Here is a 72,089-nt window from a genome sequence, read left to right as displayed (position 1 = left end):
TGCTTCTTTTGAAAGGAATACCAGGTCCTTCCAGAGACATCAAGAGAAACCAGACAAGGTGCATTCACTCACCTTGGGGAAAGTGAGTAGAGAAATTCATAATATTAAATCTGAAATCTCTACCTTCAATTCCCAAATTGCTGAAATAAAGAAAGGAAAGCAAGTTGTAGAGGAAAATTCTCATTCATGGGACACAACAAAATATGCCAAAAATTTTAACCCAAATCTTGAAATTGTTGAAGGAAAGAAAGACCATGTCTTTGGATTTCAAGAAATGAGAATTCTAACTATCTCCTACCAGCAACATCATGTAAAAGTGAACGTCTGCATAAGGGAGAAATTTTTGAACTCACAGCACTCCTTGACTGAGGAGCTGATGTGGACATTTTAAATAAGAAAGTGATACCAGCAAAATATTGGGTTTCAACAAAAAGAAATGTTGTAGGATTGAGGAATAAAACGCTCAAGTATGAAGTCCCTAAGGCTTCTATTTATTTTGAAAATCACTACATCAATTTGAAATTTGCAGTAGCAGACATCCTAGTTGACTGTATTCTAGGAAAGATATTCCTAGTAGCTGTTGAGCCACATGGGTCAACAAGATTAAAAGAAAACAAAGTTGGTTATTTTACTTCTGTTCCTACTTCAAAATGAATAACAAAAAGGATTGAGTTGTCCTATATCTCAAATCCTGGAGTCTCTACAATGGTCCAAACTGTCCAAAATTTGGACAAAGAAGAAGCCAAATTGACATATCTGAAAGATCTGAAATCTACACTTAAGGTAGAAGAACAGCTGAATAATCCTCAGGTTAGAAGAAAAATTTAGGAATTGAAAAAACAAATTGAGGATGAATGCTGCTCAGAAGAACCAAATTCATTTTGGCACTGAAAGCAACATATTATTGTGCTCCCATAGAAAGAAGGATATATAGGTAAGCCTTGTAAAAGTAGAGCGATTCCTATGAGTAAAGAATATAGAGATCTTTGTGAAAAAGAGATTAAATAGCTCTTAGACAGAAAGCTCATCAGAGAATATGACAGTCCTTGGAACTGTGATGGATTCTATGTCAACAAAAGGGCAGAAAAACTCAGAGGTATCCCAAGGCTGGTAATAAATTTCAAACCTCTAAATTTTGTTCTTGCAAATGAAACCTATCCGATCCCTCACAAAGGAGATCTAATTGCAAGGATAGCAGGAGCTAAGATATTTTCAAAGTTTGACTTGAAGGCAGGATTTTGGCAAGTAGCCATTTCAAAGAAAGATAAGCTCAAGACTGCCTTCAGCATCCTAGCAGGCCACTATGAGTGGAATGTCATGCCTTTTGGTTTCACAAATGCTCCATCTAAATTCCAGAAGTTAATGGATAAAATATTTAAGCCATACTTTGACTGGCTTATAATTTGCATTGATGATGTTCTAATCTTTTCTAAGAACATCTATGACCATTTCAAGCATGTTAACACATTTAAGCAGCTAGTAAAGCATAATGGTCTACTCTTAAGTAAGAAAAAGATAGAATTTTGCCAGACTACTATCAAATTTCTTGGCCATACTATTTTCAATGGCCAAATTTCTCTAAAAAAACATGTGCTTGAATTTGTTGACAAATTTCTATATGTTATGACAAACAAAAACCAGCTGCAAAGGTTTTTGGGTTGTGTGAATTGTGTCAGTAAGTTTTATCAAGATTGTGCCACTGACAGGAGTATATTAAATAAAAGGCTTAAAAAGAATCCACCTAGTGGACAGAAGAACACACTAGAGCTATTTAGAAAATCAAAGACAAGGTAAAATCTCTTCCTATTCTATATGTCTTCGATGACAATGCATTCAAGATTGTTAAAACATATGCCAGTAATATAGGATGGCGAGGAATCCTAAAGCAAAGAAAAGGTGACACTGAACAAGTGGTCCAGTATGCATCCGACACTTGGAATCCCGCTGAGTAGAATTACTCTGGACACAATTGAAAAAGAAGTCAAAGCTGCGTGGAACTAAATCAGCAAATTTGATGTCTATTTAATAAACAGATAGATTTTTCTCCGAACTGATGCTTTAGCCCAACAGAAGGTATTAACTAAGGACATAAAGAAACCAGGCGAAGCAAAATTTGCCAGGTTGCAAGCACTCTTTTCTAACTTTCACTTTCAAGTTGAACATATATAGGGCACAAAAAACTGTCTCCCAGATTTTCTTAGCAGAGAGTTTATCCAGCCTCAAGAACAGATCATGGTCATAGTTACTGAATGGGACCAAGAGTAGAAACAAGAAGTCCTGTGCACTATACCAGACAACTAGGACTGGGAAGAATACAGAGAAAATTGGAAGCCTACATGGCAGCTGAGAAATACAAAAGTACTAGATGCTAATTTGCAAGAACATACTGACATTCATCATCTTGTACCAGAAAGAAGAGTCTATCCTAAAGGGAGTAAATGGATACGTGATATGATTTACACAGAGGCAAAAAGGGATGCCTTATATGCAGAAGATGCTCTGCAAAGAGACTTTCACGATATTTCAGGTATATGGTGTCATGGAGGAATCTGGAATGGAATTTATGAAAAATATTTCTACATTTATCAAACCAGGGATCTGGCGTGGCCCATGCCTACTCAAACCTCCATATTGTGGCCAGGAGGAGATCCTAAGCTTATCTTTACAGATACAGTATATGAATTTGCAGCATACAAACAGCTATGGTGGGATTTCCTTAATGTAGATGATAGAGAAGAAACCCATTATACTAAATTAAAATTTAGTACAATGAGTATAATGCAAAGAAATCAACAGTGCGACGGGTTACATAAATGGTGGGCCGACTACGGTGTTAACAGAATAGTAATGGACCCACCCTATCATGAAGGATACTGCAGATTCCACTGTGATATTTGTTTTGAACATAACATCCCAAACTGTTTTCACATCCCATACAAAATTGTCAAAGAGATGACAGGAGGTGAATGGTCACCCTTTCATGATGACAATAAGACCCTAAGAGAATATATGACCCGCCATTATGAATGGTTGGTTTTAAGTAAAGTCAAGCTTCAAATCATTTTAGGGTTCAACCTATGATTGTTCGGAGGATTTTCACCAAAGCATGGGATGAATTATTGTACAAAAAATACAGATTCCCTGACATTACTGTATTCTGACGATTCTCATGGGCTTTACAGAAAAAAGTATCCATTATTGTAATAATGTTGTCAAGGAAAAAGGACTTGATTGTGGCCAGCTTTTCTAATGGGCTTTGCTGGACAAAAGAATCCAATTTGTAAATAATGCAGACAACATATTTTTCCGTAGTATTTACTTTTCCGGACGAAGAATCTTTGTGCAGATGTCACCTCAGTGTTACCCAAAAGCAATGATTTCTTCCTTTTGTATGATGCCTTACAGTAATGTTTGTCCCCTCTCATTTGTTATAAATTGAGAGTAAGGTTCATTACTAAGGCATTCACATTTGGAGAGTCTTAGAGTCTTAGACTCTTAGAGATCAGAGAAGCCTACATATTAGTGTGCTTGGCACTGGTAAGAACCTAAAGTGGCCAGATCTATTAGTAGTCTGAAGTTAGTCAAGCCTGTAGAATCAGTCGAGTCTGTATATTCTGAGGCAGAGCCTATCTGTTACCAGGAAGCCTTCGGTAATGCTTATTCCTCTGTGAAAAGAAAAAGTCCAATAAATGAAACAATAGTCTATCTCTGAAAGGAATACTCTCTGTGATCTGAAATCTATAACCTATATCCATTTCTGAGAAATAATATGAGAAGGCATTTTCCGCATTTGAATACCTGTGCACTTTTATAAATTGTCTATTGTGTAGTAGTTGTCTCATAATATTCACCCGAAGTTCATTAGGGGTACACCAAAGGTTCGAAGGGATGTTAGACCGTTGAAAGGCGAGGAAGCTGTGTGTAAGGTCGTAGAGCATGAAAGATCCGAGTAGGTTCGCACTAAGTTCACCAGAGGTCGATTAGTGAAGACAAACGAAGAGACACAACAAGGCCAAGACAGCAGAGAGTGACAGCAGCATAGCGCGCAGAGTGTGCGGCACTGTAGCAACACTATAACAAGCTTTATCAGGAGCCCAATTTTCAATAGGGGCTCCTGGTAAAGCTTGCTACAGTGCTGCTATAGTGCCGCACACTCCATGCACTATGCTTCTGTCACTCTCTACTATCTTAGCCTTATTGTGTCTCTTCATTTATCTTCACTAATCGACATCTGGTGAACTTAGTGTGAACCTACTCGGATCTTTCATGCTCTGCGACCTTACACACGACTTCCTCGCCTTTCAACGGTCTGGCGTCCCTTCGAACCTTTGGAAAACCCCTAATAAACTTCGGGTGAAGATTATGAGACAACTACTACATAGCAGACGATTTATAAAAGCACACGAGTATTCAAATGCAGAAAATGCCTTCTCATAGTATTTCTCAGAAATGGATATAGATTACAAATTTCAGATCATAGAGAGTATTCCTTGCAGAGATAGACTATTGTTGCATTTATCCGACTTTTTCTTTTCATAGAGGAATAAGCATTACCGAAGGCTTCCTGGAAACAGATAGGCTCTGCCTTAGAGTATACAGACTCGACTAATTCTACAGGCTTGACTGACTTCAAACTACTAATAGATCTGGCCACTTTAGGTTCTTACCATTGCCGAGCACACTAATACACAGGCTTCTCAGATCTCTAAGACTCTAAGACTCTATGATTCTTCGAATGTGAATGCCTTAGTAATGAACCTTACTCTCAATTTATAACAAATGAGAGGGGACAAACATTACTGTAGGGCATCATACAAAAGGACGAAATCATTGCTTTTGGGTAAGACCAAGGTGACATCCACACAAAGATTCTTGGTCCGGAAAAGTAAATCCTATGGAAAAATATGTTGCCTGCATTATTTACAAAGTGGATGCTTTTGTCCAGTAAAGCCCACGAGAAAAGTTGGCCACAATCAAGTCCTTGTGACTGGACAACATTATTACAATAATGGATACTTTTGTCGGTAAAGCCCATGAGAACCGTCAGAATACAGTAATGTCAGGGAATCTGTATTTTTTGCACAATAATTCGTCCCATCCTTTGGTGAAAATCCTCTGAACAATCATAAGTTTCCCTAAAATGATTTGATTCTTGACTTTAGTTAAAACCAACCATTCATAATGGTGGGTCATATATTCTCTTAAGGTCTTATTGTCATCATGAAACGGTGACCATTCACCTGCTCTCATCTCTTTGACAGTTTTGTATGGGATGTGAAAACAGTCTGGGATGTTATGTTCAAAACAAATATCATAGTGGAATCTGCATTATCCTTCATGATAGAGTGGGTTCATTTCTGTTCTATTAACACCGTACTTGGCTCACCATTTCTGTAACCAGTCACACTGTTGATTTATTTGCATTATACACGTTGTACTAAATTTTAATTTAGTATAATGTGTTTCTTCTTTATCATCTACATTAAGGAAATTCCACCATAGCTATTTGTATGCTGCAAAGTCATATACTGTATTCGGAAAGAGAAGCTTAGGATCTCTTCCTACCCATGATGCATAGGTCTGAGTAGGCATGGGCCACGCCAAATTTCTGGTTCGATAAATGTAGAAATATTTTTCATAAATTCCATTGTGGATTCCTCCATGACACCATATACCTGAAATATCATGAATGTTTCTTTGAAGAGCATCTTCTGCATATAAGGCATCCCTTTTTGCCTTTGAGTAAATCATATCGTGTATCCATTTACTCCCTTTAGGATACACTCTTGTTTCTGGTACAAGATGATGAATGTCAGTATGTGCTTGCAGATTAGCATCTAGTACTTTTGTATTTCTCAGTTGCCATGTAGGCTTCCGATTTTCTCTATATTCTTCCCAGTCCTGGTTGTCTGGTATAGTACGCAGGACTTTTTGTTTCTTCTCTTGGTCCCATTCTATAACTATGACCATGATATGTTCTTGAAGCTGGATAAACTCTCTGCTAATAAAATCTGGGAGACAATCTTTTGTGCCCTTTATATGTTCAACTTGAAAATCAAAGTTAGCAAAGAGTGCTTGACACGTGGAAAATTTTGCCTCACCTAGTTTATTGATGTCCTTAGTGAATACCTTCTATAGGGCTGAAGCATCGGTTCAGAGCAAAAACTGTCTGTTTATTAAATAAACATCAAATTTGCTAATGCAGTTCCATGCAACTTTGACTTCTTTCTCAATTGTGGAGTAATTCTGCTCAGCGGGATTCCAGGTGCCAGATGCATACTGGACCACTTGTTCAATGTCACCTTTTCTCTGCTTTAGGATTCCTCCCCATCCTATATTACTGGCATCTGTTTCAACAATCTTGAATGCATTGTCATCAGAGACATATAGAATAGGAAGAGATTTTACCTTGTCTTTGATGTTCTGAACAGCTCTAGTGTGTTCTTCTATCCATTGAGGTGGATTCCTTTTAAGCCTTTTATTTAATATACTCCTATCAGTGGCGCAAACTTGATAAAATTTACTGACATAATTCAAATAGCCCAAAAACCTTTGCAGTTGGTTTTTGTGTGTAATAACATCTGGAAATTTTTCAGCAAATTCAAACGCATGTTTTTTATAGAGAAATTTGGCCATTGAAAATAGTATGGCCGAGAAATTTGATAGTAGTCTCAAAAACTTCTATCTTTTTCTTACTTAAGAGTAGACCATTATGCTTTACTAGCTGCTTAAATGTATGAACATGCTTGAAATGGTCCTGGATGTTCTTAGAAAAGATTAGAACATCATCAATGTAAACTATAAGCCAGTCAAAGTATGGCTTAAATATTTTATCCATTACCTTCTGGAATTTAGATGGAGCATTTTTTAAACCAAAAGGCATGACATTCCACTCATAGTGGCCTACTGGGATGTTGAAGGCAGTCTTGAACTTATCTTTCTCTGAAATGGCTACTTGCCAAAATCCTACCTTCAAGTCAAACTTTGAAAATATCTTAGCTCCTGCTATCCTTGCAATCAGATCTCCTTTGTGAGGGATCGGATAGGTGTCATTTGCAAGAACAAAATTTAGAGGTTTGAAATTTATTACCAGCCTTGGGATACCTCTGATTTGTTCTGCTCTTTTGTTGACATAGAATCCATAACAGTTCCAGGGACTGTCAGATTCTCTGATGAGCTTTCTGTCTAAGAGCTGTTTAATCTCTTTTTCGTAGAGATCTCTATATTCTTTACTCATAGGAATAGCTCTACTTTTATAGGGCTTACCTGTATATCTTTCTTTGTATGGGAGCTCAATAGTGTGCTACTTTCTGTGCCAAAATTCATTTGGTTCTTCTGAGCAGCATTCGTCCTCAATTTGTTTTTTCAATTCATCAATTTTTCTTCTAACCTGAGGATTCTTCAGCTGTCCTTCTACCTTAAATGTAGATTTCAGATCTTTCAGATCTATCAATTTGGTTTCTGCTTTGTCCAAATTTTGGACAGTTTGGACCATTGTAGAGACTATAGGATTTGAGATATAGGGCAACTCAATCCTTTCTATTATTCATTTTGAAGTAGGAACAGAAATAAAATAACCAGCTTTGTTTTCTTTTAATCTTGTTGACCAATGTGGCTCAACAGCTACCAGGGATATATTTCCTAGAATACAGTCAACTGGGATGTCTGCTACTGCAAATTTCAAATTGATGTAGTGATGTTCAAATTAGATAGAAGCCTTAGGGACTTCATACTTGAGCATTTTATTCCCCAATCCTACAACATTTCCTTTTGCAGGAACCAAATATTTCGCTGGTATCACTTTCTTATTTAAAATGTTCACATCGGCTCCTTAGTCAAGGAGTGCTATGAGTTCAAACATTTCTCCCTTTATGCAAATGTTCACTTTTACATGATGTTGCTAGTAGGAGATAGCTAGAATTCTCATTTCTTGAAATCCAAAGACATGGTATTTCTTTCCTTCAACAATTTCAATATTTCAGTTAAAATTTTTGGCATATTCTGCTATGTCCCATGAATGAGAATTTTCCTCTACAGCTTGCTTTCCTTTCTTTATTTCAGCAATTTGGGAATTTAAGGTAGAGATTTCAGATTTAATATTATGAATTTCTCTACTCACTTTTCCCAAGGTGAGTGAATGCACCTTGGGTAGTTTCTCTTGATGTCTCTGGAAGGACCTAGTATTCCTTTTAGATCTGTTAGTTTGGCTTCTTCTTTGTCCAAATTTTGGACAGTTTGGACCATTGTAGAGACTCTAGGATTTGAGATATAGGGCAACTCAATCCTTTTTGTTATTCCTTTTGAAGTAGGAATAGAAATAAAATAACCAACTTTGCTTTCTTTTAATCTTGTTGACCCATGTGGCTCAATAGCTGCTAGGAATATATTTCCTAGAATACAGTCAACTGGGATGTTTGCTACTTCATATTTCAAATTGATGCAGTGATGTTCAAAATAGATAGAAGCCTTAGGAACTTCATACTTGAGCATTTTATTCCCCAATCCTACAACATTTCTTTTTGCAGAAACCCAATATTTTGCTAGTATCACTTTCTTATTTAAAATGTTCACATTAGCTCCTCAGTCAAGGAGTGTTGTGAGTTCAAACATTTCTCCCTTTATGCAGACATTCACTTTTACATGATGTTGCTGGTAGGAGATAGCTAGAATTCTCATTTCTTGAAATTTGAAGACATGGTCTTTCTTTCCTTCAACAATTTAAGGATTCCGGTTAAGATTTGTGGCATATTCTGCTGTGTCCCATGAATGAGAATTTTCCTCTACAACTTGCTTTCCTTTCTTTATTTCAACAATTCGGGAATTCAAGGTAGAGATTTCAAATTTAATATTATGAATTTCTCTACTCACTTTCCCCAAGGTGAGTGAACACACCTTGTTTGGTTTCTCTTGATGTCTCTAGAAGGACCTGGTATTCCTTTCAAAAGAAGCATCGACAAATAATGGATTTTTACCTGAATTTCTGGAAGAACTGGATTTGAGCTGGCCAATGAATGCCTCTGTTAGTCGACTCTTCATTTCTCCATCTTCCATTGCTCGAATCTGAGAAAGAATTTTTATCTCATCTTCTTCTGTGGCCGCCATTAAGATTTTCTCCTTCTGTGGTCTGAAGGACATTTCTTTAGAACTGGGATCGCTATATGATTCTGAATCAGAATCATAATGCATCTGACAAGCACATTCTTTTGGTTCAGGACAAGAACAGGATGTCGTTTCAGAATCTGAACAAGCTTGCATGTGTGCTTGTAATTCTTCTTGAGATGAAGAACTAAAGGAATCAAAAGATGTTTCCTCCAGTTGTTGTTGCCAGATTTGGTTTTTAATTACCACATTTGGGCAGTGTTCTGTCCTATGAGTGTGGGAACCACACTTCATGCATTGTATCTGTCCCTCTTGCTTGATATTTTTACCTCTATGAAAAGAGGCTTGGGACTTCTTCCCTCTGTTTTTCTTAGATTCTTCTCCTACTGGACATCTTGAGGATGTATGTCCAGTTTTGCCACACAACCAACAAGTGAGATTGTTCCATTTCTCTTGTTTGGATGTATGTAAATGAATGTTAGAGGGCCTATAATAATGTGTCCTGGGGACATACCTGTAGTAGCCCTTCCTGGCTTTAAAGGAGTGACTTTCAGGCCGCTGAGAATACTTTCTTTGATCTTTGTACCCTTTTACTTTTTGTTTATACTCATTTTTAGCCCGTTTCTTTGCTTTTCTTCTTTTGACCAAAGGGTCATCAACTGTAAGTCCATATTTACTGCAAATGGACTTCTTGTCTGGGAGCTTTGAAAGTTTTTCCAAAGATTTGTTTACTTTGGAACTTGTGCATAAGCTCACTAATGTTTTTCTAATGTGAGAATAAATCTCACCCCATGTATATGATTCAAATGGAAACTGGAAAACTTCTTGCAACCTGATATAATCAACAAATTTGGATGGAAGAGCAGGAAGATATACCTGTTTCCATAACAGATTCTTTGAATCTTTCACTTCATAGATTCTTTGCATCCAATCCCTGTGAAAGTCTTCATATTGTGACATCTTGTGACATTTGAGATTCATGAGGATGGCTTCATGCTTATCTGCAATCTATGTTTCACTACCACACCAATGTTCTAATATCATAGAGGTTAAAGCTCCAATCATGTTTCTTATAGTTGAGCCATCTAAATTGTGAATCACATCTCCTACTTCATCTTTAAGCACTTCTGCTTCCATTTTTATCAACAATTTTGGAGACGATTCAGTCTCCCACCACTTGAGCAGTGTTCCTGTAAAACACTGAATAATAGTCTTGCGTGCTTCTATCTAACCTTTTCCTATAAGACACATGCGTTTATATTCTGTGAACATCATATAAATTAATTGTCTAATCTGACCAACACTCATATTATCAATATTCTACTCTCTATGTGATTTAGGGGAAAATGTATGAGCTTCAGGAAGGTTGCCTTTACCTTCAAGATCAGGTGCAGGATATTTATTGAACCTACTTTCAATAGGTTCATATATGGGAAAGATCTGAGACTTAGATTCTTTCTTATCATCTTCTTCTTCCTTAAATAAGGAAGCAATGGTGAAGTTTTTTGTAGCCTCTGGCTTTTCTTCTCAGGATGTAGCTACTTCTTTGGGGAATAGTGCCAGGAACCTGTTGATTGGTTTAACAGCATCCTGAATCTTTATATTTATTTTGTAGAGAAAAGAGGTTGGAACTGGTTTATCTATTTTTGACAGACTTATCTTTTCAACCCTTTGAGTTAAACCAAATATCAGATTTTTAGTAGTATCTATGTGATCTACTATTTTTTCTTCCACTTCCTCTATTTTTTTTAAAGATTCTTCGGCATAAGATCTAACAACAGACGAAGTATACTATACATCATTGAGGTTTTTGTTAACCTCATTTAGTGAGACTTGAACAATATCAAACTTTTCCTTTATTTCTACATTTTTTGTTGTATTTATTTCCAGACCCTTTATTGTTGTATTGGTCCAGTTGATTTGTTCACTAGCTTTTCTAATCCTTCCATCTATGCCTAGAGCATTATCATCCTTTTGAACCAAAGATATTGCCTTTGCTGCATTTTGAGTTTCTTCAATGATAATTCCTCTCTATGGAGGAAAAGTAGATGACGTCTCTATTCTACTACCATCTAGGGTTGTCCAAGCATGTTTGGTGGATGAGGAAGAAGATGATCCTGTCAACACAACTTCAGGAGAAACATTTTTCTTCCATTCATAAAAGGATATCCAAGAATTTGTAATTTCCATATAATGCTTCCAATCTTCAGCTAATCTCTTCTTCTCCTCAATAGTATGACTTAGACCAAACTTCTCAGCTTTTGGATTGGTAAATAAGTCCAAGTTTAACATGGCTTTCATCCATTTAGAACTTATTTCTGATTTCAAACAACCATTCATCAGAGTAAAAAACTTGTGCATTTCCATGACTGCAGGCTTTTTACAGTCATTTGGAACAGGACCAAATCTACATGAAGAAATCTGGCCTTTTGCTTGCTCAAGATAGCCTAATCCATATTTGGGCTTGGCTGGCCTCATTACACTGAAAATTTCTGTCAATCTGGGATCTTCTCCTTCTAAAGTGATAATCTCATGCCATTAGAACGTGGTCAGACTCTAGCTCATGAGGAAAAGGGATGTCTGAACATTTTGGGTTGGGGCATGGATTGAATGATGTAGAAGGAGGAGCTTCACTAGTTCTTGGATGGTGATTCTCGTGAATAACAGATTCAGCAAGGGTACATAAATTTACAATAGCTTTGTATTCAGGACATGTAACTTCTAGAGAATTGAAATTGACTAGCTAGGAAAATTCAAACAAAGAAATATGTTTACAAGAAATTGAGCTAGAACAAGCGGTATCAACAGTGGGTGGATCTCTATAAAATTTAGAACTTTTGCAGGCTCTTTCAATTCCTCTGTAATCAATAGTAGATCTTTTAGGGAAAGACAAAATAGTAGAGGACTGGTTCTCTTGGATATCAGTAGAGGTTATTCTTTTAAGTGCTGGAGGCTTGGGATTAGAAACTACCGAATGTTCAGGGAATGTAAGATCTTCCCATCGAATTGTTTGATGTTCTATTTTCTGATTCTTTGAATCTGAAAAAAACACTTGCTTTTGAATCCCTACTGGTTGTATGGTGTATTACTGGGTGTATGGCGTATGGATGGCCATAAGGTATTTATGTGTTGGAAACATACTCTAGATTTTATGGCTATGTTATGTCTTTTCTGGTGCATATCAAACCCTGAAGTTTGGATTTGCAATTGCAGGATCTGATTTATTGTTTCGTCAAAGCATACACTGAAAAATTAGGATAACAATCAAAGTATATTGGGCCATGCGACAGAGGGGCAACTATACCTCCTATTAAGGAATCGGTATACTTATTATGAATAGGATCTCGAACTGTGGCTGGCACAAAAGTATTTAACCCTTGATGAGTCCAAGGGTTGATCCCTATCCTTACACATCCCAAGTGCAAATATTTTTTTTTAACCTTTTAGCTTTGGCCTGTTGTGGGGAAAAATGCCTATGCAGGACGATCCTATCCACCTAAGGTGTGACAGTGCCTTAGCAACAAACAGAGACATCTATTCTAGTATTCTTCCTTTATGAATTAAGAATGAAGAGAGATGGATGGACTAACCGGTGTCTTCCGTTTGTCCCTCGATCCGGTTTCTCTTCTCTTTGGGAGTTCCCAGCTACTTGTCTTCTCGCTCGCCCAGCTTCAACAGGTCTCTGCAAGATCACAAGAGAAGAACACTACACAAAGACATAGATTCATAATCATAACTAGTTCAGGATTAGAAGTAAATGAAACATACTAATGCAATAATACATCAAAGATACATCAGTATATAGGAGAAACCAAGATAGCTTTATTGATGAATAACAAGGTTCAGGAAGAGATACAACCCATAGGGCTCCAATCCAGCATCTCCTTCCTAGCAAATAGAATTCCTATCTTCACCTCCCTTCAAAGCATTAAGCACCCAATGATTCCAATCTCAAACCAACAGCAATTCTTTGCAATAACAAAATTCCAGCCTCTAGATCTCATGGAGGAGAGATCCATATATAGATGTTTGGAGAGAGGATGAGTCAGCTTGAGATCTGACTAGTGTCCTCTCCCTCTGTCAGTTCTTGATTCCACTTGGAGGTTCTTGCTTCCACTTGGAGATTTGGAACCTCTTACTGATCATAGTCGAATTCCCTGAGGCAAGTGTCATTGAGGAAGATTTTGGAAGCTTCCTGGGTTTTGACACCTTGTGGAATGAACTTGCCACATGTCAACTCTCGCTCAGCGCACCCTGGTAGTGCTTCTACCTGCGTTGCAGTGCAGGTAGCCAGTGTTGGCTTTGACATTCAGCGCAGACAGCTAGTGGAGCCACTGAATTGATCCTGAATTGACTTGTTTTTGAGCAGTTTCTGGTGGAGAACTTCTGTGAATTGCTGTGGTTTGTTAGCCTTGTTCCTCTAGGGGTAGGGACAACATGTTTAGGGACTTTGGATCCCTTAGATTATGGACATTTCATGCTCAATGTTGTAAGGCACAAAAATGTCTATAACAGTTGCCCCCTAAAGTATGAGGCCATTTATCGGGTGAAATGCTTTATCCAGGAGGGTCCAAAGTTCATCCAATGTTGGGAGGAGACCTGTAATAAGATACAATACAATACATTATTTTTCATACTGCTTTCATGATCTAGCTGAGGCGGGCATTCCCATGCTCAGCTTTATAAATTCATTTTTCTGTACATAGAACAGACAATCGTCTGATGGTAGACTGATAATTTTGATGAAATTATCATCGTTAGGGTAGGATGATTATCTGCTGCAATGATGCACATGTCAATGTCTTTATCTTTCCTGAATATATATATATCGCAGCCCGGATGGATGAAACTAGATCCGGGGTCTTCAAACTCTTTCGATCTTCACTCTAAGTACAAGTCGATCCATGTGAGAATTGTTCTGTAGTCGAACATGGAAAGACATCGCTTGATTACAGGTCAATGAGGTAAACCCTTAACAAGCGCGAGAGGAATCACCGATAATGATAATGACCCTCAAGGTACTGCAGTACAATTCATGTGGTGTGAATAAAGGACTTGGCGTCGAACACCACGCAAAATCTTCTGGTCGAAGGTCATTGATGTATACCTGTTGCCGGAAGTGAGAAACTTGCCATTGAGGCATGCAAGCTTCAAAGTACTGAAGGGGTTGTTCCTAGATCAACTTCTTGGATAATGAGCTGATGTCGACAAGAAGCGATCCGTCAAAGGAGGGCCTTAATGAATCCCACATCAATGACACGGAACGGAGCTAATGATTTTGATGGAGGTGAAAACGATCTGTGACATATGATTCAAGGTGGCGGTCATGAAAGGATGAAGGATAATGTATGGCAGTGGATGGGACACGGTTGACTTTTCTGAACGACTTCTCTTGAACATATGGCGACACTGATGCGACGGATCGGTAGCATTACCCCAAATATGGATGGTATGGCGAGAACATGGTGATGTGACCGGTGAATGAAACAACCCAACCCGATTGTGGTACGGAGGAAAAGTGTCATGTTGAAGAGCGACTTGCTACCATCAAAGTTTTCTTGAGTTTCTCCTAATTTTTCCCTAGTCATTGCTGACTAGTACCTCTTTATTTTTGTCAAGCTTGAGGAGGATAACATATGCTTGTTCTATAACCTACCCTTCGGGCAAGCCCATCGCTATGTTTTAACAAGCCTAGCGATAATGAAACTCGTTCTCGTCTAAAGACAAGTTTGTCGCTATTTAGTGATTTTAACGAGTCTAACGACAAAGATAACTCGGTCCTTTTCATTTTTAGAGAGTCTGAAAAGGTACATAAAGTTAACTCCAAAATTCCATTTTCGTCATCTAATCCCTTAGGTCCGAAAAAGTATAAAACAATACAGAAGGGATGAGTTTTCGATAGTTTTAATGAGCCGAACAAAACAAGCGCTCGATCTTTTTGTGCAATAATCCCTCAGGTCCAAAAAGATTAAAATCTAGAGGAGGGATAGCACTTCCTGTCCCTTTAACGAGCTGGAAGGCCAAGGACTCGGCAGTCTTTTCATATTTTACGAGTCAGTTGAAAAGAGCTTAAAGAAGACTCGTCTTTTGAGGAACGAGTGATAAACAGGGTTAGCAGCTGATTCCAGGTACAGGTTGGAATATTCCAATCACGGTAGTGTCACAAGGATGGCTAGGAGAAATCACTCTTCGCAGCTGTTCCTCAAAATGGGTAAACAATCATATGGAGGTGAACGATCGGCCAAATGAAAAGTGGAGGTGGCGGTGCAAACACGACCAAGGATTTAATGGCTCATAAGGTTACATTCACAGTGGTTATTTACCGGGTAGTGGTTCATTTTTTATTTTAAAATGAGCTTAAACGCTGGTGGAAACACTTGCTCATTGCTTATGTTTATTTTTTAACGAGCATGAAGTCCGCGTTAAAACTGCTCGGATCTTGCGTTTATTTTTTAACGAGCATGAACTGTGTGCTAAAACTGCTCGATTAACCCAGTCATATGATAAGAGTGTCTCATTGAGATTCTATTTTTTATGGAGCTTCATCTCACAAAGCTTTGCCCCGGATCCTTTCGTTATGCAAGTTCGGAAACGACTAATCCTACGAGTTTAAAGGGTTAGACCTACAGGTTTAAAGGGAGGACCTAAAAATTTAAAAAATAAATAGCCGCCCCTTGCTTGCACTCCAAAAGGTTTGCATGCCCCGAGGCATAAAGTACGATTTCAAGGTTAGCTCTACTTCATTTCCGTCAAAACATTTGTTTCACCGAGAGAGGCCTACCTCTTTCAGGTTACCCAAAGATTGTCTCGTTAATCTTTCAAACAAAACACTTCCTCGGCAATGTGGACCGAAATAGACAAAGGTGAGCGACGTAGCCCACCAACTCACATAACTTTGACAAAAGAATCTTATTCTAGAATAACCCCTCTTCCTAGACGGACGGGGTATAGACTAGTCATATTCTCCCGTGGAAACCTACTCTATACACAAAGTTTCCCTGCCGAAGCAGACCAGGACGCATGCCCCATGGGTTCCAGTCATATCCTCCCAGATTACTCGTGCTCATCAGGAGGACGGACCGTGGGTTGATACACTTCTTGCGTGAATAGACAATTTAGGTATGGTACATGACTATTTGCGATGCGTGATCCGGGAAATGAAAGCTGGTCCACAAGCTTGACCACTCTTCCTTCATGCGGAAAACACATTACTCTAAAGAGTGAGGAGACGATGGCTCCCATGCAATATATATAGTCTCGTCCAAGGAGTAGGTTATAATCCAAGGGTCCTTGAACGACCATCACGTTCATTTGAACGGTCTTCCCTTTCAATGTGATAGGCACATTGGGGAGGATCCCTAAAGGTCGATTGGTTCCTTTATCAAAGCCTGATAGATTTCTCATTTCAGGAAAAAGCGTTGGCGAACCAAGTGCTTTCCAAGCAATAGAGGAAAGGATACTCACAGATGCCCCTTCATCAATGATAGTGCCAGCCATTACCATTCTATATATTTGAACGATAATTCTGAATGGTATACTGGCTGGAAACCGGGGTCTGCCTAGTTGGTTCCAGTCGAACGAGACAACTAGGTTGCTTGGTGGTGGGACCAAATAGACGGCCGGATATCGCTCTGACGAACTTCCTTCCTGCGATAAAGGAATGGTGGCATTGCCCCCTTGTTCATCGGAGTCAGTGTTGATGAAGAGAATTTGGACGGTGTTGTCTTTATTCTCCTCTGTGATGGTATCATTCGAAGATAGAGCCTCTGAAGGCAAAACCGGGTCGACTACCGCCTCAACCATTTGACTTTTGTCAAGTATGGATTCAGACGGTTCATCTCCAATGATAGGTGCTTCGGCTGACCACCTGAGCAGGCCAGCCGGGTTCTCAACTAGTGAAGGACTTGGCAGGAGTTTTTGATATCCAGGAGGAAGTTGCACTCGTAAAATCGGGCGATCTTCCAAAACTCTTTTCGCCTCATCTAAGAAGGGACAACGGTGGATGGCATGGTCGCCTTCACACAGTTTGCAGGGAAATCTAGCTTTCCCTCTCTGTCCTGTGGCTTCACTTCCACTAGTTGACGGTGTGCTATCAACATGGCTATCAGAGGTTGACGCCACCGAGTTATGGAAACGGGGAGACCAGTCCCTTAGTATCTGAGGGATGCAGGGACAATCTCTGTGGAAGTGGTCTCCCTTGCATATGACACATGGCGATTTAGGCCTGGTCAGTGCTGTGTGTGGATTTTTGTCAGACGACACTTGTTTGCCCCCAGTCGCTTTTGGCTCCTTCTTCTTCTTCTCTTTCTTCTTCTTTTCCTTCTTCTCCTTAGGAACTCGGTTTTTTGTTTTACCAGTTCCGTCAAGCGAAGAGGAAGGAGGAGAGGAAGAATTATATGAAGTAGAAGGCTGGTGGGTAACTCTGGTCTGGTCTAACTGCTGACTCGACTGTTTAGGAATCGTGGTGTTCTGAACGACATTGGTAGAAAAGAACCAGACCGGCAGGTCAATTATCAGTCCTGGAAGTGACAATGTGGCCATGTGGGGCGCACCAACATCTCCCCAAGAGGAGAAGGGACTAGGATTTCCACCAAGGGGAATTCCTTGGTTGGTGGGCTCCATCTTTTCAATCTAAAGATCAACGCGGGAATAAAGGGTGATTGTTCCGTTTAAAATAAATTTTTAACGACGCTTAGACACAACTTGCTTTTTCAATTTTAAAGAGTCGAGAAAAAGCTAAAGATGACTCTAGCCTCCTTCGATGTTTTAGCGAGCCCGAAGTGACAAATGGTCGGATGGACTTTTTCTGTTATAGAGTCTGAAAAAGGCCAAAAGAAACTGCTCTAGAGTTCTAGGCAGAGGGTGTGCCAAACTTTTCGCAAAACCACAGAATACCTTTTAAGGTACGGGCGGTCGATCTTCCTGAATGCTGTGTTCAGTGCATTGCGATCAGTAAGGCGGCCGACACGGCTTCCTATGGATAAAGGTTATATTCCTATAGGGGTCTCCCAATATATACACGACGGTACGTGGGAGCACAATCCGTACTGGCGCTATCGTCCCTCAGGAGGAATCACCCACCTTCAACGAGATCGACAGTCACCAGGCTTTACAACGCCAGAACACGTCTCTAGCCTAGACCTCTATGTTGTGTGTTATGTTGAAAAGCGTTGTTAAGTTCATTCAGTTTATTTTAAGTTGATATTTTTAGAAGTTTGCCTTTCTGGATCACCACGAGATGTATGATACAATTCGTAAATGTAGTCTAAAGATGATAAGCAAGCTTTATATCTTTTCAACTTTCAAAATCCTAGCTACTAAGGGAAAAGAAAGACACCATCTTTTCTCAAAGAGCAATCAACACACTCTAATGCACTTTTCCTAAATCAAGCATGCAAACTATCAAAATGCAAATGCACAATGCAGGTGTTTGTTTTCCGCTTTCTTAGTATTGATGCCTACAGAGAAAGCTTTTTGTACAACTTTGAATTTGCTTTTAAATGAAAAATACAAACAAGTTTACTTTTTCGAAATCAGAAAGGGTAGAAGAGAATACAACACTTTACAACTTTCGAAATGGACACTTAAAAGAGACAAACTCAAACCAATAAGCAAAAGCAAATGTATAATCAACTGTAAACAGCTAATGAACTCTCTCCTAAGATCACAATCAACAGATCTGAATCAAGGGCTACAGGATGATTATTTCACTCATGCAAAGGAAAACTGTAAATGATGCCACAAACACATAAAAACACTCACAGTCTTTTTGTACAAAAGGAGGCAGAATTTAAGCAGAGAAAAGGAGTTATCAGACTGGTACCTATGCTGGTTACAGGCTGCAAAAATCAGAGATCAAAACAGGGCAAAACAGAGCAGAGAACCCCAGCTGCACAAGGCCAAACTGGATCAGCGCAACCTCAACACAGGGGTTTTGACATTCAGCGCAGGTAGCCTTCACGGGACCTGCGTTGAAATGCAGAACCTCTTCACAGGGGTCACGCTGAAGGAGAAACAAGAGTTTCTCACTGGGTTCTGGGTCACAGTTTGCTGGTTAATCAACGGTTTCAGGCCAAATAAAAGCAACAAGCAAGGTACAATCAAAGGGATGCTTTGAGGGAGTACTGAGATCTATCACAAAGGATCATCAAATCATTTGTGAGTCCATTGTTCAGATCATAGACAAATCCAGTGATTGGATCAAAGCAGCAACTGTCTACTTTGCATCTGAGAAGAGCAGATGTAGTTCGATTGTTGTTGTTGAGTCTATGAAGCAAACAATGATAGAGACACAAATAAAATGACTAAACAGATCTCCCCAGCGGAGTCGCCAATTTGTTGTGGGGCAAAAAGCCTATGCAGGACGATCCTATCCACCTAAGGTGTGACAGTGCCTTAGCAACAAACAGAGACAGCTATTCTAGTATTCTTCCTTTATGAATTAAGAATGAAGAGATATGGATGGACTAACCGGTGTCTTCCGTTTGTCCCTCGATCCGGTATCTCTTATCTTTGGGAGTTCCCAGCTACTTGTCTTCTCGCTCGCCCAGCTTCAACAGGTCTCTGCAAGATCACAAGAGAAGAACACTACACAAAGACATAGATTCATAATCATAACTAGTTCAGGATTAGAAGTAAACTAAACATACTAATGCAATCATACATCAAAGATACATCAGTATATAGGAGAAACCAAGATAGCTTTATTGATGAATAACAAGGTTCAGGAAGAGATACAACCCAGAGGGCTTCAATCCAGCATCTCCTTCCCAGCAAATAGAATTCCTATCTTCACCTCCCTTCAAAGCATTAAGCACCCAATGATTCCAATCTCAAACCAACAGTAATTCTTTGCAATAACAAAATTCCAGCCTCTAGATCTCATGGAGGAGAGATCCATATATAGATGTTTGGAGAGAGGATGAGTCAGCTTGAGATTTGACTAGTGTCCTCTCCCTCTGTCAGTTCTTGATTCCACTTGGAGGTTCTTGCTTCCACTTGGAGATTTGGAACCTCTTACTCATCATAGTCGAATTCCCTGAGGCAAGTGTCATTGAGGAAGATTTTGGAAGCTTCCTAGGTTTTGACACCTTGTGGAATGAACTTGCCACATGTCAACTCTCGCTCAGCGCACCCTGGTAGTGCTTCTACCTGCGTTGCAGTGCAGGTAGCCAGTGTTGGCTTTGACATTCAGTGCAGACAGCTAGTGGAGCCACTGAATTGATCCTGAATTGACTTGTTTTTTAGCAGTTTCTGGTGGAGAACTTCTGTGAATTGCTGTGGTTTGTTAGCCTTGTTCCTCTAGGGGTAGGGACAACATGTTTAGGGACATTGGATCCCTTAGATTATGGACATTTCATGCTCAATGCTGTAATGCACAAAAATGTCTATAACACGGCCTGTAATGTTTTTGGATCCAGAAGAGGAATAGATTGAATATTGTCAGAATTCTCCTGAATCTGACTAATAAACTCCTTTATACTAATTATAGTGGTGGCTTTTAAATGGAATATGGACAAATCATCATAAACTTCTGATGCAGAGATACTAGGTAATTTCCATCGAGAAGACAGTTGTGGCTCTTCATATTCAAGTTCTGCTTGATTTAAGACTCGACTAGTACTTGATTCAAACATATCCCTAAGGGGATTCTCTGTAGCGGATGACTCTCTATCTTCTAATTCATGGAAGGATACAGACTACCTAAATGGATCCATTAATATGAGTGATGATTTAGAATACCAACCTCTTGAACTAGACGTTACTAGCTCTGATAACAATTTTCAGTAGGGGCTCCTAGTAAAGCTTGCTACAATGCTGCTACAGTGTCACGTGCTCTACGTGCTATGCTGTTGTCGCTCTCTGCTGTCTTGTGGAAGTTTGCATCAAATCTATTCAGGAGTCCTGACTATGCATTAATGTGCATCCCAATAGAGTCTTAATTATCCATTAATGTGCATCCCAGGAGAGTCTTAATTATCCATTAATGTGCATCGTAGGAGGCATTTTACCTCAAAATATTTAGCAGCTTGATCACGTGTGTTTTTCGTGTCTAGGATGCACTCTAACCATCTTGCCACCACCTTCGAGTCAGTTAAGGAGGTTCTTCGGGATGAATCCTCCCCTTTAGATGTGGACAATTGTTCCTGTATCTACACTGGGATCTATTCTCGAAATCTAGCTGCAAAAGGAGCCACCCTTTCCTATAGGCCCGAACTACCACTAGCTACATAAGAAGTGAATATGGAGGTGACTAATTCATATTGTAGTACTTGGTGGGACGCCAACAACATCATTTATGAGCTTGGAAAAATGATGATGGATATATATTTATATATTTTAGTGAGAAAGAATTGATTACAATGGCTACGACAATTAATTATGGTAATGGCTAGAAAGCAGTCACCATAGAAATAGGTGTGAGTGTTTTGACATGAAATCATAGGTGTGAGTGGTTAGACATGAAATCACAGTGGGGTGTTAGATCATGTATGGTAAAGAGTATGATGCATGTCATATTGATGTAATCATTACAATAGTTAAGAATATGATAGGATTAGGAGGTGATAGCAAAAAAGTAGTGGTAAATTACATCTTGCAGTAGTTTTACGCTGACAAGCTATAAAGGTCACAAAGATTCTATATAGATATGTTCAATTAGGTTTGTGTACATTATTTCTGACATATGTCAAAGTGTTATTGATGGATCTACTCATTATATGGAACTATAGTAATGGATCCTATTAGAATTGGCCCAAGTGGAATTATGGGAATTATATGGAGTTATAGTAATGGATACCATCAGAATTGGTTTAAGTGGAATTATTACAGGCAAACTGTCATTATTCTACCATATTCTATTAATAGAATTTTAATAGATTAATAATTTATTGATTAGAAAGAAATTTAGCTTGCATGTCAAAATGTTGAGAGCAGCCTAGTGAGTCTTTACTACAAAATATTGTCATAACCTGAGAAGGGGATTCCTATTAGATCAAGGCTATAAAATCATAAAAATAAGAGACAAATCACTCTTCCTTTAAATTAGTCTTAGAATTAAAAAATAAACAAATAATTTCCACTAGTGTAAGTTGCTTAAGGAGCAATTGAGGAAAAATATTTTTCTTTCCTACCAATATCTTAAGAAAACAAGTCTACAGTGCATCCTCATTGAGTTTTTGTGTATTTTTAACCATGTACAAAAATTACCTACAAATAAATTTTTTAAAAATATACAAGGGAGAGAACATAAAATATATGCATACAAAGATATTTTTCATTGGAACAAAAAACCAAGAAAACCAGATTGAATCTTCATTATGTTACAATAGATTATATACATGTCGAAGAATTCATAAACCCCAATCCATTAACCCTATATTATAACATAAAAGTAGTTCCCTTGACCAAATTTACAAAATACCATGGGAAAAACCATCAGACATAAAACCATGCACAAAAACCATGTGCAAAACCATGGGCAGGTCCAACCATTATCCTTGGGTTTTCCCTCCATCCTTGGGTCTTCCCAACCATTATAGGGTCCACATAAAAAAAAATAGAAAATTGTGGGGGCATTTCCCTAGACCCGATAGACTACGCCTCCTGCAAACCTCCCAGCCCAAACCCCCCAGCCACCAGAACCATGTGAAAAACCATGGATGGGTCCACCCACAAACCCCTTAGCCCTTGGAACCATGTGCAAAACCATGGGTGGGTCCACCCACAAACCCCAAAACCCCTAGAACCATGTGAAAAACCATGTGTGGGTCCACACACAAACCCCCTAACCCCCAGAACCATGTGCAAAACCATGGGTGGGTCCACCCACTATCCTTGGGTTTTTCCTCCATCCTTGGGTCTGCCCAACCATTGGTGGGTCCACATAAAAAAAGGAAAAACTACCAGGGAATTGCCCTAGACCTAATGCAGGAAAACCCTAGGGTTTTCCCGCCATCCTTGGGTCTACCCAACCATTATTGGGTCCACATAAAAAAAGGAAAAATATCCTTTGGTTTTCCGAAACATTATTGGGTCCACATAAAAAAGGAAAATTTAGGAGGGCATTGCCCTAGAACCCCGTGCAGGTGGACCCTAGCCCAAATCCCCTAGTCCCCAAAACCATGTGAAAATCCATGGGTGGATCCACCCACTATCCTTGGGTTTTCCCTCCATCCTTGGGTCTTCCCAACCATTATTGGGTCCACATAAAAAAAGGAAAAATTATTGGGGCATTTCCCTAGACCCCGTGCAGGAAGACTGCAACCTCTTGCAACCCCCTAGCCCCCAGAACCATGTGAAAAATCATGGGTGCATCCGCCCACTATCCTTAGGTTTTCCCTCCATCCTTAGATATTCCCAACCATTATTGGGTCCACATAAAAAAAGGAGAAATTACTGGGGCATTGCCCTAGACCCCAGGCAGACTACGACCTCTTGTAACCCCCTAGCCCAAACCCCCTAACCCCCAGTTATGCTCAATGTAATGCAACAATTTGTGGAGCTAGTCATGGAAAGAATATAACACATGCCCAACATGTTGGACATAGAGGAGAATATGCCCTCTTTCTTCCATTGGTTGTGGTATCAAGGAAGGAAAGTTGTGGCATTAATTGATATAGAATATAAACTTAGAAAAACAAGACCTATCATTGTAAGATCCATGATCAGGGAAACATTTAGGGGTGAAATTTAGCCAATTGGTCATTTTGCGGCATTTTTAACTCATTAAATGGGTAATATTCACCAAACATTTACCGATTTTAATAGTAAACTACATCTTTTTTTTATTAAATATTAGCCCACATTCTATATCTATGACGTTTCAAGCTAGAACAATCGCCTATAATACTATACATAAGCATAGTATTTTAATCATTAAAAAATATCATATCCATGATCCTATACATAGAATAAAGTTTCTTGATATAGGCACACAATATTCTCTTCTTTTATTGCAACTAGAAGAAATTTAAAAATTAGATGGTTGAAATGTGTCAATTTTTGTAATGCATGTTGTTTAATGTGAATATATACAAAATATATAAACACAATTACCATTATATATATATATATATATATATATATATATATATATATATATATCAATGAGTGCTACATCTATCACCATTATATATATATATATATATACAGTGCTACATCTATCACCATTATATATATATATATATATATATATATATATATATATATATATATATATGGGGTTAACAAAACCATGGATATCAGTGAGTGCTACATCCACTCAAGGGATTATTGGTTGCCAAGTCAACCAGAGACCGTAACCCTGAGGGTGTCAAGAGAATTGAATTTGTGACCTCTCAGAATTGAATCTATCACCTCTCAATAACAAAGGTTATTTAACAACAATAACTTACCAATTAAACTAATCATTGCAACTAAAAAAAAATAATCTTTGCTTCTTTCTTTTGACCATGGTGAATTGTAGATGTGTCTAGATTCATCTTAACTATGGATCTACCATGCCTGGTTTCTTTAAATGAAAACCTCTTTTAAGTGAAAAGAGATTTGATCTCTCTTTGTTGGAGTTAGGATAGATATAAGTTGGTTTACTTATTCATTATAATTAATTATTAATATTAATATTAGTATTAATATTATGTTTTTTTATTTTATTTTATTTTGAATCAGTCTAAATGTTGAGCATTATAACATCTCTACGATATAGGGATTAAATGTTTACATTCTAAGGATTTTACTCCATATTTGTTACAACCTCCACCCAGTAAAAAGTGGTCAGGAATGGGAGGAAATGTTATTTAAGATTTAATATTATTACATTTTACCTAGGATTTCCTGTCACCCCAACCCTAAATATTACATTTTACTTTTAAACTTAAAATATAAAGAAAAATACAATAAAAAATGGATTAGTTGGGGGAAAATATTGGTTAAAATGTAATATTATAGTATTATACTTTACCCAATATTTGTCACAACCTAGTAAAAAGTGGATGGTGGTAGGGAGAAATATTAGATAAAATGTAATAATTACATTTTAACTTGTATTTCCGTTATCTACTCCCCTCACCCCAACTCACCTTCATATTTAAGTTTATTCATTTGAACTTGTCACTCTAGATCGTTGAGAGATCTATTTCAATAGCACATTATTTCACATAAAATAAGAGAATATATTACATAAATTAAGAGAATATATTAAATATATTATATTAAAGTGATTACAAAGAAGCCATTAGAATGAATAAGTAGTCCTTAACCCTACTCTTATTAAAAACTCCTTCGTTAATAACTGAATAGCCTCTGGAGTAAGTCAGGTCATTTCTAGCACACAACAAGAATCTACAACCTTGGTCCTCTTTTCGCTTGCCATGGTGATCTAGGTGGATGTTGGTGGCCACCCACCTATCCCATTTGGACCCCCACAACTATCTCTTTCAGTCTTTTCAGTTTCCTAAATTGTAGCACAATTTACTATTTTTAGCAGTTTTTCGGGTCCTGAACTTCCGGAGCCGTTTCGAGGCCCTAAACGACGTTTTTTTGGAATTCTGGGGCGATCGAGCCCTATGTTGCCTCCCGACGTGGTAGTACTCGGATAGATCTTTCTAACGAGCTATCATACGCGTCAAACGGAGATCGTATGCCAAAGTTACGACCCCGGGAAATTGATGTACCAATTTACCCAAACGGGGCCCACAATTTGGCGTTTCATCTTCTAGGGTTAGGTTTCGGTATGTGAAGGGTTTTCCATTGTTTCTCAACAATAAATAGGCCTTCGAGCCTCATTGTAATACAGTTCGGAACAGTTCAGAGGCATGTAGCCATCACATCTCTTCTCAGAGATAAGCTACCATCGCCCTAGCTAGTTTATTGCCATTTCTGTTTGTAAGCATATTTCAGTATTTTCCATTAATGAAATGAAGTATTATTTCCGCTGCATCTCTGTATTTATGGTTATCGAATCTCTGTATTTATGGTTATCCCTGTAATTTATTGCGTTCCTGTTTAAATCTGGATCAGTGTTATCAGAGCGGTCTGCTTTTTCTCTGTTTTTCTTTGCATGTCCCCAACGAGGTCGAGATATAAGGAGTTAGGGCTTGAACTGGTCGAACCTTTGCAAGACCAGCCTCGCAAATCCCGACGGCCTCCCATGGCGGATGAGAAGAAAGACGAGGGGGCAGGAGATCCTATCAAAATCTTGCTCGAAGAAGCGCTCGAGCGACAACGGAACGCGATGATGGATAGCTTTGCGCAGATCCTTCAGCGACTACCCAGAGGCGACGCATCGACTTCCAACAACGACTCTGGAAATGCCACACCCTTCAAGGTACAAGTTAATTTTGAAATCCCCATATTCGAGGGTCAAATAGACGCAGATGCCGTAGATAAATGGTTAAATCTGCTAGATGGGTATTTTTCTGTTCATGAATTTTCAAGTCGGGAAAAGATCATTTTCGCTCTTCTCAAAGCAGCCCCCCACGTCAAGGACTGGTGGGAAACCTACTGCGAGCAGAAGGATGAAAGTACAGGCTCACTATTTTCAGCCGCACCTACTTGGAATGAATTCCGAGATGCCATCAAGGAGCAATACTACCCTGTCGGAAGCTATGAGGACAAATACATCAAATGGACCACACTGCGGCAGGGACGAGATCAAGATGTGCCAGAGTTCACAAACATTTTTCATACCCTTCGCACACAGTTGGGTATCAAAGATTCTGAGCTGCATCTGGTACTCAAATACCGTGGCTGCCTGCACAGATACATCCAGGAAGAGATGGTGTTCTTGAACATCTCCTCACTTGGCACAGCATACCGATACGCTGTCAAAATCGAGCAAAAGTTCAAACATAAGAAGCGAGACTTTGGATCTGCAAATCCGAAGCCCAAAGGACAAAGCCAAGGCAGGGTAACCCAAGACAACCCGTCGAAGCCGCAAGAAAAGAACAACACCACGAAACCGAAGAAGGACACAGGAAAGTGGTGTGAGTTCCACAAAAGTCCCACTCATAACACAAGTGAGTGTCGGACCAAGCAGTCGCTGGTGGCCGAGTTGAAGGCTTCCGAATCAGATACATGTTCTGACCCTGAGCCAGAACCCGACAAGGAGAATGGCAAAGGGAAGCAGATAATTGATGCGGATCCCAGTGCCACTGTTGCCACCGCCAAGATCAAGAAAAATGAGCCCGAAGATCCAGAGGAGGGGGAGCGTCTTTTCCACTCACAGATGTGGGTGAAGGGTTCACCGCTGCGATTCATTGTCGACAGTGGTAGCCAAAAGAACCTGGTTTCAGCAGAGGTCGTGAAGCGGTTGGGCCTACCGACTACACCACACCCGCAGCCATACAGTATCGGGTGGCTTCATGAAGGACGAGATCTGAAAGTTCGCCAGCAGTGCCGCCTTCCCTACAGCATCAAACCCTTCACAGACGAGGTATTGTGTGATGTTACACCTCTGGATGTTTGCGATGTATTATTAGGCCAACCATACTTGTGGAGGCGACATGCTGTGTATGAGTCAAGGCCTCGTGTTGTCATTATTTCTTTGAATAATTCATTATACAGGATACCGGAGGTAGCCCCACCTACCGCCACATCTTTGATCACTACCAAGAAAGGCAGCAAGCTCATATCACAGACCAGGAAATTCATCTGTCTGGTTCACTCCCAAAATAAGGGGAAGATCGTTGCTACATCCATGACCCCTGCAAAGGGTTCCTCTACACAGCAGCAGCAGCAAAGGAATACGGTCATGACAGAACACAGGAACAACTTCTCCTCACCCACATGGGTACCACACAAGTTTCAGGTGGGCAACAAAGTCTGGTTGCATCGACAGAAAGAACGCCTTACCAGAACCCATCAGAAGCTCAGATCATTCCGACATGGTCTTTACAGCAGTACCAAGGCTATGGGGAACAATGCTTTGGAGCACATCATTCCTCCATTCCTTCGCCTGCACCAAATGTTCAATGTGGACCATCGTCGACCATGCTTCCCACCATCCCTGGACACATCAGAGTTTGCAGGACAAGTTCAGCAGATGGAGGAACTCAACGCAATGGGGACCATTGCTTCCTAAGGGGGGAGGAATGATCCAGGTGGATGTTGGTGGCCACCCACCTATCCCATTTGGACCCCCACAACTATCTCTTTCAGTCTTTTCAGTTTCCTAAATTGTAGCACAGTTTACTATTTTTAGCAGTTTTTCGGGTCCTGAACTTCCGGAGCCGTTTTGAGGCCCTAAACGACGTTTTTTTGGAATTCTGGGGCGACTGAGCCCTATGTTACCTCCCGAAGTGGCAGTACTCGGATAGATCTTTCTAACGAGCTATCGTACGCGTCAAACGGAGATCGTATGCCAAAGTTACGACCCGGGGAAATTGATGTACCAATTTACCCAAACAGGGCCCACAATTTGGCGTTTCATCTTCTAGGGTTAGGTTTCGGTATGTGAAGGGTTTTCCATTGTTTCTCAACAATAAATAGGCCTTCGAGCCTCATTGTAATACAGTTCGGAACAGTTCAGAGGCATGTAGCCATCACATCTCTTCTCAGAGATAAGCTACCATCGCCCTAGCTAGTTTATTGCCATTTCTGTTTGTAAGCATATTTCAGTATTTTCCATTAATGAAATGAAGTATTATTTCCGCTGCATCTCTGTATTTATGGTTATCGAATCTCTGTATTTATGGTTATCCCTGTAATTTATTGCGTTCCTGTTTAAATCCGGATCACATGGAAAAAAATGGAGCTAACTCCAAATCCTTACCATGCAGTAGTAGCATCAAACAATGTACAAACTACTCACATTCTTATGGATAACCTAGGGATACACAATAGCATAAACCCACTCTCATAAATTTTATTTTATTCTCTTCCAATATTCCTATTCTTGCATGCGAATCAACTCTGGAAAATTGGAAGGTATAGTTTATTAAAAACATCTTAATCACCTTTAAAGAAGCCCCAACAATAAAACAATTTGAATTTTAATTTCTAACTGCAAAAGGATAACATTGAAGAAGCTCTGAAATTATAACATTGAAGAAGCTCTGAAATTTTTATGCATACACAGGACCACCAAACAGGTCCATACAAATGCATAGAGTGAATATATCCATAAAAATATATAATATTTATAAGCTCTACAGATTCAATATCATAATTTTCTACGACTAATTATGTATCCAAATATAAGAACAAACTAAGATTGATCTAGGCTAGTTTAATTTCCCCATAAAAAGGTTATATTCCTTATGAATACCATGGATCATTTTTATTTTTATTCATTTTGATAAGTTTATTTTTATTTTGTTATTTTTTTTCATCGAGTTAAAATTTTCATATTTTAATTTTAATTTTATTTTGACTATCAACCAAATTAAAAATGGGTAATTTTATTAGAAAATAAAAAAAAATATTATATTATATTGTAAAATAAAAATATTGCTAAATTAACTATTTTACATTTATTATTAGTTAATTTAATTTAATTTTAATTTTATCTTATAGCATATTATTTACGATATTGAGTTGAAGGGCATTACAACATATCTACCATATTGGGTTGGAAAGCACCTCTCAACACAATGACAATGGGGGAGCGGAAGGGGGAATTACAACGTCTCTATCATATCAGGTTGGAAAACACCTCTCAAAGCAATGACACTGGGGGATAACACATCATTGTGACAACCACTTGATCATCCCACAAGGAGACAAATAGAAAACTAATTTTTAACTAGCTTAATGATATAAATAAAATAGCTACTAAATGTGGATAGACTCACATAGCCAAAATTAAAAAAACCAAAAAAAAAAAACTAGATTATGACTTTATTTTAAAATTATTATTATTATTATTATTTTGTAATTTAGCATCCACAGGGATTTGAACTAGTGAACTATAGCAAGGAGTTCCTTAATAATGCACCCATTCATTGTCAATCCAAAGCCCCGTGAGCTATTAGAATTATTAGTATTGTTATTAGCTATAAAAAATTTAATATATGAGTTAAACATATATACATTTACAAAACATGTAACTACATCATTAATCATGGAAATTTTTCTCCACTTTACCATGGAGATTCTTAACTACCAAGAATATTTCAAACTATTCAATACAGGTTAAATCCCTACCATACACTTAATAAGTATTTATACTTAAATTAAAATTAGGGAAATCCTATTCTAAAATAGATGCACTCATATACCCCTATTGAACATTCATTATTTAATCTTTCTTTTAATCCAAATGCTTATTTTACGGTCACAAATCATGGATACTTGTATATCATTCTTATTTCCTTTACATCAACGAATGAAATTTAAAATATTAACCACCTTGAATCTTTAAATCCATGTTCATCTTTTCACATTTACTTAATACAATTATGAAACTACCATACAAATTATTAAATAACAAATGACATCATGATAAAATAACAAATATAAAATTTTAAATGACAAATAACATGAAATAACAAATAGCATCAAATTAATGTGGTTTGTTCTAGTTACTAACATGACCATATAAATTAAATGGTTGGTAGATGTCCACAAACATCAATACATGATAAGCATCCAAAGATGTCATGATACATTTCACATTTGGTAAAATTAAAAGCCATAAACATTAATTAAAACTTTATTTTAAATTATTATTAATAATTAGAAAAGCAATTAATATATAAATTAAGAACATATGTATTTAAGATTTTTAATCATGAAGATTCAGTTCATTTTCCAATGTAGATTTTTAATTTCTAAATAATCTTTGTTACAATATTAAGAACCAACACTATGAATTATCAATACCACATGCCAAAAAAACTATAATTCATCATATATGACATATATTTATGTAACATTTTTTTATTAATCAATTTAATTAAAAAAACAAAATGAACCAAACTAAATAAGAAACTTTAATTTTTTATTAAAAATATTTTTAAAATTATTCTATTTAAGTTAGATCTCTACTATCCACCTTAAACTTATTAATTAAACTAAAATTCAATTACCAAGCAACTGTCAACATAACTACTCAAATCCTTGCGTAATGAATCCAAATAAAAAAATGTTATGCTGTTATTCAATATATAAAAATCTTAACCAAGGAGTACCATTGCTGTTGTTCAATATATAAAAATCTTAACCAGGGAGTACCATTGTTGCAGATATTAGGGGGACATTGATACCCAAAACGGCCACTCACCCTAGACTTGGATACCAAGTAACGTCCGGTAAGCAAGAGCTGGATATTTTCAACGGTGTTTGCTGGCATCTTGCAAGTGGCAACTTTTTGAGATGATAGAAAACCGATCCATACAAACGAAGAAAGAAGAAACTCAGTTCATTACTCTCACACGTCGCAATCCGAAAAAAATAGAAACATACAAAATTTAAACTCTAGAATGTTTTAAAGGTTTAAAAATGAAAACAACAAAAAATACATAATTATTTATGTATTGAGTAGGTTTTGTTTTTTTCAAGGAAATATATATAGAAATTGAATTTTTATGTGATTTAAATTATGTTTTTAAATATTTAAATAAATTTAATTTTTTATTTTTTTTATTATATTTAAATTAGGTAGATTTCATCATTTAAATTTATAACTCTCACTCACTTTTAATAAAGATTTAAAAAAAAAAAAATACAAAATTTAAACTCTAGAATGCTTTAAAGGTTTAAAAAGAAAAAAACAATAACAATAACAATTTCCTAAAGGTGATAAATGATGTTTCACCAAAACTTAAAATATATCTAAATCAACGACTGTCTCGTCCCCATATCGTATCAGGCATAATTTATTTGCCCAAATAAAAATGTGAATGGTCGCTATAAATTTGAACGTCACTTCAATTGTAAAGTTCTGCTAATAATTCATGTGATATAATTGAGATGATGCCGTTTTGATGATATAATTTAGCCATCTTTTCATTATTGGAATCTGTTAATTTGATAAATAAATTATTATGAATATTTTAGAATTATATAAATATAATTATTTTAAATATTTAATAAAATTAAATAAAAAATGTAAAACACAATAAAATAACCGTACTATCGCTATAATCCCTATCTTATTTTTTGATAAAAACTAATAATGATTAACCAAAATGTAGAATATATTTAAATATCATTAAAATTAAAATTATACCTCCCCGTGTGCCACGATTAGTTTTCTGTGTGGCTCTTATAATAGGCCTTCAAACGATGTTGCATTACCTTTTCTTAGTTGTGTCTAAAATCATTTTATTGGGTGTTTGAGTTTGTTGCTCTTTCAAGTAAAAGTTATCATTCAAAACTACTGATAAATTATGAATAATTAATATATTATTTATATTCAAATTTTAATTTATTTAATATGTTTTTTAAAATACTTTTTTACTGATATTTTTTCAAAATTATTAGTATTTTAAAAATTTTATAGTAATATAATTAATAAATCTTTGAATATTTGGATAATTTTCATGTAATAGTGATTTTTATATTAGAAGTTTAAGATTTATACCTAAAAGAACAAGAATAAATATTAATTATTTATCTAAAATATTGTAACACTACAGAACAGGAGTAATAATTTTTTTTTACCTTAACAATAATAGAACTTAACAATAAGAATTCAAATGCAATAATAGATTTTTAATTCATTTACATATCATAGGAAACGTATTATTGCTAAGTTATATCTATGCTAACCATAGCACATAACATTAATAATGTAATTCTGTTTCATTCTCGAGAACCAACATTCGGCTGACAATGATAATCTATACGGTACAATGGATATTATATAAAATTGGTCGTTGGTACCACGGAAATGAATGGCTATTTAGTAATTTCTTAATTGAGTTAATGCTTTACGCCTAAAAATCTGGCCTGGAAATGAGTGTTGCCGAGAATCGCTCGGGCAACTGGCGCTTGTCCAACTGGCCTTCCCCACATCGTCCATCTGGCACGATGAACGATCGGCCTGTCGACACCATGTGATATAGCGTGCTCAGGACTCCAGGAGTTAATGTTTTCTGATACATATCTCGAAATTACCATACGATGGCTGCTTCCCGGGTTTCTATGCCCATTCCTACGGTGGAGATGAGACCATCCAGATCGACGGTTGAAGTCGATCCAGGTGTGGGTGGTATGACTTGAAAGCCTTTCAATACGTTTGGAAATTCTTTAGCAGTTCATTGTTAGTGTAATCCTCTGTCGTTCACAGGTCTCTGGTGCTTTTGCATTTTCGCACAGGAAACCTCTCCATCATGCGGTCCGTGGTGTGAAAGGAACTCTGCCTCCCATCCTCGGTCATGGTAAACCGGTGCTCCCTCACCCTGGTGAATGTCACCTTGTTTTTACAGTTCGTTTTCTTTTTTTTCTTTTTTTATTTTCTTTTCACAGATTTGATTCTTATTCCGTTTTCTTTGAATGACCCCTTTGTCTCAGGTGCGGAGTCTCGGTGCCGTGGCCAGCGCTCGATGGAGGACCTGTTCTGTCTTCCTTACTCACTCCATGTTCCGGGTAAGAGACGTTTACTCCCGTGGTTTAAAAATTTAGGAAAAGACCCTGGGTAACGGACTGAGCCGTTGTCCTTCTTGGCAGGCTATCTGAGCTGTGCTTGAGCATGGGAGTCTATCACTGTTTCGTGGGTTTTCCTTCAATGTGGAAAATTAACGGCTTCCCCGCCTCTGTTACTTTGTAAACTATTTGGGTTCTGCGCCAAGTAGATCAGGCGGAAACCCTAGTTGGGTTGCGTTTAATACCTGTCCTTTACTGTATAATTTGTTTCAGAGCCGAGGGTTACACCCTACGGCGAATAATTGTATAAAGTTTCAGTTATTATTGTTAATTGAACTTTGGCTGGATAATGAATTGTGTGCTTCTCCATAGAATCGTTTTACGGTTCAATATTTTTTTTAAAGATTGCTGGTTTACCATGGACAGATTCTCGCCTGAGTTTGAAGTTTTCATTATTTGCTGTGTACACTGGATACGCTTATCTCTTCAGAGGATTTTCCTGTAAATTTCAATTAAGAGAAACATATCTCTATGGTTTTGTTTACTGTTACTATTTCCTGTTTGAAGAATATGGGTTGCTGGCTTCGACTTCGGAAGCCCTCGCTGGCTGCCCGATCATACTCACACAGGTTACGACCGTTTTCTTTTTACAGGCTCGTTCCTTGATTTTTTTGGAATGTCTGTTATCGTTTATTTATGTTTATGATGTGGGCGCTACCCTTCCTTTGTTTTTCAAGTACTGGAGTGTTTTTCGTTACCGAATTATTCATTCTTAAACTACACTGTTAAGATGGTGATCCTGCGATCTTCGATTGGTTGTTTAGTCTAGAGAGTACACATATTGACTCAATTTTTGACCTGTTACAGTTTTCTTTATTTCCTCAGTAGCATTCTTGGGATCTTTGTATGCAAATATTTATATATATATATATATATATATATATATATATATATATATAGATATATATATTGTTTCAATTTATCTGCGTAGGCTGAAATAAATATACACAGTATTTTGTTTTCCATTTAACTGTCACTTATGCTACAGGAATTGTTCCAGTATGGAAATCTATGATCTTTAATTAAATCTAGTTTAATATTTTCTTCCTTCTGTCAGTCGCACAAAAATTCGTTCTTAAATGTCATCAATGTGTTTACATTTTCCATCTCTACCAATTCCTGCATAATTACAGAAATTCTTCCAATGCCATACACAGTTCTAGGCCTGTCATAGACCCTAATTAATTTCACAGTATACATAAACCCTTAATAACTATTAAGTTTCTCAGTTAATCCATACCTGAACAGAGGCAAACCTCTCTATTGCGCTTGTCAACCTCCCGACCTTAGGAAGATCCTCCTCGATCTTCCACCCCCAAGCACTTCTGCAGATCTTCACTGTCTGCAAACTCTTTGGCTATACCAGAGTCACGCTATCTGGTCCTTACCAGACGTAGCGGTTCAGGAAGCTTCCGCCTTCCAGACACATGCCATCTGATCTTTACCAGACATAGCATTTTTTTCCAAAAGAGCAACTCTCTTTTCTTTTTCCTCCGCTATCTGGTCTCTACCAGACTTAGCATAACTTTCCCCCTTTTCCTATGGGGTCTCAACCTTCTCATGAAGGTAGTTAGGTTTTCTTTTTCCAACCACCTCAATAGCTACTAACAACAATTAATCAACATAATTAATTAAACAGTAGTAGCAATAATTAATCAACATAATTAATTAACATCAGTAGCAACATAGTTATTTTAATTTCACCAAACATAACCTTAGTCAACAGTTAAATTTTACTTCCTTACTTAAAACATTATCGATTTACTAGGGGCGTTACAAATATATTGATGATTTTATTATATTTAGAGTGGATTTTGTGTCCTGCAATCTTATTGTAATTTCTTATACAAATTTTGCAATATTTTTTTTATATAATTATTTTATATTAAATTTTTTATATTGAAAAATCTTATATTTTTTAATGTTCAATATAAGAAAGACGTTATCATAAAAGTTATAATTATAATAAAGAATATCAAATAATTAAAAATAAAAAAAATATGATATAGAATTAATGAAAATAATTTCAGATTTTATCAAGAAAATCAAATTTCTTAATATATGATATAGAATTAAATTATTAAAAAATTATATATGAAATTTTTTTATTTATAGATAATTGATAGATTTCCGAAGTGGCCCCTATTGAAGTACTTATGGAGGTTCTAAAATATATACTAAGCCTTGTGAGACCTTTTGGTTAGAATGTGTCATTCTAGTTTTGGATTTGAAAGGGATAATCAATTATTTTGTGCATGTTTACTTACATTAAATACGAAAAAAAAAATATTAATGATTACACTTTTATGGATGGATCATAAGCTTTTAAGTAAAATTTCGTATTGGTCTATTCACAAAATACTTTGAAGCTAAAGAGTTTGTTATTTTTGGGATACTAAAAAGGTTGAAGATGAAAAAACACTTTCTCTTGGATTGCCAAAACATTTGCCACACTACCAACCTTATTGACTTGTTAAGTCAACAAAACTGTCTTGATTTAGAAAAAGCTTCTCTCCTTTTTCATTATAGAAATAAAATCTTAAAAAATCTCAGTTAATATCCTATTTCCTTATGGCCCTATAGACCACATTGATCTTAGTGAACGTTAATAGTAATAATCATCATCCTCATCAACATGTTATTAGTTTAAAATTTTACTATCACAATGACACATAATTAAAACTTTTAAAGCAATTTTCCCTGTAATGCAGGGTTATGCTTTAAAATGATTTGAGGTGGATTGATATACAAGTTAAACATATATTTATTTAGAAAAACATATAATCAATTTTTAATCATAGAGATTTATCCTTGGTTAATTATGGATATTTTTAATTTATAAATGGGTTTTGTTAAAATATTATGGATTGACTTATTAACACCACATGAGCAACATCTATCTCACATTTGTTTTTATGATAAAATTTTAAATTAATCAATTTAATTTAAAAAATAGAAAATATATCTTTATCTCTTTTGAGATCCATCTATATGATTATTACTGAAAATAGTAAAAAATAATCAATAAATTTAAATCCCACCATAAATTAAATAATTATTAATAATTAAATTAAACTTCTAAATATTTATTTTAAAAAATTCCACTAAAAATTCCATCTTTTCATTATGTGTACTTTACTGCAAGGCAGCTTGTGCGTTTTTGGGAAGCCTACATAGGTTACACTGATGTCTCCTTGACTTTCTTTGTTGTCTCTGCTTAGTCAAAGTTCTGTGGATGTCTCCTTGACTTTCTTAGTTGTCTTACTGTCTACTACATGAATGGTCAGCATCTGCAATGGTTTCATAAAACTACGAAACTAGCCACAACAATTCTCATCACATAACTAACTCGCCAACTCTGTGTTGTAACTACTACACACCTACATGCGGACTTTCAGTTAGAGCATGGGACTACATGCAAGATTCCTTTTGCATGATTTACTCCTTGATTTACTCCTTCTTTAACTCCCCAACTGGTTAGTTCTTCTGCATGATTTACTCCCTGATTTGCTCCTTTTTTCACTCCGCAACTGGCTAGTTATCTCCAAAACTTGTTGTAGGTGTTGAGTCTTCTCATTGATCACCACTATGGTGCATTACCTTGGGATCTTCACCCAGTAATGCTATATCATGAGCATTGTAACCTATTTTATAATAAATCATTCTTTTCTTCTTTTGATTTTCTTTTAGTGTTTTTGCTCTGCAAAGCTGTGTGTTCAACCTTTATTAGCAACATTCATCTCTGCAGGTTTTCTAACACATTTACATGGTATCAGAGCCCACAGGTTGCTAGATAAAAGGTGCACCAGTACTTTATTTTGCAGGTATTACAGCTTGGAGATCGAAGATCACAGAAAAATGGAGTTTCCCAAAGCATCGATTCTAACACCATACAACTATCACGAATGGAAGGACCAAATGGCTCGATACCTTCACCATAAAGGGTTGTACATGATTACCATGGCTAAAGAAGTGGAACCCACTTTAGCCATAGAGAAATCCAAGTACCTTAACCGTATGGATGAGGCCCACGGATCCATATGCATGTGCATCTCTCCAGAGTTGCAGTTTCATCTATCTGCCTGCAATACTCCCAATGAGATTTCGAAAAAGGTTGATGATCTCTACGGGAAACAGGATGAGATGAAAGGACATCTGCTCGAAGTGGAACTGCTCTCATTGGATCCATGGAACTATGAAAGAATTCAAGACTTCTTCACCAAATATAATGATCTATTGCTGCAACTCAAGGGTTGTGGAATTGACAAATCCAAGGAGGAGAGTCGCGAAGTTCTCTCTATTATGTCAAAGCTCAGACCGGAATACTCCGTCTTTGTGTCAACATTTCATTCAGTAAGGCTTGCAACAGGTAAATCCTAGACTATGCCTTCTCTCAAAGAATTTATGGAGTCCCTTATTTTTTAGCAAGATAAACTCATTGGCATGGGGAAAGCCAAACCTCCAAAAGCGCATGCACTTGTTGTGCACGATGGAAGCTACAATAAAAATCACAGATCTAATTCAAATCAGAAAAATCAGGAGCAAAAAGACAAGGGAAAAGCGCATTCCCATCCAAAGAAGGAAGGGTACACCAAGCCCTTCAATGACTCCTATGGCTCGAGAAATGAGAAAGGGAAGAAAGGAAATAGATGCACCTACTTCCAAAGAGGATTCCATCCAGAATCCTCTTGCATGAAGAAACAAATTGAGGAAATGGCAGAAATTCTTCAGAAGCACAGCCTTGGGGACCACATCCCTCAGGGCGCCAAGAAGAAAACTGAGGATTCGCCACATAGGAAAGGTAACAATTTTGATGCTTTAGTTGCAATTAATTCTTCCCTTGATGCATGGATTATAGATTCTGGTGCATCACATCATATGGCTGCTGTAAAGGAAGTCTATTCCTCTTTGGATGCATGCAAAGGACCTCCCATCCTCATGGGAGATGACTCACCTATTGAGGTCACCAGAAAAGGTAGAGTGGAACTTTTACATGGAAGCTTTGAAGATGTGCTTCATGTTCCAAAACTTTCGGTAAACTTGCTTTCAGTTTATCAGATCACTCATTCCAGCACCGGAAAGAGAGTGGAATTCACTCCAGATGTAGTGAACATATATGACTTACATAGCAGCTCCAAAATTGCAATAGGTGAGGTAAACAATGGAGCCAGACTGTATACATTTATTGAATTTATTGAATTTGAATCCTCCTTATTTCTTACACATGCTGATGATAGTAGTAGGCTTTGGCATGAGAGGTTTGGTCACTTAAATTACAAGTATTTGCAGCAGCTAAGCAAGCATGAGATGGTGGAAGGCTTGTTAAATATCAGTTTCTCCAAAGGAATTTGTGAAGGGTGTGTCCTTGGAAAACATCCCAGAGAAAAGTTTAACACTGGCAAGACTCACAGGGCATCCTCTCCTCTAGATCTGATCCATAGTGATCTCATGGGGCCTTTTCCTCATCCTTCCATCAACAAAGAAAGGTATGTGCTTACATTTATTGATGATTTCTCACGTTATAATTGGGTGTATCTTCATAGGAACAAATCTAAAGTTTTTGCGCACTTTGAAGATTTCAAAGCACTAGTTGAGACACAGTCAGAGAGAAAGATCAAAGCCCTCCATACAGACAATGGGGGGGAATATGTTAGCATAGCACTTTGGAACCTTTGCCTTCAGTTTGGCATACAGTTGCAGTACACAGTTCCATACACTCCACAACAGAACGAAGTTGCTAAGAGAAAGAACTGATCTCTCAAGGAGATGGCTTCCTGCATGTTGCATGCTAAGTCACTACCTCATAAGCTATGGGCCGAAGCACTTAATTGTGCTAACTACATCCAGAACAGATCTTCTCATAGGTCTGTCAAGGATCAGACCCCCTTTGAGGCTTGGAGTGGCACTAAACCAGAGGTCACTCACTTCCGTGTTTTCGGGTCCCGAGCATGGGCCAAGATTCCCTCTGAAAAGAGGAAATCTCTTGATCCACAGAGCATTGAGTGCGTCTTTGTTGGATACCGTAATGTTGTGAAGGGATACCGACTCTTGATTCCCTCTACGGACAAGCTAATCATTTAGCAAAGTGTCAAATTTGAGGAAAGTCTCTCGCATGCACCTCTATCACCACATGAAGACACCTTTTATCTACCTCATGTCTGAGATCATGACTCAGTACACTCAGATGCAGATACAGAGCATGCAGATGCCGAGGTAGAGCATGTAGATGCAGAGACAGAGTCTTCAAATACAAATCTAGTGCATGCAAATGATGATCCACATCCAAGTCCAGATCGAGCTTCCAGCAGTGAATCATATTCCCCTATCATAAAACAGAGAAAAAGGAGCTTACGTGAGATATATGCACAAGACAACCTAGCTACTAGAACTGATCTTGTGGGGGATAATTCAGATCTGCATAGGACTAGCTTAGAGTTTATTGAGCCTCCTCTTGCCCTCGCTGCCACTGAACCATTGTCATCCTGGCATTGTCATTTGGTTCATTCTTCTGATCCACAGTCTTATGTTGAGGCTGTTGGGCATCCATCTTGGGAGTCTGCCATGGAGGAGGAGTATAACTCCCTCATCGAGAACCAGACCTGGGATCTGGTCCCCCTTCCTTCAGGAAGGAAACTTGTCCGATGCAAATGGGTCTACAGGACCAAGAGTGCTGCAGATGGGCAAATCACCAGATGGAAAGTGAGGCTAGTAGCTAAAGGCTTCTAACAAGTGCATGGCATTGATTATGACAAGACCTTTGCTCCAGTAGCAAAGATGGATTCCATACGCCTTACACTTTCCATTGCGGCTGCCCAGGGGTGGGAAGTACATCAGATGGATGTGAAGAATGCCTTTCTTCACGGAGACCTATTAGAGGAGATTTACATGGAGCAGCCACATGGGTTCATTCAGGATTCATCTTTGGTCTACATACTGAAGAAATCTCTCTACGGCCTTAAGCAGGCCCTGAGAGCTTGGTATGCGAAGATGGATTCTTTTCTCTTATCACAAAACTTTGAAAGATGTAAGTCTGATCCGAATGTTTACATGCTCAGGACACATGATTATCTTCTTATCTTAGTTTTGTATGTGGATGATCTCCTAATCACCGGCAACTTGGCTTCAGCCATTGCTATAGTCAAGAGGACCTTGCATGATAGGTTCTTGATGACGGACATGGGTCCGTTACACTTCTTTCTTGGTCTTGAGATCAGTTAGGATGCCATAGGCATCAAACTCTCTCAGGATAAGTATGCACGGGATCTCCTCTAGAGATTCCGCATGACTGACTGCAAGCCAGCACCGACTCCTTTTCTGTTTGGGGTCCGCCTTGAGGATGGAGGTGGCACTCCATTAGTTGACAACACTCTCTACCGACAGCTAGTGGGGAGCTTATTGTACCTCACCCACTCCAGACCAGATCTCTCATATGCAGTAGGGGTAGTTTCCAGATACATGCAGGAGCCGCATGAGCTGCACTGCAATGCTACCAAGCGCATCCTCCGATATGTGTAGGGCACCATCACCTTCGGGATTCACTATGCAACATGCACTGCATTGAATCTCCTTGGCTTCATAGATTCTGATTGGGTGGGAGACAACATTGATCGCAAGTCCACCTCCGAATATTCACTCAGTCTAGGATCTGGCCCTATCTGTTGGTCGAGCAAGAAGCAGGCTACTATTGCTCTCTCTTTAGTTGAGGCCGAGTACAGAGGAGTAGTCAACATCACCATTCAAGCTCTGTGGCTACAACACTTCCTCACTGATTTGGGCGTCTAGTTCCACCAGCCCATTGTCATTTGGTGTGACAATCAGAGCACTCTCAAATTTTGCAGGGATCCAGTACAACAGCAGTGGACGAAGCACATAGAGATCCATATGCAGTACATCAGAGACTTAGTACATGATCGGGTCATTGATTTGCAGTTTTGTCCCTCAGCAGAATAAACTGTAGACATCTTCACCAAGACATTCACTGAGCAGAAGTTTCGCTCTCTACGCGATCGTCTTGGAGTGAAGGACACAGTTGCTTAGCAACTGTCTTCTCTTCCTCTTTTCTTTTGATTACATTGTATTTTGAGGGGATGTTTTTCCCCCGAGGTTTTCCCTCTTTCCTCAGTTTTAGTACAAGATTCTTTGTATTTTGGGTGACCTTTGGCCTTAGTTTCTAGGGCCCATTTTCTATTTTTCCCCATAGTGGTGTTCAGGGGAGGTGTTGGAACTACTACACACCTACATGCAGACTTTTAGTTAGAGCCTGGGACTACATGCAAGATTCCTTTTGCATGATTTACTCCTTGATTTGATCCTTCTTTAACTCCGCAACTCGTTAGTTCTTCTGCATGATTTACTCCCTGATTTGCTCCTTCTTTCACTCTGCAACTGACTAGTTATCTCCGAAACTTGTTGTAGGTGTTGAGTCTTCTCATTGATCACCACTATGGTGCATTACCTTGGTATCTTCACCCAGTAATGCTATATCATGAGCATTGTAACCTATTTTCTAATGAATCATTCTTTTCTTCTTTCGATTTTCATTTAGTGTTTTTGCTCTGCAAAGTTGTGTGTTCAACCTTTACTAGCTAGATTCATCTATGCATTTTTTCTAACACATTTACACTCTGGCTTCCAACTCATCTACAAAAAGGAATTTGTATGGAGCAGACATGCTTCTCTGAAGGCAAAAGTTAAAAACTATTGAACCTTCAACCTTCTTGACAAATGCACGATGCCTTCTTTGATGGCTTCTCCTCATGGTTTTTTTTTTTTCTGAACTCTATGGTTGTTTTTCTAGGTTGTTCTTTTAATTCTCACAGGTTGCACAGGAACTCGACCGTAAAAACAAATCCCCTACATTTAATAATACAATCTATTTCCAACTTATGTGCACCCTTAAGGGTATGAACTAGTGGAGAGGCTGGATAAGGTATACTCTAAGCTCCTTACTTGTGATGCTTATTGAGTCAAGACTAAGGGTATGAAAGGTATAATTATTATTAAAAAAACATAAGTATGGTTAAATTGTACATTGAATAGGATATTTTATTTTAATGGTTAAGATTAGGGATATTATCTTAAAAAAAAAAAACAAAGTTATAAAACAATATTTTTGCAAGATATTTTTCTTTACAAAAATATCTTAAAATGGAAAGTAAAAATCTTAAACTTTAAAAAACAAGTAAAGATGTCAAATTCCAAGTAAGCATTTCTCATGAAATTTGTTTAAGGTATTGAAATAATTAGGACTTTGTTTAATTTTATATTACTAATTGTTGTTAATAGTATTTATTTCTTATTTTTAAAGCATCACAAGTTCAAATAAAAAAGGAAGTAACACATAAAACCATAGTACAGTTACCACTTATTCAAGGAATTTGAATGAAGTTCAAAATGAAACTTTCTTATCATATTAGTATATAGAGATAGACTTTTTAATTTACAAATAAAAAAATATTACATATTAATTTACTTATAATTTTATATTAAATTGTTGATTTTTTTTACAGGTGGGAAGACTTATTATAATTTAGTTGTCAAACTAGCAATGAGGAAAACTATCTCTGGTTGTTAAGTGAGAATATAGGGTGACTCATCACTATTATTCAAGGGAAACCATGCCACCTAGAATAAGCAACTAATGGTCCCTAAGGGGCAGAGTTTCACTCCTCCTAGATGTCTCCAGATCTTGGCCCTTAATCTTTTTCTTTAAATACAAAAAAACTAACTCTTAACCCCTAAAAAAACATTTAAAAAAATTAAATTATTATTATTCATACCATAGCCATTTTTAAAATAAATATTTATATTATAGAAATTTAGAAAATCTTAGTTTGATCGTAGGCCTCCCATCATGCTCGAGAAGGCATATTTGCGAATGCCATTGAAAATAACGCACACGAAATGAAAACGTGGCCGTAATAGAATCCATTATTAAAGTCGTACGCAAAGATAGACAGTAAAACAAATCATGTAAAGTCATAACTTTTAACGTCACTTTGTCTTAACGGTAGGGTTAATCCTTGCAATTTTAAGAATTGATGGCATGCACTTTATCAAATACTATGGAAACATATGTTTATTAATGATTATGGATTTTGGTATAATGACCCACTTTAATACAAAATGAGCATTTTGATATAAATTTAGTTTAATTATTTTAAGTTGTAAAAAAAATATATAATTGTCACACTTTTGGAGGCAGTTGTCTATAACGCGACTTTTTGAAAGTCTTTCTGGCGGATTTTTCCGGTCGAAATCCGGCAGGAATTATTGGAATCGCAAGTTTGATAGCTAGTTTCTGCACAATGAAAGCGTCCCAGGGGGTTTTCAGTGTGCTGAATCCAAATATGCAGTTAAAAAACCATTTTAACTGCAAGAAATCAAGATTTGACCTCAATTCTTCTGCCAGATTCCGTCACCGGAATCTTCAAAAAGTCGCATTATAGACAACTCCCTTTTGGAGATGTGATCCATTTACAAGTTTACTAATGCCATAACATATAGTTAAAACCTTCTTAGCGATCTGCTCTGCGATGCACGGTAATGTTTATTTTTTATATAGGGACGATTGTAACTGATAAATTGATCACATGCGGCTCATTTTTAGGTCTTCGATCTCCGCATGATGCTTTAATACCTTGACTTCGAGATGGTACCCTTTGTGCTTCTTTGGGGATAAATTCTTCGTTTTTATGTTGCACCACGGGAACTTGGCCTAAAAACAAATCTTTGTTTTGATTTTTCCGTTTCGGGATTTATGGAAGAAGTTTTACACAGATTTTAGGGACATTCTAAACAGATTTGAAATACGTTTTGTGTAGATTTTAAGGTTTTCTGAATACTTTTGGACATGGTGATATTAATGATTAGATAATATGATATTTTTTTATTTCCATTATATTTGTATATCATTAAATTTAAATTTATTTTGAAAGTTGTAATTTAAAACGTGGATTTTATCATAGTGAATTTAAATTATGGTACAAGTTGTAATTTAAAGCATGGGTTTTGAATGATGAGTTTGATTTGGTGTTTTTATTATCTAAATCTTAATTATTGTGGAAATAATTAAATAGTAATGACCTTATTAGTGTGGAAATAATTAAATAGTAATGGCTTAAATCTGGTCATATACTAAATGTTTATTTAAATTTTTATTCAATCACTTTTTTAATCTAAAATATGAATCCAATCCATTTAAAAAACCACAAAACATATTAGGAAGGGAATGCCTTTTACCCTATAACATTATTATTATTATTGACCAAAAACAAGTTGTTATAATGACATTTCTCTCTTATGGATACAAAGAGTTACACTTAAGTTTTCTAAAGCTAAACTACATTTTGCTCATGTATAGCTGTCAATAATAGAATGCTATTTCACCTTTTTTTAACTTGTTTAATATTTTTTTAAATTAACAAGTATAAAGGCTATGCATAATAATATAGTATAGCTTATAATTCTTACAAGTTTGAAGTAAATATAACATCTTCTTCTTTTATTATTATTATTAAAGTTTATGGTGAATTCTAAATCTTAATAGTTTTTAATATTATTATTATCTATTTGTCCCAAATTTTTAGTTTCCTAATTTTTTTTGAGATACACTCTAGTCATCCTAAAGATGTGTTCCTCATTCCCCAATGCTCTCTAGAAAACAAGTACAAAATAACTAATTTCTCTTCTCACTTAACATAATCCTTTCTTTTATCACCAAGCACACCTACATCTATTTGGTCCCCAACACTCTGCAAACAACATGTGCAACATAACTGTTTTATATTCTCACATACCACAAGTATTTCTTCTATCATGAAGCACACCTATACATATTTGTTCATATCGATTGTTTTCTTCATTACCATTATTTTTCTTCATAAAAATAATAATACCACACTCACTCACAACACATAACAAAGCATATAGCTATCCACATCACCATGTAGGTGCCATTTTTAGTCACTACTAACTACACAATGTGCCATCGATAACTCTAATAGAAATGTACGAAATACTTCTTCATACTCATACCTTGAAGACTCTTATTATTCCTTGCCATAATTCAATGGGGACTATAGTAATTGGTGACACAAACTAAAAAATGAAGCCTAAATTTTTCGCACAAATGTTATAATATTTGTTTTCACCACCCTATTGAATATTTATAATGTTTTCTATTGGCCAATGAACAATTTGATTGCTTTATTTAGCTTCTTCATGAGGTAGAGAGGTACATACGATCTGAAAAACTTAGGACTAAAAATCATGTTGAGAGGAAATTTTATCATAGCCAAGTAATGGTATAATTACTTTAGCATTACTTGGTTAACATTAGTTGTTCACCTCCACTCTGGTATCTTGTACTTCATCAAGTCTTGCCATGATCTCCTAAGCCCTCTGGTACACACAACTGTGGAATTGGTTAGACTAGCCAATCGGCCTTTCTTCAAGTGAGACTCCCTTCACTCTATTGAAGCACTTACTCCTCCTTCCTTTCTCCAACAACTCTCCATTCCTTTCCTTGAAAAGGATAATTTCTTAGTTTTTGGTTCTTACATCAGGCCAGACGATCCCTCCTTCCTGTTGTCGAAGAACTGCATATGGTTCAAATATGGTGTTCTTCAATTGGGTCTTCATCCTATCGAAGAAGTGTTGTGGAGTCGAAGCCCCATCACAAGATCAAGTGGAGCTTAAGCCCGGATCGATTGGAGGAAACCATAAAACTTAGGTATGGTCTTGTCAACTCAGATATTTGAACAAAAAATTCTCTGAAATGAGGGAATTCATGGTCCAATGTATAGGCCATTTTTGCTTGTTGTGGGAGTTCCTTTTGATAGATTGTAAACACCAAATTCTTATTTCAAAGGCCATGATGCCCCTCTATCATTTTTTTTAAATTTCATAGAACTATCCAGGATGGGTGTTTTAACAAGCTTACCCAATGATAAAATCAAAGCAAGACTCCCTTCACTCTGTCGAAGAATTTAGTCCTTCCTTTCTTCAATAGTTCTCCATAAATTTCCTCAACAAGGGTGATTTCTTATTTTTTTTGTTTTGGCCTCAAGCCAATCGATTCCTCCTTCCTATTGTTGAAAAAATAGGGTGGAGGCCAAGCCCCATCATAGGATCAAGTGGAGCTTGCACCTGGAAACATTGGAGGAAACCTAAAAAATATTGTATCCCTAAGTATGGGAATGAGGTATGTTCTTGTGAACCCAAATCCTTGAATGGAAGAATTCTCTGAAATGAGGGAATTCATAGTGAAATGTACATGCCATTTATGGTTTTTGTGGGAGTTCCTTTTGATAAATAATAAATGAAGGATCTACTTCCTTTCATTATGTGGACCAATTATTATTTCAAAGGCCATGATGTCCCTCTATCATTCAATTTTTGCATATTTCATAGAATCACCAGCAAGCTAACCCACCTAGAAAATCAGAGTGAGCCTCCGTTCACTCTATTGAAGTTATTAGTACTACTTCCTTTCTTAAGAAGTTTTCCATTCCAATCCTTGAACAAGATAATCTCTTTTTTCTGGTTCAGGCTTCAGGTCAGTTGAGCCCTCCTTTCTGTTGTCGAAGAATTGCAATGGAGGCCAAGCTGCATCACAAGATCTAGTAGAGCTTGCACCTAAACTGATTGGAGGAAACCACAAAAATATGGTAACCCAAAGCCTAGGAATAGGGTATGTTCTTTTGAACCCATATCCTTGATTAAGATAATTCTCTAAAACAAGGGAATTCGTGGTTCAATGTACATGACATTTCTAGTTGTTTTGGGAGGTATTTTTGATATATGTCAAGCATATGATTTGCCTTTTCTTCATTAGCTAGTCCAATTGTTATTTCAAAGGCCATGATATCCCTCTGTCATACATCCTATGTACCATACCTACTCACAACCCTTGTTTGACTTGCATTTTGGCAGAGCATGATACTGTACTTATCCATAGAATATAGAAAAGGTGGATACTTGTGCAACTCTAATAGAAGGTGTTCTTTCAATAGATGAGACATGTGGAATGATTGCAAGATTTTGTGACATGTATTTCATTTCATTTTAATTTATGTTACTTTTCATTAAATCTTTAAATTTTAATTTCAACTAATAGTATGTGTGTGAGCATAACCTAAAAACAAACCAACATAAGGTTGCATTCATGGACCTTGCATGCAACCCAAGTGGGAACCTCACACAACCATGTTGTTCAATATGTTTTTGAGTGTTTGAGGTATACCTTATTAGGTATAAGTTTTAATTGATGGAAAATGAAAACATGGGTGCAAGCAGATTGGTCAAGGAGAAAAACAATTGGATTTCGAGTGAACATTGACATTACTCAGATGGATAGAGCTATGAAAGAGACTTCCAGTGGTATATGCAAGTCAAAAAATTCCTCCCTAGCTCAAAATTTATTGTAGATCAAATCTCAGGGGTTAAAAGTTCAAAGTTTTAGAGCTAAAGTTAGTGATATTTTTCTAGTTGATGATAGTTTTGCATTTGGACAAACATGTGGTTCCCTTAGTAGACTAGCTTGCGAAGAATGACATGTAAACCTTGTGGATATTTAAAGGTAGATGAACGCCATGCCTCCCCTCCTATTCATTGTAAAAATTACATTAGCCCATGCGAACCTAAAGGTTAACAAAAGTGGGGGTCTGCTATTGTTTTTATTTCCAATCAGCTGATCAGAATATGTACGATCCTCATTAATAGTGGATCCCCTCCTCATTTTACCACCAAACTAGACAGGGGGTGTCTGCAAAAACAATGTTAGAAACTAGATTGACACGACAAGATAAGGAACTGGGAGGACATGGCTGAGTGACTAAGTAGAGGAGAAAGTATTGATTGGTGAAAGCCAACAAATGGGGAGGCCCCACTTGATAGCTCAACTCAGGATTTTTTGCTTCAGAGATCCAAAGGTAGGAGTGAAAGAAAGTCTCAGGGATATGGGAGCTACTGTAAGGTGGCAAGATGAATTGGCATAATGAAGCAATTAGAGGTAGTGCAAGAGGTGAGCACATACAACAATTCACCTCGAAGGAAATGAAATAACAAAGGAATTTAATGGAAAATACAAGGTTGGGACCCTAATTCCACCATATGTTGACATGTACATTTTCCCATATGGACAAATCAAAAGATGACACATGGCACACCTTTATTGGCTAATGGAGGTGATGAGGAGATGTAATGGCATGATAATGTCAACATAATGTGGATCCAAATAGGGTCTGACAGATCACATGAAAATTTGGCATTTCGAGGTACACAAGTGGGCCAAAAATCGATGGCACATGACACCACTCTGTTAGTGACATACGATACCCTTGCAAAGGTCTCATATAGGCTGGAAGAAACGTCATCCCAATAACTCATTCATTGGTCCAAGTATGTAAGGTGAGGTACCACGGGGACATGTCAACCTCGACACCAAACAGTTAGGGACTGTGGAAGCATTTTAGCAAGTAGCATGGAGATTCTTTGAGTTGAAAAGTCGTTGAGACAAACTAGACTATATATGTCATATAGAGCATGGTGGGTCCTCACAGGACACATCATCCTAGAGGATTAACTCCTGAAGAATACAAATGTGCTTCATTGATTTTAGCTAAGGATAAAGGGATGGGTGCTAAAGGTTATGCACCATGAACTGGTCTTGTGTACATGGTGTGACCACAAGCGTGGAAGTTTTAGAGCTGATGGTTAAAGACCTTAGGGAAATAATGTAGAAGGACCTAGTGAATGATTGTAGTGTAAAGCGCTCATGCCTAAAATAGTTCTAGACTCTTGATTTAAGTCCCTATGGGCCTATGCTAAGGGCCTAATACATAACCATATTGATAGGTTCAGGGGGCTTCATTGACGAAGCAATACCATATCATGTGCATTCTTATTGGGGTACAAAAAATAAAAAAAAGCCTAAAACAATATATTGACTTATATAATAAGTGATAAGAGGAGTTTTATATGTTATATAAAAATATATATATTATAAGATAATTTTTATATCAAATATTGGCAAAGCAAGAGGCCAAAAATAGGTAGAGTATTGGGGCCCATAGGAGAGAGCAAAATTCATGTTCGAAACCTTTGCAACCAATGTTTGCAAACTTCTGCAATCTCTATTGACGGTCTTTGTTTGTAACCTTCCGCAACCAATATTTTCAACCTCCCGCAACATCTATTTTTCTAAGAGGGAGCACATGGAACCTCTGTTCTATTGGGTAGGAAACATTCACCTGTTTGTAAACTAATGGGTTCTAGTTTCAAGTTCAGGGCCTATCTTATCTTAAAGTCACACAAAGTTGAATTGATGGACCCTAGTGATTTGTCACAAGTAAAAAATCATTGGGGAAACATCCTCAGTCATAATGTGAAAGTGGGTCCTTGGTGTTAGGCTTGACCTCTACGAACGACTTGCTTGTACTTGGAAAAGAACTTCATATTCTTTTGGAAAAATGTAGTATCTTTTAACATGAAACATTTCCTCAAAAATGATAACATGAAACAATTTACCAAAAATATTTTCTATTAATATATCTACAATGATAAAAAGCCCCTTTTTTTGCTATTTGTTGTGATTTCTATTTAGTTCTAGGTATCCCTTGGAAAAACCCCTATCAAAGGCAAAATGAAGTTGCAGCATTAGGATAGATCTTTGATGTTATGTATGTGCATATTGTTGACTTTGTGTAGAAATCGTTGAAGTCATAAAGAGGCTGGCGAAGAAGGATGTTGAGTTAACTATAGAAGAAAGGAATTTAGTCTTTTTTTAGTATAAAAATGTGATTGATGCTTGGTAAGCATCGTGGAGAATAATGTCTTCCATTGAGTAGGAGGAGGAAGCGAAGAGAAATGATCACAATGTGAAGTGTATCAAAGAGTATAGACAGAAAGTTGGAGAAAAGTATTATGATATTTTCCATGATATTATGACTATCATTTAAGAACACCTCATTCCTTCCTCTAGTATTGGGGAATCCATTGTTTTTTACTATAAAATGTATTTTTTCTTATATTGACCTGTGAAATCTTTGTGCAACATGGGTATTAAGCTTTTGGGTTTTCTTATTTTTGGGGTTATGGATGTTGGGTTTTTGTTGTTACACAGGAAAGGACACTACTACCATTATCTTGTTGAATTCAAAACAGGAAATGAAAGAAAAGAGGCCACTGACTAATCCTTGAAAGTTTACTGGGTAGAAATCTAGACTTAACATTTGATGTATTATAAATTTTAACTATTGAAGGGTTCAATAGTGTAACTGAAAGATAAGGAAATGTTTAAATTTATTAGTGATCTACTTAACAAGAGGATTTCGTTTTCCAAAGGGTACATCATGTGGTGAAGTTTATTGTTATGGTGGCTTTCTGAGAATTTGAACTGAAATTGTAGATCCAGGGAATTGTCTATTTCTCCACTAAGCCCAGTTTGTTTTGGGGATTTCTAGTGGAAGGCATGATTTAGGTCCTAGTAATTGCTTTTGTTAGCTTGATTATAATTGGGTAGTCATTAATTTCTCTGCTAATGGAAAGTTGGTTTAACTTTAATTTTTTTACCATATTGTATTTATACCAGAGACTGTGAACTGCATACTAACTGTTGAAGTATCCTCAGGAATTTCTATGCAACATGTGAAAATTGATAAGTGGGATTGTGTTCCCCTTATAAAACAAGTTGATATATGGGTTAACAATCATGCAACAATACTCTTTTAATTCACTTCATGCACCATAATTAGAAGAATTGACATCACTAGAAGAGTGTGAATTTCATGCTCACTATTGGAGACCTTTTTATTGATCAAATCTTGGGGAGATTCTATGAAGCATGTAAAAACTAATAGGTGGGATTTTTTTTACTTTCTAAAGAAAATTGATATATTGGTAAGAAGCATGTGACAATGGTCTTTTAATTTTCTTGAAGCTCTATCAATCCTCTGTGAATAGTGGTAGTTGGAATGCAATGATTTTCATTGGTTTCGATTATGCCTTTATTAGATATTTAAAAACTGAAGCTAACACAATTTTTCTTCTTGAATATTATATTATAACCAGGTAAATATAATGGTTAGTGGGTTCGCTCTTTGTTAGTTTCTTCCAATGATTTATTGGTTTGACTAATCTAGCTTAAATGGTGTTGCAGTGTATTTATAGTTTTTATTTTTGAATTTCATGTTTCACTATTCCTTGAGGGCTATATGAAATAGAAAATAAAGTCACTCTCATAGGTTTCCTTAAAGGTTCATAGACAAAACTTAGAATATAGCATATAGAATCGATTAAATCTAGTCTTTTTGTCCTTCCTGAGAAGTCTTTTAGCATGTTAGCAAGACTTAGCTCATTTAACTTCACATGTTGTTTTAAGTGGTCCATATGTTTTAATTTTCATGACTGCAATAATGTAGGAGATAACCTTAAATTGTGTTAGTTGTTAATGAAGATTATCCTAGATTTCATCAAGTCCTCATATCACTTTAGTGATTAATTTTGAACACATGTAATACACTGTTTTCTTCAAGGGTATCATGTAAACTTTCAACTTACTTCTCCTAGAGTATTACCTTTCATGCTTGGCCTCATAAAGTTAGCTTCTATTACTAGAATTGTCCACTAGTTTGAATTAACTTTGGATATGTTACAAAGAATGCTTGGATAAGGTCTGGTGGTACTTATTGGTTACTTTTATTACAAGTGTCTAAAAAGTATCAAGCAAATTAATATGGTAAGTTTGCTGCTTTGTAGTTATATATAATGGTAGTTGTATCATTGTTTTTCCTACTGTGAAGGTGTGGCATGGAATACAAGGTTCTCGAACATGCATCTTATTTACATGGATTCTTAAGTTCACATGGTTGAGGAAGGTTCCAATGCATATTTGTATTCAACATTTGACCCGAGTGAATCTAAAGTAGGATTATGTGAAAGTCCCCATGTGTTTTCTATTTTGGCCTCTCTTCTAGATAGAGTTGTACAAAGTAATGAAAAGTTACTGGAGGCTACTAAGAAGCAAGAAAAAATAATAGTTTTTCTTGTCCTACGAACACCCAACTTAAGCATTCAAAGTTACATTGGTATAATTTTAAAGTACTCAAACTACAACCGATCATGATTTACTCTTTGTTATTTGTACATTGATATATTCATCCATCAACAACTAGATGTTCCTACCACCTCCTTGAATGTTAACCTTCTTTTGGTCACAAGTGTAATGGTTGCAACAATGTTTGTTGATGATGCATAAGTGTGGGTTTAAATTAAATGTTGTTTGAGATGTCATCACAAATAATTTATATCCTTTTGTTGCATTGAATGCTCATAATTATTTCAACTTTTTAACATTTACTTTGTAGGATCTTATATCTCATTTACATTTCATTTCCTTTTACTGTTTAATTAATCATTGTATGTAATTTACTCAAGTTTCTGCCCTTCAACGAAAGTGAAAAAATGATCTTTGTTATGAGATAAATTATCCATTCTATTTTGTTCTTGTTGCTTCTTTATATCCTTTTTTTCTATTGAACATGTAGATTCATTAACAATGCCTATTATGAAAAATTTGGGGGCGTAAGAACATCGGAAATGAATAGATTGGAAATTAAATTTTTATTTAATATGGACTTGAAATTGAAAGTAATAGTCAGTACATTTGAAAGGTATTTCTTGAAGTTAGAGAAATAAGTTTTTGGTGGTGGTGGCTACCAAATTCAGCAACCTCTCTATTTTGTTTGTTGTCACAATGGATTAAATAATAAATAGGAAACACACAGAAAATTAGTGGTGCCAAGGTTCACCTATGATGCTGTATAGGGAGAAACTTCCTTGTAGTCAAGAATATAAGTGTTGGTTGAGGAGAAGCTACCCTTGAGGAACTATTTCGATAAATTTCTACAAGGCTTCAAATTTCCATTCACTCTATTAGTTTATTTACAATTTAACTACTTTACTGCAATTTTTGTTTGTATCTATGCATTAGGCTATTGAGTGAAAGCTAGTGTAGTTGTCCTTGTTGAGAAGTCTTTAGTTTCCTTGTTATAATATTGATGTTACTTTCGATTAAAGTACTTGGGTCCAAAGAGTTTGGGTAGAGTAGTCATTTATTACAATTTATAATGCATTACTGCAGACAACTTCAAGTACTCCAGAGTCAAATTTAGCGCCAATTCATCCAATCAGACTTGGATTGGCATTGAACTTCTCTCTTTTCTACTATGAAATATTAAATTCACCTGAAAGGTATGCATGTTTCCCTTTTTTCATGGATATGAAAAGTAGGCTTAAGTAGCCTAGTGAATTTAGAAATTTTTAGGAGTATATGCCAAATTTGCTATGACCTTTTTTCATATATATTATGTGTGTTGTAAGGCTTCTCATCTAGCCTAGAAGTTTTTAGTGCATCTATTCCATAACATGACACCTTGATTAAAGGGTCATTCAAAGATAACACTTTAATCATGCAACTCTTGAGGTATAATCTCACTTTGTGGACATATGATCACTTGGAAGATGGAGGTAGGATTGAGTTTGCTATTAATTTCTCCATGTTTTTTATGGATAAGCATTAGATAATTTAGTTGACTACATTGATCATAAATATATTTGTTTGTTGCCAAACGTCTATCAGATAACATTTGTTTAATATTATGCCATAGTGAGGCAACCCTAAAAATAGTCTTAATATCAGTTTGGCCCATGTCCTATAAGACACAATCTCAAAGATTTTGTATGTTTTCTGTACTCCTTGGTACTTTGCCTTTCACAAATGTTGTTACCTTCTCAAAAAATTACCCTGGATTCGTTTCACCAAAACAACTAAAGTTCATCTTAAGGAGCTTTTTGGATTATCAAAATTGACATCACAACTTACTTTCCATGTAAGAGAGTAGTGCATTTAAGAATAGACTAGAACAACCAAGTTAGCTTCCTATGAAATCGAGGGTTGCTACAATTAGCTTCTATCCAATGAAAATAGCTAGAGAAGACATTGTGAAAATCACCAATTGATATGAGACCACAAACTTTATAAAAAATTCATTGTTCCAAATTATGTGCTTTAAATTCTCACCTCTCCACAATGCACAGAGAACCCATTGCTAATACCAATTCTAGGAAGTCTATACCTTCTAGATACTTCTGGAATTGATTCTCGTCGTCGAAGTATTTTAGGATTAAAAGCTTTAGTGTTGAGCAGATAGTATTTAGGCTTTTTTTTGCAACCATGAGCATTCATCATTATAACAAGTGTCGTAAACATCTCAATTTTATCATGAAAAATTTGTGAAAACACGATTTTGTAGCCTTTCTTATGTTTTCCATTTTTACCGATAATTTGGTGGAATCTTAATTTGCTAATGTTTGTTGATTTTTACATATATTCTATATTTTTATGATTTTCTGGTTTTTTGGAGCCTTGCTGATTTTATCCTGATGTCGATATTTGCAACATCGAATATAACTGACCATCTGGAATTAAATGTTATAATGATACTAATGCACTTGGGGTTCGAATGACAGTATGTCATATGAGAGGGAAACACTAATTATAACTAACCATTTGAAATTAAATGTTGTAATGATGCCACTTCGTTTCGGCTTCGAATGACAGTATGGCATATGAGAGTTAAATTATAAGATAAATTCGTCATCATGCCACACTTCAAAGTCTGTTTCTCCAAACTTACTCAAACTGTATGATGGCTACCTTAACACAGTCATGAGTGTCAATCATTTTGATTATTTATAGGTAATTAGTCTTCTACTTCTTCTATGTATCAGATTCCTAGAAATATCATCCCATGCAAACTAATAAATTTGATCTAGGTCTCATAGTTCATTCCATTTACAATGTCCTTTAATTGAGAGGAATTTGTTATCCAACTTTATAAGTGAGCCAAGAGAGCCATAAGTAATCTAAGAACACTAGATATTTCTACTGCTAAAATTCAATCCAACATTAAATTGTCATAGAGTCCAACTCATATGAAAAGGTATGATTGGCCAAGAATCAAAATTTTGTAATCTCTTTAGAAGGGAACCCTAAACTCTAATTGTTATCCATTAAATAAATGTAGCGCTGGTACAAAAATATTCATGGGAAAAATAATATGACGTCTGATTCCATTTTCCATGAAAAATTCCCACTTATGGTCCTAACCACTTTGTTGTTGAAGCAGAAGCCCTGGGTGCAAACATCTAATAGACCAAGATTTTCATGTTCTTTATCTAGTTTATATATCTTCCAAGAAATATTAGGTAAGAATTTCCACCTTCCTGGTATGTGCCATGTATTATTTTGAAGGACCTTCTCAAGCGTGTACTACTTTGAGTCATTGAGGAATCAGTGGGAGGAGTAATGCACATGACTAGTTGTGAGGATGTGGGAATGCATGTCGTTCTTTCTAGCTAATGAAAGCTCCCTATTTTATCACCTTGGAATATTAATCTCAATTTTATCAATCATCCACTCTCACATTAATTGGCTAGAAAGTAAACTTCATTGCATTTCTTCCACACACAAAAAAAAATCAACGCAAACAAGTCTCCAAGCATATTGAAACTCTAAGACCCAAGGAAGATAATCTCCCAACTAGGAAGCCTTCCAAGAAATGGAAGTTGAGAGGCTATTGGCTACACAGGGAGTTTTCTTAGAGCCATGTAGACTTGGCTAAGAGACAAAATGAAAAAGGACATTTTAAGGTTTCAACTTGCCTATGGTGAGGAACACATATATTTTGAACTCAATGAGTCCAAGGTAAGGGAGTCTTCTATCTTTAGATAGACCCACCTTCGACTAATGACAAAATGAACAAATATTTCTTGGGCTCTAATGCTAGCTTCCACATGCATCATAGTAAGAAGTGTCAATTCTTTCACTTGCATCTTAGGTGCTAGGTATTATTAAAATGCCTATAAAGAATTGGCCTGGTGAAAATCCTATTGTAGTTGTTGACATGCTTGTATTTGGAAAAGTTTTGGATTTGTCCTACTTGTTGAAATATTAAAATAATCAGTTCTTTGTTTAACTTATTAATAGTATTTATTTCAGATTTAAAAAAATGGTATCTAATATAATGCAGTGGGAAAAATGCTTAACACTTAAATTCAAAAGTATTTATTTCATCTTTCTAAAGTATCACACATTCAAATTAAAAAGAGATATATATGTGTCTAGTAACTTTTTCATGTAATTTTGATAAAATTCAAAATCAAACTTACTTTACAATCATATTATTATATAAAAAGAAATTCTTTAACTCATAATATTAATTAAATATCTAACTTAATTATAAGTTTAAAATTAAAAAGAGATATATATGTGTCTAGTAACTTTTTCATGTAATTTTGATAAAATTCAAAATCAAACTTACTTTACAATCATATTATTATATAAAAAGAAATTCTTTAACTCATAATATTAATTAAATATCTAACTTAATTATAAGTTTAAAATTAAAGTATTATTATCCGTATCATAATCGTTTTTAAAAATAAAATATTTATAATACAAAATTTTTAAAAATCTTAGTGGGATCGTAAGCCTCCCACTATCTTCGAGAAGGCATATTTGAAAATGCCATTGAAAGTAACGCACACCAAATGAAAGATCACTCTATTTTGAGAATTGAGTACCAAATGAGCATTTTGACACCAATTTAAAAAGAATAATAGTAATAAATTAATGATTATATTTCTATGAATTATAAGTGTTTAAGTAAAATTCGGTATTAGTTTATTCACAAAATATTTTGGCCTTAAAGAGTTTGTCATTTTTGGGATACTAAGAGAGCTTTTAATTTCCAAAACATTTGCAATCTTTTCTCATTTCTATAACATTTTCCACACTACCAACATTTTTGACTTTTTAAGGCAACAAAACTGTACTGATTTAGGAAAGCTTCTCTCCCTTCTTTTTAATCATAGAAATAACATATTAAAAAATCTCAATTAATATCTTATTTTCTTAAAATCTTATAGACACATTGATCTTAGTGAACATTAATAATAATCATCATAATCCTCATCAACATGTTATTAGTTTAAAAATTTACTATGATAGTGACACATAATTAAAACTTTCAAAACAATTTTCCACTTGATGCAAGATTATGTTCTAAAATAATTTAAAATGAATTGATATACAAGTTAAAAATATATTTATTTTAAAAAACATATAATCGTATTTTTAACAAAAAAAAAAAAAAAAAATTATCGTTTATTAATTATGGAGATCTTTAATTTATAAACTAATTTTTGTCTAAATATTATGAATTAACTTATCAAAACCACATGAACGACAACTATCCCAAATTTATTTATATTATAATCTTTTAAATTAATCCATTTAATGAAAATAATAAAAAATTATTTCTCTTTTACCATTATTATTAAAAATAATGAAAAATATTACCTAAAATTAAATTCCTACGGTAAACTAAATAACAATTAAATTAAAATTATAAAGGATTTCGCAGTACTGGAGATTGCAAATTGTACCTTTTCATATTAGCGCATCTGCAGATGAAGGTTTGTGTACCTTACCACAAGGCAGGTCCTGCGTTTTTGGGAGGCCTGCATAGTCGAGGTTCGGCTGATGTCTCCTTGACTTTCTCTGTTGTTTCTGCGTAGTTAAGGTTCTGCAGATCTCCTTGGCTTTCTCAGTTGTCTTACTGTCTGCTACAGGAATGGTCAGGATCTACAATGGCTTGATAAAAGTACAAAACTAGAGACAACAATGTTCATCACATAACTAACTCGCCAAGCCCATCAACAAAAAGAATTTGTATCGAGCAGACATGCTTCTCTGAAGGAAAAAGTTAAAACCTATTGAACCTTCTAGACATATACACGATCCTTTCTTTGATGGCTTCTCATGGTTTTTTTTCTTTCTAAACTCTAGGTTGTCTTTTCAATTCTCATAGGTTGCACAGGAACTCCACCGTAAAATCTAGTACATTTAATAATACAATCTACTTCCAACTTATCTGCACCCTTAGGGTATGAAAGGTATAATTATTATTACTAAAACATAAGTATGGTTAAATTGTAGATTGAATAGGAAATTTTATTCTAATGATTAAGATTACGCGCATTATCCTTAAAAAAACTTATAAAACAATATTGTTGCAAGACATGTTTCTATACAAAACAAAACATCGTGAGATGGGAAATAAAAATCTCAAACTTACAAAAAAAAATTAAGGATGTTTCCAAATTCCAATTTAATAAAAAATAAGGTATTAAAATAATCAACATTTTTTTTAATTTTATATTAATTAATTGTTGTTAATAGTATTTACTTCTCGCCATACAAGTTCAAATAAAAAAGAAGTAATACATAGAACTGTCTGGCATTTGAGGGTTTTGTTGTTCTGTTGGTAGGGATGGAGGTTTTTACCCTTAACTCGATGCCCTTGGTTTTTAGAGAGTAGCTTTTACTTGGTCCACGGGCCCACGTGGATGGTTTTATTTTATGTAAATTATTTTCCGAATTAATGATAATGAAGGTACAACTCTTGCTTTAGCAGAAAAAAGTTACTACTTATACAAAGAATTTGAATAAAGTTCAAAATGAAACTTTGTGATCATATTAATATATAGAGATGGATTTTTTATCTTATAAATAAAAAAATCTCATACATTAATTTAATTATAATTATATTGTTTTTTTCAAAGGTGGGAAAATTTATCATAATTCAGTTGTCAAACGAGCCTTGAGGATAACCATCCCTATCTTTTAGCCCGAATGCAAGCTCACTCATTACCCTTGTTCAAGGAAAATCACATCCACCTGGAATAACTCGCTGGTAGTCGTGCCAAATGCCTCTAGGTGTTAGGCTTGCCAAGAGTGATGAGCTCTTAGCCAAACAAAATTAGTTTTAAGGAAATTAAATTATTAGTATTCGTACCATAACCAGTTTTAAAATAAATATTTATATTACAAAAATTTAGAAAATCTTAGTTTGATCATAGGCCTCCCACCATCTTCGAGAAGACATATTTTAGGATTCCATTCAAAACAATGGCAACTGCATAAGCGGTAGTCCCTGCCGACATGCCCAAGTTATAACATCATATATGAAGCAACATAAGCAAGATACTTCAATGCCATCCAAATTACATAGAGGCAACAAAAACAAAGTTTCCTTCCCGATGCAAGTGATCCCCATTGTTGTGACCCATGCCATGCTGGACTGATCGAGGGGCTTATGTATGATCTTCATTTCAACATTGAAGGATATGGACGTGTTTATTGTCTGTACCATTAATTTACCTTCCTCTGCTTGAGGCCGATTTGCTGAAGCTTAGTATGATTTTGAAACAACTGTAAAAAAGTAAAGTCAAGAATAAAGAGAATGAATTGCAAGGAAATATATTATATATTACTCACAGTCAAGCTTGGAAATCAAGTTAGGAAGGTATAAAACAAAGTCAAGGTGGATCAAACAGAACTGAACGAATAAATTAATAAAAAGTTTCAGAGGAGGTACTTATCTTTCAAGCTTCCTATAATATCTGGGTTACACGTGTAATGCATGGAAAATATGAGTGTATGTACAAATATTGAATCGTTATTTTTTATGAGTATTTTTTAAATGAATTAAACATATAATATGAAATAACATGCAAATCAAATATCCCGGATCCTGGTGGCATAACCGCTTCCACAGTTATCCATGCAAGAAGTTAATTCCCAGTACTGCCAGCTGCAGAGCAGCGTGGCCTCCCGGGACGTTAACTCATGCGAGTAGGGGAAGTGTTTTAATGGGAGATCGAGAGGCGGATTTGCATTAATGCTCTGCGTGGATCGACGCAAAATTCCCCCTGTTATAATCATGACGCTCCATTGCTTTACCACCAAGATTGGTGCTCAGTTGCGCGATTATGGAATCTGGTCTGAGGATGTTGTGGGTGTGGGTCTAAATTTCGTTCATGACCACGAGCTCCAAGCCATCTATCACCAGGGTAATTTCTCACCTGTTCGGAACTCCTGCTTTCTGTTGTTGTCCGTAAGTTCTGTGGATGCTTACAAGCTCTGTAATATTGTGGTTATTTACAAGCTCTGTTATTCTGTGGTGGCGGTCGCTAGCTCTATTGGGCATTCCTCTGGCCTCATTCAACCCCGGCCTGTTGGTCATCCCGTCCACAGCCCATCTCTGTCCAATCTTCTGTCCATCACCATAGTTTGCTCGAGTAAGAGGCATTGTCCTGAGGGGCATCGTGACACTCGCTTGCACCCTCTAGTTGGTCACGCCATGGAAATGGCGCCAGAACCTCTCAATCCCTCTCTCGTCCATGAAGCTGGGCCTTTTGCTAGTTCTGGTCGTAAACCTCTGCCGAATAGCGCTTTCCAAACAACGCACTTCAAGTTCCAAAGTAATCTGCATCGACCCCTGGTCACTGCCCACATCACTCTCATTCTCTCGGAAGAGGAAAATCTTGTCACCCCCCTGGCCTGCATTGCCCCTAATCCTTCTCCAAACAGTGAGAATTCTTCGGACAAAGACAGTATGGAGATCTGGGAAAAAGAGAAAGTTGAACAGGAAGCTGGTCTTAACAGTCTTCCTCCCCTGGAAGATACAGGACCGAACGCTGAGGACAGGATTCATGGCGAAGCTGATCACACCATAGCAATCCCTGACGATGATTTAAGCGGCAATGAAGGTTTGAAGACTGGTGATATTGGTCGGGATGAGAAGAAGGACAACGGCCTAGCACAGGAGAAGTAGAGCCACTTGGGGCTGTCTCTTTTGTTTTGGTTTCTGGTTCAGGTGCGTGGTCAAGTATCTATGTATTTTTTTTCCTACTCTTTTTGGCTCCCAGTTGGATTCCTGGTGACACTTATATGCTCGGTTGCTTTGTTTTTGTATGTCTATGCCGGCTTAGTTCTTCTGCTCGGCAACATTGGTCCTTCTCTATGTTCGATATCTGGTTTCGTGCACTTTGTAACTGGTTTCCCCAGCTTATGGATGTAATGGGGTAGTTCTGTTCTGTCGAGTGCTGCCGTGCCTCGACAATATGTAAAAATATTTTGCCTTTCAGTTAATAGAAGTTAGTATTTGCAGAGAAAAAAAAAAATGCAAATCAAATAATAGAACACTTGGCACCATGCATGCATTCTTGTTGGATATGAGCTCATAGCGAGGATGTTTTCCAGCCCCTCACCTTGATTAGATGATATGAGATGATAGTAAGAATGACCAAGGTTTAGGTCCCAACAATTGGAATTTTGCTTAAATTTCATGCTGTAGAACAATTTGATGAAACATTTTTTGAGATGGTATGAGGGTTGTTAGTTTGAGGGATTTTATCTGAACTTGTATTCGATTGATTTTCCTTCTATTTTGACCCTGTAGTAAGCCTACTTCATGCGGTATTTTTCCATTTTTTAGTGTTCGAGGAAGGTTGTTGGGTGCCTCTTTTGTGTTAGTATAAGATTTATCCAAATGCAAGAATGCAGAAGCACTTTCCATGCCAATGTCACCTTCCGAAGTGTTGTTCTACAACATACATGGAGGAGAAATAGGGATTCATATAATCATTTATGCATTTTGGAATTAGAATGTTCTGACAAGATTAAAGCGTCTTTTTTTATAACTTCAATTGGACATTCTACCAATATTTAAAATATTTTTAAATAGGAAAATGATCAAATTTCTGGGGCAGGGATCTGTATCAATCCATGTATAATCAGATGTAGTGTCCACAGTGCATTTAACAAATCCCTCGAGAGATATTATAAGAGATTGGTGTTTAAAACAGTCATACGATGTAGAGATTCAGAGTTAAATGCTGATCTACTACAATGGATAATGGAAGGCTATTTAAGGAAACCAATTCCTCGAAACATGTGATGTGATTGTGAGTGTTATGTGCCCCTTTCTTAATATGGACACTTGAGCTAGGTATCGACGGTTACTTGTAGTAAGTCAATTGGCCTGAGAAGTATGTGATATCGACTTATACATCAATACTTTTTTTGTTTTATTATTACAAATCCCTTTTTCTAGTATGAATTACCATGAATGCATATGCTGGCCCTGCTAAGCTCTTATTAAACCATTCTACATTGAAGATAAGATAACACTGACAGAATATGGCTAATATAAGTGCAATTAGAAAGGTTTGCCAAATATGGACTTCCTTAATGAAAACAGAGCACTTTTGCCATTTTAAGTCATCGACACCAGGAAAAATAAATAACCTTCTTATTGTGCATCAGCTCCAACCTCCATCTTTCCTTCTGAGAAGCATCCGTGCCTAACCACTTGAACTCTAACAGACAAAAAAGAAACAAATATTTCATCGACTTTCACAGTGTTCCATAATTACTTAGGATGTCTTTTTCAGCTTTAATTTTTATGATAAATGAGCACACCCTTGATTTTTATGACAAATGTGCACACGATTCCTTCCATTTCCACGATGAATGTTATAATGGAGAATCTTTCACATCGAATTTGTACAGAATGTCCTAGATGCATTCAGGGGAAAAAAAACAATATAAACAATTTAATTGCATTCTTCGAAAAATTTGGTAATTATTAGACTGTTGGCTAATTATTAGACTGTTTAGAGTCTTTTCTATTAAATAAAACCTGAGACTATCATGATTTATGGAGGCAGATGCTATACACTGCATATTTTGCTAATTTTATTGCATTTAAAGTTTTTCTTTTGAAAACTCCTTGAATATTGTATAACTTGATTTACGTTGGCAAAGGCTAAACATTTTACATTTATACTCCACAAATTTTGCTAATTGGTTGTAGGAAGACAGTGTACATAATCATGTTATTCAATTGGCTCTGGGTTACTCAAGACCTGGTGCTATATGTGTCTCCTAAGAATGCTTATAAATGAAAGAGAATGGAAGAGAGAAAAACACAATGTAAGGTTAATTACCCAAACATCATTGGATTCCAAGCTCCAGGTAGTCATAATTTGCCTCTTCAAAATCAATTGAAATATTTTCTCAGTTAAAGGAAAGAGCCCCTCAAACCAGTTAAAGGAAAGAGCCCCTCAAACCCTTGCAGACATGCAAAATGTTGCTGTTAGCATAGAGGCCAACGTAATTGCCAAGAGAAACAGAGCTAGAATGGAAAGAAGAACCACCTTCAAGGAAGAACCCTCAGCCTTAGAGCAAAATCTTGATGCTATTATCAGTGGCATGCAAAGGCTGGGAGAAAAAGTAGAAAGTGTTGAGAGGAAATCATCATGGGAAGGACAATAGTCCAATACCATAAGGAACCCAAATTTTAGGAAAACGCAGAACACAAATGCTGGTAGGTCAAGCCAAGACCTTGAAATAAGACCCCCTTTCCAAGAAAACTATGCTGAGGCATCCACTTCTAGTGAACCCATAGAAGACACTCACATGAATCTGATGGATCTAAATGGTGAGCATCAAACTTGTCTATCCCAAGAAGACCAAGATGGGCATGACTTTAGTCAATTTCAGAGTAAGTCTGGTGAGTCTTTTGATTTTAAACAAGGTTATGATATTGCTGTGTATGTGGTCCACAAACAATATAAGCTGAGAACTAGGACCATTGATATTTCTAAACCTAGCAAACCAAAGGATGGCAAACAACCCAACAAGATTAAAGGTAAGGTTGTTATTACAAAACCAGCTGATATACCTAGCCCAAACCCACGTCAAGTGACTGTAGAAGACATAAAAGAAATGCAACCCTCTATTGATCAGCCTCGGCCACCCTCTGCCTCGAAAGAAAATTTGAATAGCATTCCGAGAAGCCCTCCTAAAACAGAAAACCCGCAATCAAACACTTCCCATAACACTGATAAACAAGACCAAGTTGCTGATACTCCAATGGAAAAAGGGAAACTTGCCTCTCACATTACTAAAAACCAATATAAAAAATCATTTGACTTAGAGGAAGAAATAGGAAAACATAAGATATCCATCCCCCTCTCAGAACTTGCCAAACATGATATGTATAGGCAACAAATTCAAAGATCACTTCAAATCCCTGAGAACAAGGATGATGTAAATGTTTTAGATGATACCCCAGAGCTACTGTTTGGTCCAGAAGTTAATGGAAAATCAACATATGGACCTATTCCACCCTCTTATGTCAGTTTGCATATACATGACAAAGTTTTGCACAACGCTATGTTTGACTCAGGAGCATCGCACAATCTTATGCCCAAAAAAGTTATGGAAAATCTGAACCTTGATATCACAAGACCCTACAAAGATCTATTTTCCTTTGACTCAAGTCAAGTCAAGTGTTTAGGCCTCATCAAAGACTTGTGTGTCTCCTTAGTCCAATATCCCAACAAGACCATCCTCATGGATGTGGTCGTGGCTGACATCCCACCCAAGTATGCTATGCTCCTATCAAGATCATGGGGAGCGAAGCTCCAAGGATCCCTTCAGTTAGACCTCTCCTGTGCCACTATTTCAGTCTTTGGGAAACCAAAGAGATTGTACAGAGAAACACTCATGAAATATGTGGTAAGTAGTGAGAGCAAGCCTGAAAATTTTCCCATTTACTCAATCCATTCTCATATGGATTCTTTTATTTTGTTTAATGATGATACAAATTATCCAACTAATGATGAGCCTTTGGCTCTAGAACAACAAGCACACATCAATGAAGAATCGGTTGCACATACCGATGAAACTGTCAAAATAGTTAATGCAACCAGCATACAAGAAGAAACTCCCCAAACAGAAATTTCAAATCTACCCACTGCAAGAATGACTGAAACTCTTAGTACTAACCACAAGCAAGAAATCACATAGTATTTAGAGTTTGATGGCTCTGTCAACAAGTTAGGAGCAAGGGCAGGTGTATGGATTCACAATACACATAACAATCATGCAGAAGGTCATGCCTACAGACTGAACTTTAAATGCACCAAGAACATGGCAGAGTATGAGGCTCTGCTTTTAGGCCTTAAACTGCTCAAAGCTTTAGGAGCTACAAAAGTGTCCATTTTAGGTGACTCTGATTTAATCATACAACAGATGAAATGTAACTTTGTTACCAATGACAATAGAATGAGGGCCTATAGGACTGTTGCCACTAATATACTCAATTCATTCATTGAATCCAAGCTTGCCAAAATCTCAAGAGATCATAGCATTCATGCACACAGCCTAGCCACTTTTGCTAGTACATGCAAGCTTCCCTTTGAGCCAAACCACTATTTTACAGCTGAAATAAAACATAAGCCTACTGTCCCAAATAACGTTAAAGATTGGCAAGTGTTCGAAAATGATGCCCAGATTAACAATTTCCTTACTCTTGTGCATGAGTTTGCAAATATTAACATTGACATGGATGCCATGAACGATTCCCAACAGCAAGCAAATGAAAATCAGCAGGAAAATCAGCAGGCTGTGACGGCTGCAACAGCCAAACAAATCCTGAACCCAACTGCTTTTGACAAAACAAACATAGAACAGCTGAAATAAATGCATTTGGAGGAAATAGCCAAAACAGAGGCCAAGATCATTGACTTAAAGGATAAATGTTTGCCTGCTGGCCTAACTCCATTAGAAGACATGTTTGATGCAAATGATGTTCCTAAAAAATAAAAAATGCAACCATTGAACGCTTCTATAGAAGAACACAATATAGGGACAGCAGAAAATCCCAGAATGATCAAATTGTCCAAAAATTTGCCACCTGATCAAAAGCCCAAATATATTGATTTGTTCAAAGAATTCCAAGATGTATTTGCTTGGAGTTATGAGAACTTGAAGTCCTATGACACCTCAGTGATCCAACACACCATTCCCTTGAGACCAAATCAGAAGCCCTTCAAACAGAAACTAAGGAGAATCAACCCTATGCTTCTTCCCCTGATTGATAAGGAAGTAAAGAGAATGTTTGAAGCAGGCATAATAGCACCCATCAGCTTTTCTGAATGGGTATCCAATCTTGTTCCTACAAGAAAGAAGATAGGTGAGATTAGACTTTCTGTAGATCTGAGAAATTTAAACCAAGTCTTCCTAAAAGACCACTACCCATTGCCCAAAATGGATCACATCCTACAAAGAGTAGTGGGGTCATCTAGAATCTCTTTGCTAGATGGCTTTTTAGGTTTCAATCAAATACTTGTTCACCCGGATGACCAAGACAAGACAACCTTTACCACACCGTGGGGAACATTTATGTATGTAAAGATGCCATTTGGACTTAAAAACGTTGGTGCTACCTTTCAAAGAGCAATGGATATTGCATTTGCCAAAGAAATACATGATTTCCTAGTTGTCTACCTTGATGACTTGACCCCATTTTCCAAATCTGATCAAGAGGACCTCAAACACTTAAGGAAAATATTCATGACATGTAGGAAATATGGAATTTCCCTGAATCCCAATAAGTCTCTCTTTGGCCTTGAAGAAGGAAAATTACTTGGCCACATCATATCAAAGGATGGGATTAGAATTGATCCTGAAAGAATCCAAGCCATCCTCCAAATCCCATATCCAAGAAACATAAAAGAGCTACAAGCATTCCTTGGAAAGATCAATTTCCTAAGGAGATTTATTCCAAATATAGCCGAGCTGATAAGATTATTAAGCAACATGTTAAAAAAGGACGCCAAGGTAAAATGGTCTCTTGAAACTAAGCAGGCCTTTGAGAGCATAAAATCTTCCTTAACCCAAACCCCTGCCCTCACCAACCCACAATTTGACAAAGATTTTATCATTTTTTCTTTTGCATCTGATCATACTATAGCTGTTTTCCTTTTGCAAAAGGATGAACAGGGAACTGAAAAGCCAATTTCTTTTTTCAGCCGAGCCTTAAGAGATGCCCCTTTGAAGTACCCAATCATGGAAAAGCAGCCCTATGCCCTCGTTAAGGCCATCAAGGATTTCCGAGTGTACATTTTATATTCACATGTAATTGCCTATGTCCCAAACGTTGTTGTAAAAGACATATTGACTCAAGAGGGATTAGAAGGAAAAATAGGCAAGTGGATTGCAAACATCCTTGAGTATGACATAGAAATAAAACCAACCAAACTAATAAAGGCACAAGGTTTAGCCAAACTGATGTCCGAAACAAACTTTCAAGCCTTGGACATTAACCAACTGGACAATGAACAAGAGCTGGCGACTCCACAGATCAGTGAAACCTTTTTGCAATCCCCATGGTATGCTGTTATATGTTTTGTACTATTAAACCTGTTTGCTCCCCCAGGATTGTCCAGAACCAAGAAAAGATTTCTGAAAATGAAGGCTTTAAAGTTTTGTGTCATAAATGGTGCATTATTTTGGAGAAATCATGAAGGTATATTGCTTAATTGTTTAACCGTGAGTGAAACTAACAATGTCAGAAAAAATTCCATGCAAGGGACTGTGGAGGACATCTATATTGGAAATCCACTGCTGATAAAATTCTAAGGGATTGTTTCTATTGGCCCTCTCCTTTTGCAGATGTAAAGAAGTTTGCCATGTCATGTCACAAATGCCAAATCTTTGACGGCAACAAAAAGCTGTTGCCCCTGCCCCTGAAACCCATCTCAACCGAAAAACCTTTTCAACAATGGGGTCTTGACTTCATTGGAGAAATCCATCCCTCTTCCTCAGGCCAGCACAAATGGATTTTAATAGCCACCAACTATTTCACCAAGTGGGTTGAAGCCATCGCATGCAGAAAAGCCAATGACACCATCATTATCCAATTCCTTGAATGCAATATCCTTTCTAGATTTGGCTGCCCTAAGAAGATCATCACTGATAACGCCGCTGCTTTTAAATCCAAAAAAATGATCAATTTTTGCCACCAATTTCATATTACCTTGGGCCACTCTACAGCCTATTACCCTCAAGGTAATGGCTTGGCTGAATCATCCAACAAGAGCCTCATCAACATCATAAAGAAAGTGCTAGAAGAAAACAAGAAGAACTGGCACAAAAAGCTGGTAAATGCCCTATGGGCAGACAGACTTTCAACAAAGAGATCCATTGGGATGAGCCCTTATGAGCTAGTATATGGCATGGAGGCCAGATTTCCTTCATCCTTGGGCATCCCTACTATCAGACTGTTACAGGAAATTCAGGCTAAACCAAATGACATTCAAAGAAGGATTAATCAGACCATTCATCTTCAGCAAACCAGAGAACAAGTTTATAACAGAGCTCAAATTTTGCAAGAAAAGCTCAAAAGGATGTTTGCTAACAGAGTTAAGGCTGAGGATTTCTACATTGGTGACAAAGTTCTAAGCTGGGATTCGCGAAGAGAAGACAAGGGAAAACATGCAAAGTTTGATTTTTTATGGAAAGGGCCATTCGTTATTTCTGTTGTTCAGGGAAATAACACATATTTTCTCAAATTTGTAGAGGGCAACTCTACTGAAGAAGGCCCTGTTAATGGACGTATGCTGAAACATTACCATGATCCCTCTTAAGGGATACAATGCAGCTCTGTATATATTTCTTGTACAGTGATATTTGTATATATCAACACTTTGTTTTTATTTCTGATTAAGCAGTCTGAATATTAGAGGAGCAGCAGCAAAATTTTGAAGACACAGACAAAGCAAGTCCTCCATTTCAGATCTCTGTCATTGCATTAATCCCAGCAAATATTTGCAGCTTGCAGTCTTCAGTCAAACAGTAGCAAAAGAAAGAAGGATTTTCAATTTACATCAGCAACTGTTTCTAGACGAAGGCTAAGGAAAACACATAAGTTTTGATCCATGTTCTGAGACTGTTTCAAAGGCTCAAGCAACATTCTACATAATAGCAAGCACGTAGAAGAAAGCAGGCAGTGCTATGTATTTCACAGTATTTCAGTTGAGGAGAAGGTTCTTCATATTACAAAGTTTCAATTATCTAACAGCCAGCATAAAGAAGTCTTTCAATCTACAACAACAACAGAAGATCAGGCAGTCTGACCTGCTGTTCTTGGCTTTTCACAAGGAAAAGCCATCCCCAAGTGGAGCCACTGTTAGCCTCCTGCTGAAACAGGTCTTCATATTTCATGATTGAAATTTTTACATGCCAAATATGTCATCTTTCATGCTGCAAGGTTCCATATTTCCAAAAGAGTTCAAAGAAGAATCCGTGAAAGTGTGCTAGTCCAAATGCCACTGCTGAATTCTAATTTTGATGAGTTTTTCAGTTAAGGGAAGGCCAAACAGTTTAATCTTGGCCTCCCTAGGTTTGAATTTCTTGTTTTAGAATATAGAGAATGATATATGTCCAAACAGCTTAATCTTGACAGATTTGTAGATAGGTAGAGAATCAAAGGAGCCCAACTGCTTAATCTAGGCCCTTGGCACAAATAAGTGTAGATTTAGATAGGAGGGCAGTCAAAAAGAAAAAAAGGATAATCAGGGTCTGCAAGTCTAAGTGCACCCACCCAAAAAGAAGGAAAAATGTTAGGAAGGTAGGCGGGGTAGGTAGCTGTGTGGTTCTAGAATCATGGCTTGTGATCCATTTCATGTTGTCAAATGTCATATTTATTCAGATCACAAGTTGGAGGCGGTTTTCATCTGGAGGAGCTCAAGCTGGATATCTATAACTTCCCCATTCTCCCTTATCCCCAAATCACTCACTAACTTCCCCGAAGAGGTCAAGATCTGCTAGATTCCCCTTAGTTTCATCATTCTCCATATCAGTTGCCATGGTGAAGATCTGATTCACTCAAGGATTGTTCATTCCTCCTCTATAAGTCACTTTTCCCACTTAAAATAGCCTAAGATTCACATACTTAGCGCTTTTTGGTCACCTCCATATTAACTACTAATTCTATTATATAGCTCCCTATCTATCTCCCCTTCCCCTACAAAAACTATATAAATCCCAAAAAATATTATAAAATTCCCCTCCCTGGCACTATAGCCATATTTTCTCAAAGTCCGGGAAAAAAGGCAGTCCATCTGGGGCTGTTTTTAGCCCATCTGTGTCCTAGCTAGAGTTAGTTTGACCTCTGGTCAAACTAATAACCTTTTCCCTTAACCCCAAAACCTGAAAAACCCATGTTTCCCCTTTATCCTAAAGTTTTGCTAGTAAACATTTAACCCCTGCTTATTTATAACCCCATAACCCACTTCCCTAATGTTTTAAACCCCCCCCCCCGTCACATAATAAATTAACCAAAAGGCACACGGGCCCCGTCCCTTATCCCTCCGCTGCGTTACGCGTCCCGCCAACCTTCCAATCCCCCTTGCCCCAGATCAACGGCGGGCGGGCTTTTTCATCTCTGGAGCCGCCGATGTTTGGCATCCGGGAGATCGGCGGTTTTACCGTCGTACCCCCGCCACGCATCGCCCTCCTGGGTGTGGCAGAGCCCCCTCCTCCCAAACCACTTCAGTGCAAAGGCGATGCACCCAAAACCACCAAACCACCCTCTCCTGGGTTATGTTAGCGCCACGTCCTCTGCCTAGTGACGTTATCCTACTGTGTCATCTGCCTGCGTCAGGCCTCCTGCCACCGTGTAAATGCCACGTCACCCACCGTACATGCTAACGTCACCCTACTGACGTCATCATGTTGACGTAATCCGCCGTACTGGGTCCCACCCGCTGACGTCATCACTCAAAAAAGTCGTGAAGGCGAAAATCGTGCTTAGGAAGCCCAGATTCAAATTCTGAGGCAGTTTTTCATGCGCGATTCGCGCATGGCTACGGGAAATGGGCCAAAGTGGAAATACCCTCATCGCGCAGCCCCCAGAAAGCACAAAAGGCGCAAAATGACCCGTTTTTCTTCGCGAGGCATCTAGAAAGGGGCAAACATAGTTTTTAAAGCAACAGAATGCCAAACATTTGCCTTAAAGGATCGATGGGACAGTCTAAACCATTCAGAAGATATTTAAGACTCCAGGATCAACGTTAAAGAGTATAAGAGGAAAGAGGAAGCGACAAAGAGTACCAGTTGAATATTTTAATGGAAATCTTCAGTTCCCAAAGTAGGTTAACATTGAATGGCATCCAACAAAATCAAATAAAGCGGTATAAGCCCATCAAACCTCTCAAATCACAGGTAACGCATTTAAAGCCATTGAACGGAAATGGAGCAGAGACCCATGCACAGTTATTGCAGAAACACTGCACCAAGCTATGGGGGACAACACATTAACTCAGTTTTGATACGGCTGCCCTCAGCGCAGCTCAAAGATATTTTCTTGCATTTATTGCTGGATAGGATTAGGTTAAAGTGATCATTTTTCTTTCAGACATGTTTAGGTCAAGCTACAATAGATAATTTTTGATATTTTTCCCTATATATACCACCCTCTGTATTGTTTTAAGGGTTGGTTGGTTGATAGTCTTCATTAGAGACTCGCACTGGATATCTGAGATGTTTTATTTAATCAAAGATTGCTGAAAAGCTTTGGAGGAATGACTGTCTGCACTGTGTCTAATGGTCTGAAGAATTGAATGTGGAATTCTTGTGT

General features: G+C 36.9%; 1 pseudogene; it reads left to right on the top strand.

The window, feature by feature from the left end:
• Positions 1-33,165: 33,165 nt before the first annotated feature.
• LOC149235657 (14-3-3 protein 7-like) lies at positions 33,166-54,269 on the top strand (annotated as a pseudogene).
• Positions 54,270-72,089: the final 17,820 nt, after the last annotated feature.

Source organism: Pinus tabuliformis, chromosome 8 (assembly GCF_031772625.1).
Source record: "Pinus tabuliformis cultivar Carrire ecotype Pingquan chromosome 8, CPIR1, whole genome shotgun sequence".
In the NCBI taxonomy this organism is placed as follows: Eukaryota; Viridiplantae; Streptophyta; class Pinopsida; order Pinales; family Pinaceae; genus Pinus; species Pinus tabuliformis.
This window is presented reverse-complemented; position numbering and strand designations above follow the sequence as displayed.